General features: G+C 32.6%; 8 protein-coding genes and 2 long non-coding RNA genes across 10 annotated transcripts in view; 5 read left to right on the forward strand and 5 right to left on the reverse strand.

Moving 5' to 3' along the window:
• Nucleotides 1-5,693: 5,693 nt before the first annotated feature.
• On the reverse strand, nt 5,694-9,051 carry LOC108855778 (uncharacterized). Its single transcript, XR_008944356.1, has 6 exons — nt 8,135-9,051; nt 7,804-8,018; nt 7,319-7,407; nt 7,073-7,241; nt 6,443-6,612; nt 5,694-5,908 (listed from the first exon to the last, which is right to left on the reverse strand). It is a non-coding gene; the product is annotated as an uncharacterized LOC108855778 (long non-coding RNA).
• Nucleotides 9,052-10,105: 1,054 nt separating this feature from the next.
• LOC108855776 (F-box/LRR-repeat protein 17) lies at nt 10,106-14,127 on the forward strand. Its single transcript, XM_018629675.2, has 10 exons — nt 10,106-11,260; nt 11,479-11,580; nt 11,822-11,966; nt 12,045-12,229; nt 12,324-12,428; nt 12,540-12,637; nt 12,743-12,945; nt 13,030-13,182; nt 13,652-13,750; nt 13,837-14,127. Exons 1-10 carry the CDS (start codon nt 10,686-10,688, stop codon nt 13,909-13,911), a joined length of 1,740 nt encoding a protein of 579 aa, XP_018485177.1. The 5' UTR covers nt 10,106-10,685; the 3' UTR covers nt 13,912-14,127.
• Nucleotides 14,128-15,189: 1,062 nt separating this feature from the next.
• Nucleotides 15,190-16,289, forward strand: LOC108855777 (urease accessory protein F). The gene has a single exon (XM_018629676.2). It carries the CDS (start codon nt 15,404-15,406, stop codon nt 16,112-16,114), a length of 711 nt encoding a protein of 236 aa, XP_018485178.2. The 5' UTR covers nt 15,190-15,403; the 3' UTR covers nt 16,115-16,289.
• A 3,046-nt stretch (nt 16,290-19,335) lies between these two features.
• LOC108848600 (histone acetyltransferase GCN5) lies at nt 19,336-23,430 on the reverse strand. The gene is made up of 13 exons (XM_018621996.2): nt 22,820-23,430; nt 22,680-22,744; nt 22,518-22,598; nt 22,338-22,430; nt 21,891-22,059; nt 21,404-21,447; nt 21,115-21,214; nt 20,911-20,979; nt 20,750-20,801; nt 20,364-20,482; nt 20,177-20,270; nt 19,808-19,949; nt 19,336-19,677 (listed from the first exon to the last, which is right to left on the reverse strand). Exons 1-13 carry the CDS (start codon nt 23,360-23,362, stop codon nt 19,614-19,616), a joined length of 1,635 nt encoding a protein of 544 aa, XP_018477498.2. The 5' UTR covers nt 23,363-23,430; the 3' UTR covers nt 19,336-19,613.
• Nucleotides 23,431-30,333: 6,903 nt separating this feature from the next.
• On the reverse strand, nt 30,334-33,677 carry LOC108851216 (extensin-2). Its single transcript, XM_057008478.1, has one exon. It carries the CDS (start codon nt 33,652-33,654, stop codon nt 30,547-30,549), a length of 3,108 nt encoding a protein of 1,035 aa, XP_056864458.1. The 5' UTR covers nt 33,655-33,677; the 3' UTR covers nt 30,334-30,546.
• An 11,817-nt stretch (nt 33,678-45,494) lies between these two features.
• Nucleotides 45,495-47,000, forward strand: LOC108849213 (histone H2A variant 1). The gene is made up of 3 exons (XM_018622740.2): nt 45,495-45,592; nt 45,749-45,873; nt 46,554-47,000. Exons 2-3 carry the CDS (start codon nt 45,760-45,762, stop codon nt 46,848-46,850), a joined length of 411 nt encoding a protein of 136 aa, XP_018478242.1. The 5' UTR covers nt 45,495-45,592; nt 45,749-45,759; the 3' UTR covers nt 46,851-47,000.
• Nucleotides 47,001-47,441: 441 nt separating this feature from the next.
• On the reverse strand, nt 47,442-50,175 carry LOC108835557 (ABC transporter F family member 4). Its single transcript, XM_018608793.2, has 2 exons — nt 50,047-50,175; nt 47,442-49,735 (listed from the first exon to the last, which is right to left on the reverse strand). Exon 2 carries the CDS (start codon nt 49,727-49,729, stop codon nt 47,744-47,746), a length of 1,986 nt encoding a protein of 661 aa, XP_018464295.2. The 5' UTR covers nt 49,730-49,735; nt 50,047-50,175; the 3' UTR covers nt 47,442-47,743.
• A 616-nt stretch (nt 50,176-50,791) lies between these two features.
• On the reverse strand, nt 50,792-52,121 carry LOC130511005 (uncharacterized). Its single transcript, XR_008944790.1, has 2 exons — nt 51,909-52,121; nt 50,792-50,940 (listed from the first exon to the last, which is right to left on the reverse strand). It is a non-coding gene; the product is annotated as an uncharacterized LOC130511005 (long non-coding RNA).
• A 6,276-nt stretch (nt 52,122-58,397) lies between these two features.
• Nucleotides 58,398-60,615, forward strand: LOC108851214 (extensin-2-like). The gene has a single exon (XM_057008803.1). It carries the CDS (start codon nt 58,427-58,429, stop codon nt 60,374-60,376), a length of 1,950 nt encoding a protein of 649 aa, XP_056864783.1. The 5' UTR covers nt 58,398-58,426; the 3' UTR covers nt 60,377-60,615.
• Nucleotides 60,616-68,874: 8,259 nt separating this feature from the next.
• The window catches only part of LOC130511598 (extensin-2-like), a 2,068-nt gene continuing 616 nt past the window's right edge, over nt 68,875-70,326 (forward strand). The window contains exon 1 of the mRNA XM_057008804.1: nt 68,875-70,326. This exon is cut by the window's right edge and continues 616 nt beyond it. Coding sequence (XP_056864784.1) covers nt 68,919-70,326 — 1,408 coding nt within the window. The 5' untranslated portion in view covers nt 68,875-68,918.

Here is a 70,326-nt window from a genome sequence, read left to right on the forward strand (position 1 = left end):
ATATGTACATTAAGACTATGATGGTGAATTAAACTTTACATCAATGGAAAATGAATCTTATATTACAAAATTACTCGACATCTTACATGTTAATATATTTACACAACTAAATATTACATGGTCTACTTTTAAGGTATTATTTTTATATGATGTATGATATTTGTTTAGAATACTTACAGATTTTTTATGTGTAACATATGGCTGATGTACAAAAATGTGTTTTTAAAAATCGTTGATTTATAACAAATAAATCAAAGAAATTCAAATGTTTGGTTATTTTCATAATGTGGCTAATTTTTCTCATTTGCGAAGAGACTAGATTATTTACGTGGAACTTATGTATTGAGTCAAACTACTCTAAAACGGTAAAAATAATTATTAGTTTTATTAGATATGAAATGAGTTTGAGAAGTATTGCGACCTTAAAATAGTTTTTTTAAAGATCTGATAAGGTTTGCGATGGGAGAGGTATTTATTTGTAATGAGAATCTTTTTTAAAAAAAATTACATGTAAATGAAATGATGTGATGGACTTTTAAAATAAACATTTTAGCAAGTAACCGTTTTATAGCGATTGAATCTAAAATTTAAAAGGTTTCTAGGCTATGTTGTACTCAAATATATTCATTGTGATACTAACTCTATCATCCCAACTAATTTTTATAAATTGGACAATATATTAAAATGAATTTCAGTTTAATGATATTTTATTAACATGTCCTTAATCTCTCAAAATTAATTTTAATTGTCTCAATATTTAATTCAGATAAAAAAAGAAAAAACTAATCTAAGAGCTAACTTACAGCAATCTCTAAACCACCCAAACAATGTTACATCTAACTGATAATCTTAAATTGATATGTATTTTATTTCTTAAAAACTCAATAGTAATATAAGTTTCAAAACTACCAAACTAATCAAAATATCATACATACTTCATTTACAAATATCTACCACACTAAAAAGTAACGGAAGATTGAAATATTTAAAATTTTAGAGAATCTGAATGTTGAAAATACTTTTAATCTTAAAATATAGATATGAAATATAATATTAGATTTATATATTCTAAAATGCATTTATACCCGCGAATTAGAGGACATAATTTTATATTCATCCTAACAACAATTCTATCTCTTACCATAATTAAAAGAAAATGTCAAATTCTGTTGAATAATGCAATCTAAATATATTTATTGTTCTTATCACACGACATGATTCAAAGTGACTCTGGCCTTTGTTTTTTCTGACGGCAGTATATAGTTACAGATCATTATTTTAGTGAATCAGATCATGTGTCGCATTACCAAACCCAAGGGAGAATCAGTAATTTTGCTCTCGTAGTCTTATCTCAATCTCTCGTTTCGTTAGCTGTGAGCGATTACATTCTTTTCAGTGATAAACATAGGCTATAGCTTTGATTTTTTCTTTAAAAATTAAGCATTAGATTTTGTGGTTATATTTTTAGATTTTATTACTGTAGAGTTAATTTAAATTTCAAAAACACTAAACATAAAACTGTAAAAAACAAATTTCTAAACCAATATATTATTTTAATTATTTTGGGTTATAAATTTAGATTTTCTTACCAGAGCTTGATTGCTTTAGTTTTTATCACTGCAAAAAAAAATTGAAACTGTATAGAGCACTCATCTCCTTAATTTTTTTTATATTTTGGAGCAAACAATCACCGCAACTCCGCAAGTCACGTGTCATATTACCATAAATAAGGGCAAATAAGTAATAACAACATGTGAGCAAGTCACGTGCCCTCACGCTCTCTTTTCGTTATACAAATATATTAATACAGACCGCCAAGTAATTTTCTTATACTATATTTAAACATACAATAAATCTATAAACTATACATACATATAATTCTAAGTACTATACATATCTATGAAATGGCCATACAAACTGTATAATTAATATAAGTTTGTATATAATCTATAAATTATGTTACATGTAGAACATTCACCTAACAAACCGTATATTCTAGAAGCAATGTTTGTTAAAATGTTTTATTGATGTTTCCTTTAAATAAATTCATAATTCTCAAAATAGCTATAATTTTTGAGAGAATTAATTTCAGGCGTAAAATACGCATCTTTCTATTCGCTTACTGGAAAACGAACGAGTCTAAAGCTTTCACATACTACTTGAGCAAAGAATTTGGAATTTTCTAAATTTGATTCGCTTAAATCGGAACATAATAATGTGAGTTGCTTAAATTAGATATTTTTATTATGTATATATGCAAGAATACTTCTTCTTGTGTTGTAAAAAATTAAAAATATAACACTTTCATCAATTTCCTGAATTTTGAACTCACTATCAATCCATTTCTATTATCCACGATGAGGAAATCCCTTCAATTCTTATTCACCTTCTTAACTATATTCATCATTCTTTCACTAGGTTTGTATTTACATCTTACTCTATTGCATACAATAATTTTATAATATATTTATTATAATAGTTAGATCTTTTAAATTTTATTTTAAATGTATTGTAGATCCCACGTATTAATTTTGTTTACTATATAAAATATATTATTAAATTATATTTTAATGTAAATTCACAAATACCGAGCACGCTAGAAAATATAGAAAACCGAGTCAGACATTTTTGTCTTAAACTTAAAAGGATAAAACCTAAAATATTTTAAGTGTTTATTTCCTATTTTAGTGCGTTTTTATTTTTGAAATGCATAAAGAAATACTGTGATAGAACAATTCTAGATATTTTCATTGTTTTATCATCTATTTCTTTACATTTTTTCATGCACAAACAAATATGTTAACAAGCATTTTCCATAATACGGACGAACTATAGTTCTTATGTAAATTTATGTTATATTGTGAATAACATATAAAATTAAAATATATATATTTATTATAGTTAATATGCTATGATTTTTCCAATATGTACAATACGTTTGCTTAAAACTGCAAACTTTATTTTGTTTTTATTAATTAGCACACAATAATTCAAAATATTTCTTCAAAAAATAAAATCAAAGTTAATATTTTGATCAAATCATATTTTTATGTTTTTTATTTACTAATAAAATATATTTGTCTTGTTATTTATAACGCTTAAACAAAAGTTTATTTAGAACTTTTTGTTGATATATAAATTTTATAATTCATAAATGGATAAATATTATTATCATTCTTGCTTCCTCATAAAATTTTTGATTTTATATCTAACAGGAACAGATGCGCAAAAAAAGGAAACAAAACTATGTCCTTATAAACTCCCAATTAGCGCAGCAAAGCCTTGTAATGTATTAGAATGTCGAAGAGAGTGTAAAAAGAAATACCCACCTCTTGGTAGTGGTGTTTGTTCGGAGACTAAGGGATTTTGTGACTGCAATGCTCCTTGTAAGAGTTAAATGTTGCGAATATAATACACAACCCAAATCCTATATTACCTTTTTAACAATAATTGTCTAAATATTTTTAGTGTCATTAAAATAAAGTACTATAATATTTGTATCAGATCTATGGATTTATTTATAATAAATATTAATATGAATGTTAAATAAATATAATTCTTAGTAATAAGATTGGATTTTCTTTATAAATTAAATGATCTCCAGTGTCATCTCTACTTGACTCATTCTCTTTTCATCAATTTTGGATTTTCCAAACATGCATAAGTACAAGTTAGAAAACGTTAGATATTTTGAAAAATATTTATATTTACAATGATTATACTTAAAGCGTTAATGTATACAATTTAAAATAAATTGATGCTTTAAAATTCACATAAAATTACCTGTCAATTATTACTATAGTGGTGAACTCTATTTTATACATCAAAATTTAATATACAAAAACAAAGAATCAATACAAAGATGTTGAGTTCTGACCATATCAACTCTATAGGATATACATAAATAATATGTACATTAAGACTATGATGGTGAATTAAACTTTACATCAATGGAAAATGAATCTTATATTACAAAATTACTCGACATCTTACATGTTAATATATTTACACAACTAAATATTACATGGCCTACTTTTAAGGTATTATTTTATATGATGTATGATATTTGTTTAGAATACTTTCAGATTTTTTATGTGTAACATATGGCTGATGTACAAAAATGAGTTTTTAAAAACAGTTGATTTATAACAAAAAAAAAAAATCAAATGTTTGGTTATTTTCATAATGTGGCTAATTTTTCTCATTTGCGAAGAGACTAGATTATTTACGTGGAACTTATGTATTGAGTCAAACTAGTCTAAAACGGTAAAAATAATTATTAGTTTTATTAGATATGAAATGAGTCTGAGAAGTATTGCGACCTTAAAATAGTTTTTTTAAAGATCTGATAAGGTTTGCGATGGGAGAAGTATTTATTTGTAATGATAATCTTTTTTTAAAAAATTACATGTAAATGAAATGATGTGATGGCCTTTTAAAATAAACATTTTTGCAAGTAACCGTTTTATAGTGATTGAATCTAAAATTTAAAAGGTTTCTAGGCTATGTTGTACTCAAATATATTCATTGTGATGCTAACTCTATCATCCCAACTAATTTTTATAAATTGGAATATATATTAAAATGAATTTCAGTTTAATGATATTTTATTAACATGTCCTCAGACATACCAAATCTATGGGAAATAATTTGATTAGTCTCCATTGTACCTTAGAACTAGATCATGACCCGCTCGACCGAGCGGGAGTCAATTTTTTTTATCTTTGTTTTTACTAAATGTTATACATGATTGCAATATGTATTAATATAAATTTTTGATAAATAACAATGTGTACTAATGTGTTTAAATAAGCAATGTGTTTAATTACTAAATTTAATTTTTAAATTTTATGATAACGTAAAGTAGATTTTTATATATTATTTAAATATATAGTGCTATATATTTTGTATTTTCAACATTTATCATACAAAACTTACATTGGAGTATTATTTATATGAAAATATGTATAACATAATATATTTATATATTATATAAACATATCTACGATTTTTACAAAGGCCATGCGCACCCGCACGGGTTTTATTTTTAAAATGTATTCTATATTGTTTAGTTTTATGTAGTATCGAGTTTGTATAATTCAATTATGTGTTTAAAGAACAATATCAAAACTGTCTTTCGTATGTAAAAATAACACTTTGCAAGCGCGAGTTGTGTCTTTTTATTGTAACACAAAATTTTATATAAAACTTATGTTTTTTGTACATTACGAAATTACATAATTTCAAAGTGAATTTTATCTCTGTGGTCTAATATATTTTGTGTGTAATGGTTCAAAACATTTTCGATATTTCAGTTTGGTTTGTTTTTAGTATTATTGTATAAGTATAATACTATACAATATTACTATATTCTATACAATATATAAAGTTATGTGTTATTTGTTTTAGAAAGTAGATTAGGCCCAACGTAGTTAAAGAATAGTCATATCTTTATGTATGTGTCTATGACTTATCTACCTAATGTTATTCGTACTAATAAAATCAGAATGACCAATGAAAGTATACTGATCAATTTAAAATAAATTGTATAGGATAATTCTAGAACGATTAATATTTTTAGTATTCTTAGTATCTATCTTATTTAAATCGACATATAATAAATGTGAAAATCATATATCGAATATGGACAAAAAGAAGAATTGTATTTAAGGAAATACATCAATGCAAAGTTAGACTATGGTACGTATTATATATAAAGAATGAGACATTTGATTTAAATATATGAAGTCCACTTTTAAAATCCACATAGAAGAAGTTGTAATGTTTCTGATTTAATAAGATAGATGTATCTGACGATTGAGTTTGTTTTTCCTTGCTGTCGGTTGAGAAACGTGCTTTTTCCAATCCAGGATTTCCTTTTCATACTCCTCTGATTTTTGTTTGCACTCTGCAAAGAGTATTAGATACAAAGCACCTCAATGAAAGAAGAAACCACTGTAGATTTGTGCTAGGCAAAGAACATTAAACAGGTGACAAAAAAAGTATATGGTTACCTATGCTTATACCATTTACGCAAAGGTGATGATAATAAGAGAACATAATCTATAATACTAAATCATCACATTACCGTTTGTCTGCAACTAGCATTCGTGAGCAGATAAAGTACATATCAACTTTGTTAAAACCAAAGTCAGATAAATCTACATCAAGGATCATGTAATGAAACAACTCAGCCCTCATGAGAAAAATAAGAAAATTCCATATTTCAATACATTACTCCAGTAACAACGCTCCAACATAAGGTCATCATTATTGACCACGTGATCTCATACACGGACACATATAATTAACTATTACTGGATCATGTTGATTTCTGCTATGAATGAAATCATCAAATTGATAAGTCATAATGGAACTGATAATTGAAAAACAAAGGATAGAATAAAGGCCATCAGATTTATGTAGGGATAGAATCAAATACCTCCCATTTCCTTCTTCCAATGGTTGATTTCTTTAGTAGCTTTCTCTGTTAACTCCTTAAGTTCAGATATCCTCTTCCGTATTTTTTCAAAATCAGCTTCCAAGGAACTGATCGAAGATTCTAGCTTTCGAATTCGTGACCCCACATCTCGGTTTTGCTCATATTCCACCCTGAAATTCAACAAAATTTATTTTAGTTGACCTATAAAAAATGTTTCCGTTTGTACAACTTGAGCTCCATTCATTAGAAAGCAGTATGCCAATTAAGCAAACCAGCTACGTTTTGCAGAGTTTGACACTAAAGACTTTTACAGACTACATATGTGACCCTTACACACTTGATAACGTAGACAATAGCTGCTAACTAATCAAATAAATCTCACAGAGCTGTAGTGCCTTTCTTTCTATGAGGCATGTGAAAGTCAAAAATGCAACAGCAGTATGATGCACAACAAAACGTTTATTCTTTACCAGAAACGAAAAAAAAAACAGCTGAAAAGTTGACTTCAGAGTCGTAGCTATATGTTAGCACAGAAATGGGCAGCAGAAAATCAATAGTGATTAAAACTGGGTATGAGAAGTTCGGATAAATCTCATATGTAACCAGAAAAACAGAGCATAAGAGACATACTGGTATTTTAATTTAGCAAGCTGGTTACTCAGGTTCAGCCATTTCTTGAGCCTCCTTGAGCCTTCCTTCATATTCACGTATGTTAGCAACACCAACAGACTGGTCCACAATCTCTTTGATTCTTTTCTCCAACTTCCTGATCTCTGTATTCCTCTTATCAACCTCAGCTCTTGAATATCAACATCATTCAGTCATATTACTGTCATCGGCTTTTAAAACTTTACCAAATATCAGAAAATATATTACCTTAGAAAGTTCAAGATTTATGTGTCTACTTTCTTTAGTGATAATTCGCTTATTTGCTCACGGTGTGGAAGTTTGTCTTCGATGCTTTTCTGTAAAGCAAATCCACCAATTAGTAATTCTTGAACAGTGCATACTGAAGTAAATTATAAAAGTAACTATCTTGGAAAAGATATATAATCTGAAATTAATATGTATTTGTTTCTAAGAACTAATCACAGCAATCGCCAAACAATATATAATCTGAAATTAATATGTATTTGTTTCTAAAAAACTCAATAATAATATAAGTTTAAAAAACAACCAAACTAATCAAAAATATCTAGACATACTTCGTTTACAAATTTCTACCACCATAAAAATAATGGAAGATTAAAATTAAGTATTTAAAATGTAGACGAATATGAATGCTGAAAAATACATTTAATCTTATAAATTTAGATATTCTAAAATGCATACGTTGTGGAGAAATTGAATCGGAGACTCACATTTTCTTCAGGTGTGATTTTGCGCTAAGAGTGTGGAAGAGCATTGGCCTATCACCGGAAAAAGATGTCGCGGCAATTGCAGATGTGGCAGAAGCACTAGTGTTGTTTAGGAACATCATATGCCTCCCTCGTTTGGGAGTGACCTCTAACATTCTGCCATGGATTCTCTGGGCTATTTGGACAGCCAGGAATGTACTGATATTCGAGAAGAAAACCTACACGGCAGAGGAAACAACAACAAGGGCTATTAAGTTAGCGAGAGAGTGGAAACAAGCCCAGCCAACAGCCAAGGAGACACCAGTCCAGAGATCAAACAAGCAAGGAGGCTTACCTCGACTTGACCACCGAAGGAACTCAAGGATCGAATACATAATCTGTAACACAGACACTTCGTGGGATAAAGATTCACACACAGCAGGGCTTGCATGGATCATCTCGGGATCGCCAAACGCGGTGGAATCACAAGGAGCACTATTCCACCGAAACGTCAACTCCCTCTTAGTTGCAGAGGTCTTAGCGGTGAATACTGCTCTCCAAGCAGTTATCTCTCTTAACATCACTCATCTATGAATCCACTCTGATAATCAAACCCTAATCAGAGCCATCACAGACAAACAATTTGAGAAAGAGATCTACGGAATCCTGAAGGATATCAAAGCGTCTTCTTCTTCGTTTTCTGACTTGTTCTTCACTTTTCTTCCTCGGGCTGAGAATGGGCGAGCTGATAGGCTTGCCAAATCCATTCTCAGATATCCATCTACTGTATTGGGCCGATCCACGGGCTAAACTCATCTTTTAAATTTTCTAATGAATTTGGTTGAACAAAAAAAAAAGATATTCTAAAATGCATTTATACCCGCAAATTAACATATATAATTTTATTTTCTTTGGAACGACAATTCTATTTCTTACCTCAACTAAAAGAAAATGTCTAATTTTGTTGAAATAATGCAATATAAACATATTTATTGGCTTCATCACACGACATGATTCAAAAATAATTATGATCTTTGCTTTTGATAGAAGCGGTAATTAATTACAAAACATTATTTTAGTGCAAGTAAGTAAATGCATCATTGGCAGAAAAAAGTAATGCACCAGATCATGTGCAATATTACCAAACCAAAGGGTAATTTTCTCTTGTAATCTTATACCATCACTCTATTTTTTTCTTAGCTGTGAGTGGTTCGTCCTTTTTGAGAGATTGATTAGTGTAGACTACAACTTTGATATTTTTTCTTTAAAAATCAAGCTGTAGATTTTGTGGTATTAAGTTTAGATTTTATTATTATAGAATTATTTTAAAGTTTAAAAGCACTAAACATAAAATCATAGAAATATTAATTTATAAATATTTTAGATCTATAACTTTAGACTTTCTTACTAGAGCTTGATTATTTTAGTTTTATCACGGTAGAAAAAAATATTAAAACTGTAGAGCATTTAGAACTGCCGTATTTACCATAAATAAAGGCAGACTAGATTAGGACCCGTCCTAAAGGGCGGAAATTGATTTGTCAAATTTCAATTAATAATATATGGTATATATAATATGTGTATATAATATTATATATATTTTGTGTAACATTTATATATATATATATACATATTAGACATATATATAATATTTTATTAAATATATATAGAATTTGATAGTGTTATAATTTGTGTTGTACTTGTTATTAGTTTGTATTTAATCTTTTTTCATTTTTAGTATAATAATTTGCCTTGTCACACCTTTTACTTTTTAACTTATACACATAATTATGTCCTTTTTCAAATAAAACTTATACACATAGTCTCGTAAAATGTAATATATAAAAAACATATTTAAAAAATCTACTGACCATATGCCACCATTATTTGGTTGTTTGAACAAAAAAAATCATGTTCTTGCATAACTGTGTATGTTGTGATATGATGTAGGTGAAGAGTAAATATATGGAAATAAAGTTAGTGATACGAACATGAGCCTATGTTGGTTTATGCCACAATTATTTGGTTTTTGGAAGATCAATGAGCATAAGCATACACGGTCTTTGTATGCTTACGTTGTAAATGAGTCGAATATTTTTTCTCTTATGTCTGGAATGATATGAAACTCGTTGATTTAAGAGTGGTTCAGTTTTATATGATCTAATTATATTAAGAGATTAACCAAAAATATTATAAAAATGTTACTGGTTACGTTTAACTAATCTATGTTGGTTAAGATTTGGTTTAATTTAAGTTGGTAGGTTGCATTGTATAAGAGGCATGATATATTATAGCAACAACAATGAAAGAGTTGTGGAAGCCCCTATGGTCCAATGGTTTGACTAAGGGTTCATGTAATGCTTCTACATCTGGAGGTCTGGGGTTCAAACCCCAGAAAATACCAAATTATGCAGTTTATGGAGAAACAGATTACAGGAGATCTTCAGCTTGGTGCATGGCGTACCATCGAACATGGATCTCATAGGACGGCTCGGAGAGGTGCAGTTAGGCGTGTATTCTCACAAGATAGTAGAATTCTCGGTTGTATAATCGTCTTTGTAATATTCTCATCATTGTAATAGCATAATTAATCGATAATAATCGATCCAGACGTTCAAAAAAAAACTATGAAAGAGTCCAAAATTTAAATGAGAATTTCAAATAGTAGCAGATAATCCTGAATCAATAGATTAGATAAGTTACAGCAACATGTGAGCGGTACCGTTAGCATTTTTTGACATTTTTGGTTTCAGTGTTCGAAAGCACTTGCGCGAAAACACCATTTTCATCTCCCGCCGCACCTTCCCTCCTTTTTTTTGTTCTGTTTTGTGTTTTACTTTTTTCCATCTCTTCCTCCCCATCTCATCTAACCACTCCAAACCTCTCTCTCTCTCTCAACCTTCACTATGCAGCCTCAGCCTCACATCTCCCCAACCTCCGCCCAAGCCGCCATCTCCGCCGCGCTTAAATCCCAGCGACTCCGCAAAAACCGCGGAAGCTACAGCTGCGGCCGATGCGGCCAACCCAAGAAAGGCCACGTCTGCCACCTCCACGTCCCCGCCACTCCGATCACCTCAATCTCCGCCGCCGCCGCGTCCTCCTCCTCCACCCGTCCCCCCGCGCCGCCTCCCGTGCGTCAGCCTTTCGCTCACCTCCGCCGCCGCCGCCGCGCCTTATCTTTCGACGACGACGACGATTACGCGAGCGATTCTCTGGATCTGGATCTTGATTTGGATTCGGACGTTGTTCAGCCGGGGAGGTTCCACGCGGCGGGACTGTGGGAGGTGCTTAAGAGGCTGCCTCCGTCTGGGTTGCTGATGGCGGCTAGGGTTTGCAGAGGCTGGAGAGAGACCGCGAGGAAGATGTGGAAAGCCGCTGAGGAGCTTAGGATTAGGGTTCCCGTGAGTGCTCGGATTGGTTACGTTGGATCTTTATTGCATAAGTGTCCTTCACTCCTTACACTCTCACTTAAAATCGAGAGGTGATGGATTGATTTTTAAGACAATGATTGATTAAGACACAGATGCATTAATTAATTATTGGACTAATTGCATATTTAACAATGTTCAATTTGAGACTCTTCTTGCACTCATTAGACTCTCTCACTTAAATTTGAGACGAAAAAAAAGTGACTGTTAAGACAATCAATGATTAAGACACATAAGTCTTACTAATTGCAATTTAATGTTTATTCTGCAGTGATTTTGACGCGACGACTCTGGCCTGCATTGCTTTCTCTTGTCCCAGTCTTGAGGTTTTGGAGATTTCAACTTCTGGTGCAGCTGCCAATAGGATCTCTGGGTAAATAGTCCTTGAGTTTATTTCAATAGAAAACACTGACAACGTGTCTTTACAACTTGTTTTAGATATGTGAGAATGTGATTAAGCCACTTGGATTTTTTTTATGCTAAGCTGTCATGATGTCGCATGTGATGATGGTTCTGAGTTGATTAATGGTTATGATCTATTTAAAACAGTTTGTTTGTTTGCTCTTTCTCTAGGTATGTTTCTTGATTGTTCTGTTTTGTTGTATGTACAACAGGGATGAGCTTGGTCGCTTTGTTTCTGATAAGCGTGGACTTAGAAGCCTTAAGATGGAAGGGTGTTCCAGCTTGGGAGGATTTTCCCTCACTTCAACAAGCCTCTCCACTCTTTGGCTTGCCCATCTTCATTCTCTCTCTAACATGGTAACTTAACTACCTTTCTTTTTTTTTGTCCCTTTTTGTTTATCTAGACCAGTAAATGTTTTGTTCCATATTTGTCAGGTCTTCAACTGTCCAAATCTGATAGAGATATCACTTGAGTTTTCTTGCCAAGAAGATGATTCAACTGATCTTGTAACAATGGTTGATGGTTTGGGAAGGACTTGCACTAGATTACAGAACATTCACATAGCCTCTCTGAAGCTTTCACACACTTTTGTACTTGCTCTTACTTCTGTGAATTTCAGGTTTGCCCAACTTCTCTGTTTCCAGTCTTTGAAAATCATTGATAAAGCAGTAGTTCTGTTAGAATTGATGATGCCAGTTTCTATTTTTGTCCAGGGATTTGAGAATGCTCTCCCTAGTTTTTGGAATAGATATCACTGATGCATCTGTAGCTGCCATTTCCTCAAGTTACACAAACTTGGAACTGCTTGATCTGAGTGGGTATGTTTTGTTTCTTGATCTGTATTATCTCCACTGGTTCAGAGTGTTTATTCAAATGAAGTAGAGTGTATGTTGACACATGATTTTTTTTTGTTTGTTTGTTGGTTATAGATCCAGCATTACTGATACTGGTCTTGGGATGATCTGCGATGTCTTACCTGATACACTCTCAAAATTACTTGTTGCTCTTTGTCCCAACATTACATCAAGTAATTTCCTGATTTTAAGTTTGCATATATAAAAATATATAATTCTCAAATTCATCTGTTTATTCCCCTGGTTTCTCATTTCCTGTACAACGAATATTCTTGCAGGTGGCATTCAGTTTGCTACTGCTCAACTTCCTCTTCTTGATCTGATGGATTGTGGCATGACTGTGTCTGATCCCAGTTCAGATAATCCGACCTCTTCAGAGAAGAGTTCGACTTCGCAAAAAGCACCAGGCTACAATCAGAAGATGTTTATTAAACATAAACAGTTGAAGAAACTCAGTTTGTGGGGATGTTCCAGTTTGAACGTGAGATTCATCATCAATGCTCTTTGAAAAGAGTTCTTTATAAATCCCATCTTCTCATAGTTTTTTTTTTATCTGTTGATGCAGGCTTTGTTCCTAAACTGCCCAGAGCTCAAGGACTTGAATTTGAACTCGTGCAGCAATTTGCAAGCTGAGAGTTTGGTGCTCCAGTGTCCAAAGTTGGAACTTGTGCACGCATCAGGATGTCAAAACCTACTAATAGGAGCTATCCGAAAACAGGTACTTCTTTTGACAATAACAACTTGTATACGGTTTGTGGTTTTAGTTTAATACACACTATAAGTTAAAAGAAAGCCATTTGTAGTTCAATCTGATAAATTTTTGTTTGCTTTCCTGATTGGATTTTTATCGCTTTTAGGTTAGAAAACCTTTCAAAGAGGATATAAATAATTATAGTTACATATTTAAATCATATATGGCAAAAGTATGTAAAATGTTATAACTTTCAATTTGGTTTGGTTACACAATCAACCATGGTCTTCTTTTTGTTTCAAATTTTACGATTGGATATTAGAATCATAAAAGTAGTGGATTTATGGCCTAAACATTTCGGCTAGGATTCTATTTTGGTTCGGTTCGGTTTAGTTGTATGTCCACTCCTAGAAATGTGTTCTGTTATAGTATAATCTCTTAAGCCACTTCCTGACCAGTGCCTTAATAAGCCTCTCTTATTATACTTGTTGAATAGGTTTCTGAGAACTTTGCTGCTGGTGAAAACCACATTCCACGGAAACGCTTGGCTGATGCGTCGAAAAGGATTCAGGCTCCACCTTCCGTATACCAAGAGGTGAATTTTATTTCATTATTTAACTTTTTTTTTGTGATATAAGAAAGTGTGAATTGTATATAACTGAGAGTGTTTGATGTTTGCAGACAAGAGAAGATGAGAATAATCCAGGGAAGAAGAGAAGGAAGGTTGAGAGAGAAGTGTGTACCATTATACATTAATAACGAACTCTCTATCAATAATACTCATCTTGGACTCGTTCTTCTTCCAACTCTATTTTATTGTACATCTGATCATGTTGGATTACGTCTGTTGTGGTTTATTACTTATGAACTTATACATGTTTAATCTTTGTTTTCTAATTAGCTTGAATAGTTACATGTTTAATTAACTTTCCTTGTCTGAAAATTTCAATCCTATTGATAGGTTTATTGTTCTCTACCGTTTGTATGAGTGTGAAGGTGGCATCATACCGTACATAACAGTTGGTTATCCAGATCTCTACTAACGCTGAAGCATTGAAAGTTCTTGACGCTTGTGGCTCTGACATAATCGAACTGGGTGTTCCTTACTCTGACCATTTAGCTGATGGTCCTATCATTCTGGTTACAAAACCTATCAATCAAAATGCAACGCTATTACTGTCCTAAAGTTTTCACTTCTGTGTTGATTATCTTGCCCTATTTCTATTAGGATGCAGCGACAAGGTCTTTGGAGCAGGGGACCAACCTGGATAACATTCTTGACATGTTAGATAAGGTGAAGTTTGGTTTCTGAAACAATGATGCGTTTTTTTTTGCTCCTGTCAAATTATGTTATCCAAAGTTCTATGTATATATGTATCATTAGTGTTGGACTTAGGTGCAGGTTTTTCCACAATTATACTGTCAAGTTTATTATCATGAAACGATTCGGAAATGCTCAAATTGTTTGGCTGTTTGTAAATTTAATGCAGGCAAGTGGCGGTCGGTTTTGGAATATCAAAGCCTGAGCATGTGAAACAGGTAGCTTCACAAGGGCTCTTAAGTTATATGCGTGTTGGTTATTTGATGAACTGGTGTTTTGATTGTGTTAACAGTTAACTGGATGGGGAGCTGATTGAGAGATTGTAGGCAGTGCAATGGTGAGGCTTTTGGGAGAGGCCAAGTCACCAACGGAAGGGCTTAAAGAGCCTGAGAGTCCCACAAAGTCTCTCAAATCTGCTCTTCTTTGAAAGAACATTTGCAGAAAGCATTATTGAATAAGGTTTTTGAAGCCTCGTCCGTTTTGGTAACGCAAAGAATATTCAAAAAGGATTCAGAATTCATGTGAATTATTCTTCTACTTCTTGATGAGAAGGTATTCGAATAGACAAGACAACCTCTTACATATTACAAAACCCAATCTAGCTTTGTTTTACTGGCCGGCTAATTTTTTCAACTGTTATTGTCAATAGAATTCTGAATCCAAAGCCAATCAATATTCATCATATGAAGTTTCATGCTTTTGTAAAAAAAATCACACAGCTCTACATAATAGTATAATACCCACTACTGTTTAAAAACAGTTCCCAGATCTCACTCACACAGTTATTATTAATAATCTCACGGTATAAATAAAAAAGCATCTTTTAAAGATCAAACCGCAGGGAAAGATAATAGCTCAAGTCTCTCTCTCTCTCTCTCTCTCTCTCTCTCTCTCTCTCTCTCTAGTTTCAAGAAAGTCATTCAATTGATGATTGGAGAAGGCGAGAGGGATGCGTCCTCTTGTAGGCAGTGGAGCGAGTGGCAATTACTGGATTCCATTTTACCAACAGGAGGCTTCGCTCATTCCTTGGGTCTCGAAGCATCTGTTCAGACACGGCTAGTTTCGTCTCCAACAGATCTGGAAACCCACATCATCCATCTCTTGGACAACACAGCTAGCTTGCTCCTCCCTTTCGTCTACTCTTCCCACAAATCTCCGGACACAGAGACATGGGGAAGACTCGATCTATTACTCGACGCGACCTTAACAAACCAAGTCTCCTCAAAGGCATCCATCTCCCAAGGATCAGCCTTGCTCCGCGTAGCTGCTTCTGTCTTCACCGAGATCCCATCTCTGAAGACGATCAGAGACACTGCTTTGGGGGAGTCGCGTTTGCGTTTCCACCACGCCCCCGTCTTCGGGCTTGTGTGTGGTCTGCTCGGGATGGATTCGGAGACTTGTCAGAGGGCGTACCTGTTTGTTACGCTGAGAGATGTTGTCTCGGCTGCGACGAGGTTGAACTTGGTGGGACCCATGGGTGCTTCGGTGATGCAGCATCGTATCGCTGCGGTTGCGGCTGAAACCGTTTTAGAGAAGTGGAAGGATCGTGATGCTGGTGAGGCGTGTCAGACGTCTCCCTTGCTGGATGTTGTGCAAGGTTGTCACGGTTACTTGTTTTCTAGATTGTTCTGCTCTTGATCACAAGGACCTATTTAATTGTATGTGTTTTTAAAACATTTGTTCTCTCTCCATCTCTGAGAGAAGTGGAAGTTGTGTAAACACTCATGTAGAATTGTTGTCTCAAGTATAAACGCGTTTTGCTTTTGAAAGCACTTTTTTTTTCTGGGAATCGAATAAAATCTCGTAAAATCCTCCCAAGTATTAGCATTGTCGGAGGCTTTCGTTACAAGAAGTTCAATGTTGATTTGATATTTGATCTCAAATTAGATCCACAAATAAGCAAGAAAACATTGCGTATATAATTCCTGAAACAAAATGGTAATGCCTTTTTATGTTTTTTTTTCTATTTGTTGGTTTATGTTTGGTGCAACTTTCTCTTGATTGAATCTGAGTTTTGAGTTTTTGATGCAACGATGAACATTGTGTTTAGCGATTGTGATTTTTTTTTTTTTGAAATGTTCTTCTGTGCGGTTTTTTGAGCCATGGCATCGTTACGTTTCATACCAAAGTCAAATGTAACACGATAGGGATTTTGACTTTCAATTTAGACATTTTTAATCAAGAGTTTGGTGCTTAGTTCTTAACTTGTGTCTGATTCTGCGCTAGCTTATGCAAATTTTCTATATGAGTTTTTGAAAGTTAGTTGATTTTGTTTACTGAGATGTAACTTTATTTTTAAGAAACAACCACTTAACCCAGAGTTACAAATGCAATGGGCACATGGAAATGTTGTCTCGTGGCTACAGGCAACAACATCACTGACAAAATCAACAACTCAGCACACTCAGCAGGAAAACATAAGATCAAAATGGCGACGACCACCTTTAGGACTGGTTAAGACAAACTTTGATGCAGGATGGGACAAGGAGACACAGCAAGGAAAAGCAGGATGGGTGCTTCGCGATCATCAAGGAGTAACACTTTTTGGGGGTTCAGCCGGTACTGGAATGTCAACTTCAGCTGTCGGGCTGAAGGAAAATCTCTACTAGCATCTATGCAACATATCTGGTCATTGGGAATCACTTCCGTTATGTTTGAAGGAGATAGTCAACAATTAGTTAACATTTTCACCGGCAAACAAACAAATATTCTTGTTGATAATCTGATCAATGATATTCACTTTTGAACTAGGAAATTCAAAGATTGTACCTTTAGTTTCACAAAGCGAGCTAATAATGAACCCACCAATAGTTTGGCTAGGTTTTTTATCTCTCTCGCCACACTCTAAACCTTCATCTCTATTGTTTCATAGGGCTGATTCGAGATCCTTGTTGAGGGGAAACAAAGAAGACCCGTTGAAAGTTGTGAAGGAAGGTACTGTGAAGTCTACGGTTGAAAGGATGAACGCACTCGCCAAACAGATGGCTAGAAAGTTAATAATCCACCACGTCGACGATAACGTTGTTGCCAAAGTGAAATCATCCGCGAGCTCAAGTCGAACGCGTCCACCGCCTCATTTCAAGTCCCAGCTAGTGAATGCACCGCCGCCACAGTCGAAAAGAACAGAGGTTATATCAATACAAATCCTATCTTGGATTCTTTACGGAATATGTGTTCTTCATGGCTTTAATTTCAAGAAATTGACTTGATTGTAGCTCTTGGATACTACTCTTCAAGATGTTTTTCAATTTATTAGCCCAACAGAAGCTGATTTTCTCATGAGGATTGCCATCATTACTCAACTGCGTGATGTATTAAAGTCAGTAAAAAGTTTAAGAGATGTTACTGTAGAACCGTATGGATCGTTCGTCTCCAACCTCTATACAAGATGGAGCAACAACCTCGACAATCGAACCGGTAAATTTGACAACAGAGATATCCATGTCGCTCCATCTTGTATGATTATACAATCTCATTTGATCATGCTAACGTGTACATGAGAATGTGTTCATTAAAACGTATTCATGAGAAAGTGTCCATACATAATTGGAGCTTTAGTTCTCGGCTAATAATAAATTCATCATGAGAAGTAAAATGTCATAATACCGAGAAACAAAAGAGAAGCTGCACAAAGACTGTACAATCAACAACTAATAAATAAATATTCAGTGAAGATTTAGCTCTTAATTTTGTTGTGGTGATTGGTTCTCTTATCTCCCGTGACTCGCTAACGATTTAAATATATTTTGCATATATATGAAAATGGAGAAGATCCAAATTTGTCAAACCCATTGGCGGTATCTGAAATTGGATAACAAATCCACTTGTATATGTTGCAAATGATGTTAGAGCTACTGGTGCATCTACATATCGAGTTTTAATATCTAGAAGAATAAATTACAAAGAAACAAAAAAATGCTGATAAATAGCCAAAAAGGCAAAGAATAAACAAATAGGCAAACTTAGAAAGAAATAAATGGTGGAGAGCTCCATTTCTGCCATGGTTCATGTGATGTTAGCAATAATGAAGCATGAGAAGACTTTTTTTTTTAGCATGAGAAGATTTGGATGATCCAGCAGTGGAAGTTTACTATATTCCATACCAATGAACTCAACTAACACATATAGAACATGTAATAATATGATTACATTATAGTGTTCTTATGATTTCAATGATCAGTCCTTGCATGATTCATTAGATGTGTACTGACTAACTGATCATAAGTTTTACTCATGTCTTTGTACTCTATCTTTTTGGTGTTCAACACATATTTAAAATGTACATACATGAAGGTCAAAACATATTATATATCATTAATACATTATATCAATTAAGTTTATTATTATTAGATAATCATATTTTCCACATCCTTTCCAATCACGAAGTACATACATGATTATCTACAACGCATATTAGTTACAAACATACAGAACCTTTCTTTCATCACCATTGACAATGACATACATTTCTTACATGTGAAGTAGTTATTAGCCATGCTCTTTATATCTTTTCCTGCGGCTTTCCAGAAATCTGAAGTCTTCCAAGGCGTTGTTTAGCTTTTTCTCGCAACTAGTGATGCAAGCTGTGGCGAAGGCGTTTCCTTTGTACTTGGGTTTAATTCCGGAGAGGAACCTCAATCCCTTTTTAACGGAGGTTTCTCATGTACAGCTAAACGTTTTTAACGCCAAAACAAAGTTGCACACATGTGAAGCAGTATTAAACAAAAGAAACACACTAATTGTGAAGATATGCATATAACTTCCACGTTTGGAATTGTTAAAGATTTAGATATCTTAACAATGGTCGACACAGAATTCATTTGTGTGTGTCTAATTTACACGTATCATATCATATAGAGAACGAGGAAGCGAGTTTTATAATTAATAAACAGCAAAAATCAAATGATTGGATGCACGGACCTAATGGCAAACATGAGAAATGTGACGTGGGTGTTCTAAGACTTGTTCTAAATACACAAAAGGGTCCTAATTATGTTACTACTCCTAAACATATTCGTATGCAAAACATACATCATACACGATCAAGTCGACCTAATAACACACTTGTTTTTGAGATAAATATGTCTGTCCCAACGAGAGTCAGTAACACAATTAACATAATCACTTCTACCATCTTCTATTGAGATTTAGCACCAGACTGGAGAGCTGCTTGTACTTTGCTATGGAAGTGTGTCTCCAACCTTTTCAAGAGAAAAAGCAAAAATTAAATTCTCCTTTTTCAAAAAATATTTTGTGTTTCAAAAAAAAAAAGATTCTTTTTTTTTTCATAACTGAGGAAATGAAACGGGGGAAATAAAGAGAAGTATATACCTGGTTGCACATTTGTAGTAAATGGTATCTGGTGAGTTGTAAGTTCTACAATTGTTAAACATCCGTCTCGCATCAGCCACAAACATGTCAAGCGTCACGTAGTACTGTTCTGACTCTACTCTCTTCCCAATTGTCTTGAGATCTGTGTACCATATTACCAAATTATTTCAATCAAATCTATTAAAACTAACAGAACAAAAGGATAGGTCGTTCTCCTATATAAAGAAACCATCTCTTGATTAAGTTGCATTGATTCCTCAGCGATTAATTTTACTTGTAGAGACCATAATGCTTTCAAGGAACAGCAAAAGGATAACAAAAAAATGTATGGGATGATAAATTCAGTGTTTAACCGAACTGTATTCTTACCAATGGGATCTTTAATGATTTCATAGTAATCTGGAACATCGAGAGGATCAACTGGTTCTTTAAAAGGCCAAGCATCAGAATGGTCTTGCATTGTCTGTTGCCAATTACTTCAGCTTGTCAAACTAAAAGGGCATGTAATTGTAATAATAACGTATAAAGCATTTAAGGGAAGAAAACTTATCACAACCTTCAGAAGTACTCGAATAAGTGCGTTCAACTGCTTTTGCTTTGTTACACTATCTCCAGGACCACTGAATAATTTGTAACGCGTGTGCCCCCACTGATCTGGGGTCCAACCTGCTTCCGCTGTAATAATTTTTTTCATAATTCTTGTATTAGCATATTATTGAACTTTCTCTACACAACATGAAGAGAAGTATTTACCGATTAAAACTAATGCATTTTTAACGACAATTAAGGAAGCTATATTAACCCTGAGAGATAAATCTATTTCTAAAGAAAAATTATCATATGTTAATCGGAACTTCATAGTTAAACAATGCATATCAACTTGATTTGATGGAGCAATTAGCACAAACTGCAGTAATACCATGGGGTAGAATCATGACTTACTTAAGCCAGGTATATCCTCAACTCTGATCTTTCTAGGACTTCCACCTTCTTTCTGCAGAAATTAACACATTTATTATACTATTGGAAACATATTTCCTTCTTTTTTTTTTGCTGTGGCATGCAATAGTAGTCACAAAAGACACGCAACCATTGATGTTTACCTTTTGAAATTCAGGTACTTGATACACCTTCTGACAGTTTGATAACTCTCTTATCCTTTCATCAATTGCCTGGCATTAAAAATAGTACAACGGGGATCAGAATCTGATGGACTTGAGGGTTTAATCACCAAAGCATTTCATACTTGTAACCATGATAAACTGTAGGACTTGGAAGGCTCAAGAAATTATTTCATCATGGCTTACTTTTCTTTGCTGACGAATCATCTTTGACAAATTTGTATATGGAAGCTTTGGATCAATTTTGCATTCCATAAGGAGGCCACCATCATAGTCTTTAATGAACCTGGGAAAATACAAAGCTTTTTATTTGCAAGAGTAGGTTTAAAAGATGTAGAAGAGAATGTAAACCCAAATTCTGGAAATAGAATGATTTTATTCTGAGGTTTGTTAGTTTAACTGAGACCACAAATATTCGATTCAGACATCAATCATTTAAAGCAGTTTGAACTAAGAGATTCATCGTTTTACATACCCATGCCATACATCTTTTTCCAAGTAAATCTCTTTAGTGAAACCCTGCACAAGAAAATAGTCGTAACAGATTAAATTAGTGAAAAACTATAAGAAAAGGAAAAGTTACAGAACTTTAGTGCCCCAAAGAGTAGACTAGATAACAAAGAGTGGAAACCTTATTTTTCTGAAGAGATACAAATGAGAATAAATGTTTATCTAAAGCAGATGATAATACGAACTAAGACAAAAGATTTAGAGAAGTTGTTTTAACAAAAGGAATATTTTGTTAGTAGAACCCCAAAATCATCATGATTGTGCACACAAAAATTAAGCATGCAGAGGTTCTTGGGTTATACTCAAGGGCTCGAATGAGAGTGTATACAGAGCCGCTCAGAGCTCTGGATGAGCTAACAAATACAACTAAACAACCAAAGAAATTGGATATAAAAAAAAGAACAGAGAAAGAGCAGAGTCAAATATTGTAGAGAATATGAAATAAGACCAACCTGCTTGACAAAATAACCAACGGCATTGTTGTCAGCATAAGTAAGAAAATGCGTCAATCCATCAACATTGCGTGCATGTTCTTTCAAGTGGTTCATCAATCTGGTACCGTAACCTTTAACTTGTTCATCTGCGGTGATTGCACAAAATGCTATTTCTCCAAACCTCTGACTGAATCCCATGTAAAACAGTGAAGTTAATAAGAATGCCAAGACTGTACTCACGCTACTTATCATACATTATACATTTATATAAGACTTGATTAGAAAAGCAATCTATGCTAGATAACAACAGTAAGATACTAAGTCAACAACATACTATTGCTTCCAATGTTGCGTAAGTAGCGTACTGAAATATAGATAAATTTCAAGGAATATCTAAACTAATAAGAATTATCACTGTTGTAAACTATAAGAAGGTTGGGAATAGTAACGCGAAGTTGAGTTTACCTATGATATGGACGATAAGTTATACCACCTACAACATGAGTGATACCATTACCACCTGCAGGAGGTCTTACGACCATAACAGACTTATGTTTCCTGCGTAAACAACATAAGTCGCAGATATCAGGATGCTTACAAATAGCAAGACGTTAAATGCTTTAGTTAAAAGAATGTTCTTTGTACCTATCCATGAGAAGGCGAACAATGTACTCCTTTGGCATATTAGGCAGCTGTCTTGCAAATATATTCTTCAACCCAATCAAGCTGTGAAAAAAAATCATTCAGACAAATTAACTCTGTAACAGATTGATTAGAATCTGTAAGGGATTGAGAGAAGGAAGATACCACATCATATGCTCATCAACGCAATCATTAGAGTAACATACAAACTTGAGCCGGTTAGCTTCTTCCTAAACAAAAGTAGAAAACTTTACAAGAGAACATATAATTCAATTGTTCTTTTTTTTTTAAGACAGAAGATAAACCTCTCTCCTGAGAGCCTCTTCTCTGGCAATGTAAGCCCCGCAGGTCTGTACATCATCCGTCGATACCTTACCAGACTCATCCTTGGGCACAATCCCCGAGACCGAGCTCACGCCAGCCTCGAGCTTCACCGACGTCGAGATCTCCGTCTTGATCTTAGTGTTGTTGCGGCTCGAGCCGCCACCGTTGGCATCGAGCCTAGCGGCGGTGAACGCGCGGATCGAAGAGTCCTGATCCGGCTCGGGAGCGAAGTCTTCCTCGTCGTCGTCCACGACGGCGTCCTCTGATTCCTCGGGGTCGGAGTCGGAATCGGCTCCCCGCGCGGCGGAGATGCTCTCGAGGTCGTCGTTGGAGGAAGGAGGGAAGGAAGCGGCGGAGGGAGGTGGGTGGTCCTCGGAGGCGGCGGCGTTCGCTGCGGTGGTGGCGGCGAGTTTGCGTTTGTGGAGGGAGGAGGAGACGGAGGCGGAGGCGGAGTGGGAAGGAGAGGGGGTTTGAGAGCTGCGAGAGCGGTTGGCTGCGTTGAGGTGAGAAGAGTGAGAGTCCATTGAGTAGCAGTGGAAATGGAGATGGTTAGGGTTTCTTTTGGATCGGACGATCGACGACGAACGGAAAATTTATTTATTTGAAGTGATTCATTTAATATAAAAATGTGGTTTTTGTTTAACCACTGCTAAACCGGTAGGTTAGCTATTAACGGTTGCAATTTTGCAATAACTTAAGTTTTTATACTGCTATTTCCGAAGTGAATTCTAATATTCTCATATTAATTATTAGAACAGTTAAAATCAACTATGTCTTTAATAAATTTTAGTATGTGATTTATTATGTAATAACTAAACACAAATTTTCTATTAATAATATTATATTTATATGTTGTATTAAATAATTGATAAAACATACTTTAAAATAAGATAACTCTTGTTATCTTGAAATAATGCTTTTCTGTTACAAAAGTTAAAAATAAAAATATAAAAATCATTATATAATTTTATAAAGTTATATTAACAACATATATGTATGTATTAGATAAAGATAATACACGAGAATGCATCAAAGTATTTGTAGCGTAATATGTATTAATTAATTTGTAAGAGATTTCAATTAGTTGAAAATTTTATCATATGCAAATACTATATACTATTTATTCCTAATTTTATAAATTTTCTTCAGTTTTTCCGCAAAGAAAAAGTTATATACATAATGAGTTGGACGTCACTGTAATGATCAAAATTGTAAGATTTTCATAAGTATACCATGTATTATATAAATAATTAAATAAATGGAAATACGAGTTAAAATATAATTTTAAGAATATATCTTCAAAACAATTGTATTATATTATGTTATTTGTCAAGTTCTTGTTATTTTGACTGATGATTCATCAATTTAAATTTATATTATTATTTGAATTTATAAAATAAGTAGTTTTGTTTATTTGTCACATTCTCCATAACTTTAGGTAATTTTGTTTATTTGCGATGTTCTTATTATTTTGATTGACGGTCATCAATTAAAATATATACAATTATTTATTAAATTTTATAAAATACAAGTCTTTTTGCTTATTTGTAGTATTCTCTATAATTTTAGGTAACTATACTTATGTGTCATATTTTTTATGATTTGACTGCATAATCATCAATTTAAATTAATACTATGATTTGCATTTTATAAAGTAAGCAGAAATAGCTATTAGGAGAGAATTTAAAATATTTTGCCCCATAATTTATGTATAAATAATTAAATAAGCAGAAGTATAAATTAGAGCATAGTTCTAAGATTATATCTTCAAATCCTTTTATATATTATATTATATTAAATATTCTGATTAAATCAGTCTTTAAAATATTATTTTTTATAGAATATGTAGCTTAATGTTTTAATATATTCATTGGCTTATTTTGAATAGGTAATTTATAGTTTGATATAATGAACTAATATTATATTTTTGATTACATTTTACATGATTCTCATATTTGCGGAAATATGAATCTATAACTATAAAACAAACAAACAATATATATATATATTTTTAACTCGAAGAAAGTTGAGATATATAGTGTCGATAAGAAACCAAAGACAAATAACATAAACCAAACAAAATAAAATAAAATAAAATAAAGACATAAAAAGCCTAAAACCCATATATGTCCACAAGTCTATTCTTTCCACCTTTCCAAAAGAATTTGATATCAATGGAGCTGATCTTAGGAACAAATGTCTTGAGCAGTCCCAACCCTGAAGGGAATATCACCAAGCCATACTCAGAAACAATCGAGAGGTCAAATCTACACCAACTCCAGCAGTTGCTATCCATGTGAAACTTGCATGACCAGAAACCACCACTAAAACTAAGATATAAGGACAGAAGACCTTGAAACGCTATTTGGGAAAACGTCAAAGAAGACCACCAGCTCTTACACGTGGACACTCGCAAGGCAGCCAAGTGACCTACAGAACAAAGACTGTCCACCTCCTCGCAAGAGAAAAACTGAAGGTCAAGTTAACTGCTTCGTCTAGAAACCATCTCCCATAACCACAAAGGACCACGGTAATGTCTAGTAAATACCTCCACAGCGAACATAAATCACAAAAAACGAACCTAAAAAAGCTAACTTAAGATGCGACAAAGTAACTGAAACAGTAAGAACCAAACAAAATCAGTATTCCCACGACTTCAAGCTAATACTAATTCACCACACAAGAACATAAGTTCCGGAGATCGAGATGCTAGAAAATCATCCTTCCCAGAAACACAAAGCCGGCGATAGAGATGCTAGAGGAACTATCCCTCCCGGAGACATAAAGCCGGCAGTAAAGAGCTTTGAGAGCCTCTTTCCCTGGAGTCTTAGCCGCTTCCAGTGGCGGTGAGAACCACCAACCACCAGAGCAAGAGAGAGAAGACCGATGACTGCTCTTCTAACATGGTTTTTTTCAATATATATATATATATATATATATATATATATATCCCCTAGTCTATATTTGAGAAGTGATTTGCCACATGTCTTCTCTACAATCGTTTTCACAAAAAAAATTGTGACGTGGCTATTAAGATTGATGACATGTCATATGGTTAAATATGACATGGACAATTACATTTAATGCTAATATATATTTTTGGAAATCTTTTTAGAATATGGCAATAACTCATATATTACATTTAATATTGATTTATATTTTTGGTAAACTTTGTAAAATATGGTAATAACTCATAAATCATCACTAAAATAAATATATTCAAATATGATATTTTAAATTTCGAAATATTATATAATTTTACTTTTATAATAATAAAATTTTTATTATCTAAAATTTTCTAAATTTTCTGAATTAAAAAAAATAAATCGTAATATCATTAGTTTTTTCTTTTAAATATCTACAAATTATATAAATATTATTTAGTTTTAAATTTTGATAACTACACAATTTTATATGATTTTTAGTAATTTTGTACAAGTTGATTTAATAATTTAACCAAATGAAATAAATAATTTTTTATCTAAGATTTTAACTTTATATATATACATATTTATTCTTAAATATAATTTAAAATAAAATAAAAATATTTTCTCTTAATTTTATGCTTAATTAATGATATTTATATTAATTATTAGTCAAAATAATAAAATATATAATATTAATAAAGTACATTTTAAAATATAAAATTTAACTTTTAAAAAATTCATCACTACACATGGTGCATGAAAACACCTAGATTAATAATTGTGACATAGCTACTAAAATTGATGACATGTCTTATAGATTAATATGACATGGACAATTATATTTAATGTTAATTTATATTTTTGATAAAAAATTTAAAATATGGTAATAACTAATATATTATATTTATTATCGATTTATATTTTTGGACTTTTTAAAAATATGGCAATAAAGCATAAATCATCATTAAAATAAATATATTTAATTATGGCATTTCAAATTTTGAAATATCATTTAAATTAAAAATATTTCAAAAAATATAAACATATTTTTAGAAAATTATAAAATTAAATCATAAAATCAAATTAAATCGTAAAATCATTAGTTTCTTATATATATTTACAGATTTTATAAATATTATTTAATTTTAATTTTTGACAATTCTGAAATTTTACATATTTATTTAATATATTTAATTAAAATAAATAGATAGAAAAATCGACCTAAGATTATAATTTTAAATATATACATGCACATTCTTAAATATAATTCAAAATAAACAAAATTGGTTTTATCTTAATTATAGTATTCAGTTAAATCAAATTTATATTAAAATATTGATAAAAAAGAAAATCTATAGTATTAATAAAAAATAAATATAATTTATATTTATCTTTTAAAAAATATTTTAAATTTTTTTTACTGTGCATGGTGCAGGAAAACACCTAGTATATATATATATAAGTTTCTTCAATTATCAAAATTTATAGATAAATTTTAATTTTTACCCTAACGTAATAATTAATGTTTGTTGAAATCTCAAAATAAATTACATTATACACCCAAGTAATATAATATTTTTTATTATTTTTGAATTTGATGTAAATACTATATACAGCTCATATATGGTAGTTTCTCTTTTTAATTTTTACCTTTTTAATAATTATGAGTTGCATGGATTAAGATGATTAATATAATGTAATAAATTTAATGTTATTCTTTTTATTAACCGATTAAAAGTTTTTTCTATCAATTTTTATCAACAAATTTAGTTTGTCAAAATTATTATAAATTTCAAATACATACAAAACTTACTTACCTCAAATAATATTTAAGTGATATCTTCTTGTGATATCGCAGAAAGTTATCTAGTTATTATTGTAATTATCGTATATAAGGTCAATGTAATTTTTCTTACGTAATGAAAATAAATAAAGCCGCAAGGTTACATTAATATAATGTATTCATGCTTTTAATCCTTTTAATTGTCAAACATAAAGTCTCTTTGATTTTCAAGTATATTGATCCACGTCTTGATTTCATTGTTCTTATTAAAATATTTATATATAAATTTGAGTTTCTTCATTCTTAAGAATGCCACGTAGGATTCTAGATCAGAAAATTGAGGTTTCAGGAATTGCCATGTGTCCGCCTATTTGAAAAGCTGTGTACATTTAAATCAGAAAGAATCCAAGGTTTTTTAATGGGCTTCTGTTCCAATGAAAAAACCAGCCTGCCTAAAAGGAATTTCCATTTAGGTTAATAACTTGATTACTGATGGGCCTCGTTCCATTACTTACAAATTCTGAGCCAAACATAATTATAGTGTGACGCCCGTCATCTCTTATTTAGAGAACAACATAATTATAGTGTGACCCCCGTCATCTCTTATTTGGAGAACAGCGTGACACCAATAATATCTCATAATAAAATAGCCCATATACACAACTTCACTCACCCTAAGTCCAAATAAAAAAACGAATAAAAGTACAGTAGCACCAATCCATACAAATATCATATAATCATCCATCTCACCTGAAATGGAGAAGAAATATAGGTAAACAATATGAGAGTCACTCAGTGAGGTATGAGATGCAAACCCGTTGGAAGTTTAAATTTATTCATTAATGTTTTATTTTAATTTGTTTTTTATTTTTTATATTAAAAATTGATAAATAAACAAAATCTGAAATAAAAAACTGATAACATTATAGAAATTAAATACATACATAGTTTGAAACTGAAATTGAAAAAGAAATATTCAGAAGTTAAAAAAAAAACTAAAAATCGGAAGGAAACAAACACTTCATCTTCTCCAATATCTCGAGGTTAGTCTTCTTTTGATCGGCCAACTCAGTAAGGATTGTGGCGTTCTGCATCTTCAATGCCTCAATCCGCTCATCTTTGTTCTGTAGCTGCTCTAAGATCAGGGGATCAGCATACGGGACTTGTGAAGAAGAAGAAGAAGATGGACATGAAGAGGCACGACGAGCCAACCCAACTAAACGGCCTTTCCGTTTACGGATCGCCTAAAAAAATTTAAATTTAGTAAAATATTTATTATAAACTAAATATAGTAATGAAAAATTTACTTTTTCCACCATGTTGTTTATTTGCAGCCGGGACAAGTTGGTGGAAGCTCCCTTGAATCGTCATCAGAAAGAGGCTGAGAAGCTAGAAATGCTTCCTTTTGGGTCTCCACCAACTCAATGACCTCTCTTATTACGGGGTCTTGAATTTGACCCGTCTTTTTGTTAGTATACGCCTCCTTCATGACATCAAGATGATCAACGCGATTACCGTTTTTTGCTTCAACCTGAAAACAACATTAACCAAGGAATATATAAATATATTTATTTAAATAAATATATAAAAAATAGAACTTACAAGTTTATCCTCCTTAGAAGACATAGTGCAAACACCGAGGTTGTGCACATAAATACCTTTCCCGCCACGATCACTCTTCCGGTTGGTTGAGTTCTTAAGATCTTCTCTATAGTCTCTTGCTTCCCCCAATGCACCAGCAACTCTTCCCACACCGTCGTGTTAAATAAATCGTGGCTTCTTGTTCTTGAGCCATAGCTGCTTCCACTCGTAGATCTGTTTCGTGTAAGAGTCCATGACCTTATCGTTGAATGCCTGACGGACTGTTTCCGTGAGTCTAGACTCCCAAGTGAACTCTTGCTACAAAAACACATAATTTAATTAGTAGATATATGATAAAAATCAAAAATTAAAAATGCTTTAAAAAGCAGAAGAGTTATCGAAAACTGACGAAACCACAACTCGCGGTCCTCAGCAGGAATCACGCTCCAATTCGGATGTCCCGTGAGGATCATGGAATACATCCTCTGGTTGATGGTCCTGCTAATGTCATTGCTCGATATTGTTGAACCTTAAAAAAACAAAGAGAATGTTAGAAAGTATATGGAAAAAAAATTATGTTACAAATAAAATAAAAATACTAACCACGTTGTCCGTCCCCGTCGTGGATTGGGATGGAGGACTGGAAGATGGTCTCGACCTGGTTGTTGAACCAATAATTCAACTGGCATGATACCCCCTCGGCTCATGTGGAGCAGCTGTAGCGGGAGCAGGAATAACTGGAACCGAATTTTGTTTCTTTAACTCTAATCCCACCCGCTAAATACTTTAGTTAATGCTATTCAGATGATTTTTCATCGTGTGTGCTATTTTTGAACAACACGTTAATTTAGTGATATCTATAAATATCACTTTATCTAATCACTTTTAGTTATTGGGAATTGATATATTGATTAACTAGATGTAATGCGAAGCTTGTAAGATACATAAACTAAAAGAGCTCTTCCTCTTCTCACATCTTGCTAGTATTCGGGAATCTCCGGATCTATGCTTATTTTCATTTAGTTTAATTTAGTTTTTTCATTTCTTAGTTGCTACACAATTTTGCAAGTAGAAACTTTGAAAAGTAAAATTTATTTTTATGACGCTATACTTTGTCGCATAATCATGTTTGGAACTAGAATACAATAAACCATGTAACTGAGGTATGCAAATTACGTACAACACTCATGTCAAGAGGATTATATAGGTATCCAAAAGTATCATGTCAAGAATACACAATACATAAACGGAATTTGCAAGGGTTACAAATAGACCGCAAAGCGATCTCTGTGAAAATAAAATAAAAAGGAAAACATATGAAGGTGTTGTAAACAACAAATCCAGGGAAAACTGAAATTAATTGCATACATTTTGGATAAAACTCAATAGTTTATTTTAGAAACACATTTACTGGTTTTCAGTAATACGAAGGCGATGGTGGTGGAGACTTGTACTCAACTTTAGGAGAAGGAGAATAATAAGGTGGTGGTGGGGAACTGTAGGCATATGGTGGTGGAGAAGACTTGTAGTCTACTTTAGGAGATGGTGAGTAGTATGGTGGTGGTGGAGGAGAGCTGTAGACATATGGTGGTGGTGGAGATTTGTATTCAACTTTAGGAGATGGTGAATAGTATGGTGGTGGTGGGGAGCTGTAGACATACGGTGGTGGAGGAGACTTGTACTCAACCTTAGGGGAAGGTGAATAGTATGGTGGTGGTGGTGGGGAGCTGTAAACATACGGTGGTGGAGGAGACTTGTACTCAACCTTAGGGGAAGGTGAGTAGTATGGTGGTGGTGGTGGGGAGCTGTAAACATATGGTGGTGGAGGAGACTTATAGAAAACTTTAGGGGAAGGTGAGTAATATGGTGGTGGTGGAGAACTGTAAACATATGGTGGTGGAGGAGACTTGTAGTAAACCTTAGGGGAAGGTGAGTAATATGGTGGTGGTGGAGAATTATAAACATATGGTGGTGGAGGAGATTTGTATTCTACCTTGGGTGATGGTGAGTAGTATGGTGGTGGTGGGGGTGAACTGTAAACATATGGTGGTGGAGGAGACTTGTAGTGTACCTTTGGGGAAGGTGAGTAGTATGGTGGTGGTGGAGAACTGTAGACATATGGTGGAGGAGGAGACTTGTACTCAACCTTTGGAGAAGGTGAGTAGTATGGTGGTGGTGGTGGAGAGCTGTAGACGTATGGTGGTGGAGGGGATTTGTAGTGCACCTTAGGGGAAGGTGAGTAGTATGGTGGTGGTGGAGAGTTGTAAACATATGGTGTTGGAGGAGATTTGTATACTATTTTTGGTGAAGGAGAATAGCATGGAGGAGGTGGTGGACATACGCACACATGTGGATGTGGTGGTGATTTGTAGTGAACTTTAGGAGATGGTGAATAGTATGGCGGTGGTGGAGAGCTATAGACATATGGTGGTGGAGGAGACTTGTAGTGTACTTTAGGAGAAGGTGAGTAGTATGGTGGTGGTGGGGAGCTGTAAACATATGGTGGTGGAGGAGACTTGTAGTGTACTTTAGGGGAAGGTGAGTAGTATGGTGGTGGTGGGGAACTGTAAACATATGGTGGTGGTGGGGAACTGTAAACATACGGTGGTGGAGGAGACTTGTAGTATACCTTTGGAGAAGGTGAATAATATGGTGGTGGAGGCGAACTGTAAACATATGGTGGTGGAGGAGATTTGTATACAACCTTAGGAGATGGTGAATAATATGGTGGTGGTGGAGAACTGTAGACATATGGTGGAGGAGGAGACTTGTATTCAACCTTAGGTGATGGTGAGTAATATGGTGGTGGTGGTGGAGAACTGTAGACATACGGTGGTGGAGGAGATTTGTACTCAACTTTAGGAGATGGTGAGTAGTATGGTGGTGGTGGGGAACTGTAAAGATACGGTGGTGGAGGAGACTTGTAGTCTACCTTAGGAGATGGTGAGTAATAAGGTGGTGGTGGAGAACTGTAGACGTATGGTGGAGGAGAAGACTTGTACTCAACCTTTGGAGATGGTGAATAATATGGTGGTGGTGGTGAGCTGTAGACATATGGTGGTGGAGGGGATTTGTAGTCTACTTTTGGTGATGGCGAGTAGTATGGAGGTGGTGGTGGAGAGCTGTAGACATACGGTGGTGGAGGAGACTTGTACTCAACCTTTGGAGATGGCGAGTAGTATGGTGGTGGTGGAGAGCTGTAAACATATGGTGGTGGAGGGGACTTGTAGTCTACTTTTGGTGATGGGGAGTAGTATGGAGGTGGTGGTGGGGAGCTGTAGACATATGGTGGTGGGGGAGACTTGTACTCAACCTTTGGAGATGGTGAGTAGTAAGGTGGTGGTGGAGAGCTGTAGACATACGGTGGTGGAGGAGATTTGTACTCAACTTTAGGGGATGGTGAGTAGTATGGTGGTGGTGGAGAGTTGTAGACATACGGTGGTGGAGGGGACTTGTAGTCTACTTTTGGTGATGGGGAGTAGTATGGAGGTGGTGGTGGAGAGCTGTAGACATATGGTGGTGGGGGAGACTTGTACTCAACCTTTGGAGATGGTGAGTAGTAAGGTGGTGGTGGAGAGCTGTAGACATACGGTGGTGGAGGAGATTTGTACTCAACTTTAGGGGATGGTGAGTAGTATGGTGGTGGTGGAGAGCTGTAGACATACGGTGGTGGAGGGGACTTGTAGTCTACTTTTGGTGATGGGGAGTAGTATGGAGGTGGTGGTGGGGAGCTGTAGACATATGGTGGTGGGGGAGACTTGTACTCAACCTTTGGAGATGGTGAGTAGTAAGGTGGTGGTGGAGAGCTGTAGACATACGGTGGTGGAGGAGATTTGTACTCAACTTTAGGGGATGGTGAGTAGTATGGTGGTGGTGGAGAGCTGTAGACATACGGTGGTGGAGGAGACTTGTAGTCTACTTTTGGTGATGGGGAGTAGTACGGAGGTGGTGGTGGGGAGCTGTAGACATATGGTGGTGGGGGAGACTTGTACTCAACCTTTGGAGATGGTGAGTAGTAAAGTGGTGGTGGTGGAGAGTTGTAGACATATGGCGGTGGAGGAGATTTGTAATCTACTTTTGGAGATGGAGAATAGTATGGAGGTGGTGGTGGGGAGCTGTAGACATACGATGGTGGAGGAGATTTGTATTCAATTTTTGGAGATGGAGAGTAGTATGGTGGTGGTGGAGAGCTGTAGACATATGGTGGTGGAGGGGATTTGTAGTCTACTTTTGGTGATGGAGAATATGATGGAGGTGGTGGTGGAGAACTATAGACATACGGTGATGGAGGAGACTTGTAGTCTACTTTTGGTGATGGAGAGTAGTATGGAGATGGTGATGGGGAACTGTAAACATACGGTGGTGGAGAAGATTTGTACTCAACCTTTGGAGATGGTGAGTACGATGGGAGAGGAGGCAAGCTATATGTGACTGGTTCATACGCTGCAACCATTGTTGCCATGATGATAACGCCTAGAGCGTAAATGGGATGGGCTGAGTGCCCCATCCTAGAAGAAGATCTCATTGGGATTTGCCTTTTCTCTACGTTTTTCTCGTTTTGGTTTGAGTTGTAAGAAATGGGAATGTTCGTTTATATAGCAATGTTTTTCTCTAAATCCAGCTCTACCTCCCTGTTTTTGTCTCCATCAAACTAAATCGTGGAAGCATGTCTACACGATGCTAGTATGAGACGTGCAGGAACGTTTAAAGAATGTCAACGAGCATTTCAATTTTTTAATGACAAGTTGAAGACGAATTTTGTACATCATGGATGCATCGTTTGGTTTATTTATTGGACGTGCATAACTTTAAATTGTTATTGGTTTTGTATGATGATGAAGTCTGATGGTGAACTGGCAACATGACGCTCCCTTCACCGCATGATTGGAACTATACGAATATGATCCTGCAATTATGTATGGCGTTCAACTATCTATGAGAATTGGCATGAGGAAAAATGACATGGTCCACAATGTGGTGCAGCATCTGACTAGACTATGTTTACTCTATTGACATTCTTCCCAGACTATGTTTTACGGTTCTATTTCCTTCTTTCTTGTTTTTTTTGTTCTTTCTTTTTGTAACTTGTAAGGCCTCAATAACGAACAATGTATCCATTTTCTAAATGAAAATCTTTACCTAAAAATGTATATACTTCTGTTTTGGTAGTCTAAAAATGTTTTAGAATAATGAACTTGGGATTTTTTTTTTGTTTTGTTTTGAGAAATGCTGTACTTTTTTTTTTACATCAGAGATGCTGTACTTTGAAGATACTGTTTTCAGAAATTATTGAAAATAGTGTTTTATCATTTCAAAATGAGAATTATCCCTTTTATAAACTGGCTTGTGAATATTTATTAATCTTTTTCTAATATATATACATTAATTGATGAACATTTATAGACTTTTTCCGTCTTCATAACCACCCAACTAAATTTTAATAACTACTTTTATAATATTCTCCATAAAACTTATAAAATATGGAAATGTTTTTTTAATAATTTTCACTTATAAATGTTAAGAAGTTATATTTTTTAATAAATAAACCTATTAATGTTAATAAAATAATATATTTTAAAATAAATAAAAAACATGGTATATAAAAAATTATCACAAAATGGTATTTCTTCCAACCTTTGAAAAGATGAAAAACTGTTAAATGATCAGATGATTTCAAAAGATATATATAAATTCCTAAATCCTTATATATTAAAGACAAAAAGTGCTAAATATATATTTGGAGTCTTGGACTAAATCTGTGGAATTAAATACCGCAGTTACTTTAATAGTTTATATTGAATAAATATTAAATAAAAAAAATCAGTCAATAGAAATCATAATAGAACAAATCTTATACCATTTTAATCGAATAAAAAATTATGTGTCTGTTAATGTTAATATTTCTTATAAGAATTTAGTGTATTAGATAATTAAACGGTTTTTGAGAGGATAAAAACGTACATAATATTCAAAGATTGGACAAAAATAAATACTATGGTTTTATCCTAATAAAAATAAAAATTACCAAAAATACCATATTCATAACCAAATTTCATATTTACATTAACCATTTTTATCTTCACTTTTAAAGTTGAGAAAATATATTTATAACCATAAGGTTAACTAATATATAAAAGTTAGGTGGACTAACTGTTTAAGTATCCAATCGCAGATAAAAAAAGTTTAAGCAGCTACGAGAGCAACAGCAGCTCTTATCTGCTCCATATCACAATGCTCTCTTGTTGAGCTTTTAAAAGAGCATTTAACTTATTAATATATAGTTACAAATCTACCTTTACATACTTGTATAAAAATTGTAAAGATAAATAACACAATATATTCTAATCCTAATCCCAACTACGTCCAACTCTATTATATATTTAGGTTACTAACAAAAGTTTTGTCTTCCACAAAAAAAAATCTACCAGCATCTGAAAGCAAAGTATGTATTTTTTTATCTTGTTGAAAATTACACTTGAATTTGTATTTTCCAACACATGTATAGGTTAGGAACTTTTTATACGTATGGATGTTTGGGTATTCATTCGAATTAGGATCAGATATTTAGAATTTTCGGGTACTTTGGTATAGAGGTCTAAAATCCGTTTGGTAATTTTACATATCGGATCGAGTTCGGGTATTTTTAATTCGGATTCAGTTATTTTGAATCGGGTTGATGTTTTATATGTTGAAAAAAATTAAATTCTTCATTATTCAAATTTCTTATACTTCAAATTTTACAATTAAAATAACTGATTTTTTAAAAATTTAATAGGCCAAGCGATTAATAAATTTATAAATAAAATTTTGAAAATAGAATAACACTAATTTAGTTATTGTTTTGAAAATTCGAATGCAACTTTGGTTAATGCATGAAATAAGAAATTTGACATGCATTTTAAATGAATACCAAATCATTTTGTCTACAACTATATATATATATATATATATGATTTTGAGTCATGTAAATATTAATATAATATTTGAATAAAATAAGAGAAATTAACTAAGAGTATAGGTTAAATATATATATTCGGTTATCTTCATATATCCGTTCAGATTAACATATTCAATCTCGCCTAACTCAATTATTATTATGTCTATTTAGTAATTTGATATTTTAAATGCTACAGCTTTATCAATCATGTAATTTAATATACCATACTATTTCTGCTGTATATTGCTTATGCTTCTTATTGATACTGATTCTACTAATGTTTTGCCAATCTAGACCTTAGAGTTTATCGTTGAGGGGTGGTGTAGGGTTTTTGGAATGTGGAGTTGAAGATTCTAATAAATATATAAATAAATATCTATTTTTAAAAAAAAAAAATTAATTTCAAAAATAATTTTCAAATTTTTAAAAATATTAATAAAAACAATTCAAAAACAAAATTCAAAAAATTCAAAAAATAAATTCAATTTTTTTTATAAAAAGTTCGAATTTAAAAAGTATAATCCGAAAACATAAAAATTTACTTTTCTTTCATTTTTTATTTATTTAAATAATTATTTATTATATATATAGAAAGCAAGGGAATAAGAGTTTTTTGCCTCTTAATGAAGAAGGTATTTGTGAAAATGTTTTTCTTCTCTTGTTCCACACGATCATCAAACATTGTCTGTTCAAGTCTCCCTATCCTAAATGACAATGCTTCAACCTCATCCAACAATGCCTCATCAACCCATTTATAAGTGTGAGTATCTTTACTCAGCTACAAAAACAGAAAATCGATTCACCCACACATTTTGAACAATCACATTTATATAAACAAACTAACTCTGTTCTCTGCCGCAAAAGCACAACGAAAGTATCTCTTGTAAGGATTTGCATTCGGCTTCGACATCAAGTAGACAACTAATTCTCCACACCAACATATCTTCTGTACACCAACAACACGACCTCTTGCTCGGGCGCTAGAGACTCCACTCAAATTTTCAGATTCATTACTCATATTTTCTGGGTTTGGTAAAGGAATTATATTCTCTGAACTTTTAGATTTTAGGGTTCTAACTGATGAAAACGAGTTTAGGGGTTTTAAAAGGGTTTCAGGTCGGGTTTTATCGATCCTTAGTCGGATCTTTATCTGGGTCGGATTGTACCAGTATCAACCGATACGAACTCGTTTACTATCGGTTCATGTCATAAACCATTAAAACAAAGCCAAATCTTAGTCTGTGTGGAAACGGGTTTCGAACTTTCATCGTGTGTAGAAGTGGATTGTTATACTTTTGTGGTGTGCAATTAGGACGAGGTTGAAACATCGTGTATATTTATTACTATACAATAGTTTTGGTGTGGAAATAGGTCGTCTTCCCTTGTAGTAACATACATGTATTACATTCCATGTGTATACACCTCCCTAATTAAATATCACCTATAAACAATACATATTTTATCCTAGATTTCCAAATCTGTATTCACTCAGACTATTTACAAAATAGGCAACAAAGATATTGAATTTTTATTGGTATACTCAATAGGAATTTTAACAACCCCACATGTCGATTTACAAAAAACCCCGACGGTCCTATTTTTCAAAATCATAAAAACTAAAACCACACTGAATATTAAACGGGTATCTGAATATTTAAATGTATATATATAAAAATATCCAAAACCCCAAACACATGAATTACCTGATTTTTTCAGGGTTTTAGGTTTAACCTTGTTTTTTGGCGTTTATCAGATTTTTGGCTTTAAATCTGAATTAACTCTAAACTATTTTTTTATTTGGTTCACTTCGGGTTTTATAGATTATGAACACCCGACTCGAACCTGAAAGTACTAGAACCGATCTGATCCAAAAAATATATGGTTCATAAACGGTCTGAAACACCCAACCCTTATAACTTGAAAATCGAATAACCCGAACTGACACAATCTAAACTCGAATGACAATCATATAAAATGTCAAAATAAACTAATCTAAGTTAGAGATGTCAAAACTCAAATATTAAAATTCAAACAAAAAAAATTAATAACTTTTAAATTAAAAAAATAAACCAAATAATTATCCAACAATTTTAAAACATGAATCAAAATCTAGTTAGTTTTGAAATGTCTCCTTCGATTGAGAGCTTTGTCTACGAAAATTTGTTTCTAACGATTTAGATTTCGAGAAAATCTTTATATTTTCTCCAACGTTGTTGTCCTATCGATGTTTCTCCTTGTTGTAAAATACTTTGATCAGTATAATCTTCTTTAGTGATAAAAAGAAAAAAAAAACTGGATTCTGATGTATAAATCTTAAAATGAAAACATCCGGATTTTAATTTGGAAACTAATCTCTTAGGAGGTGTATTGAATTGTTGATTTAAAAACTTTGGGTGGATTTGAAAAAAACATTGGAGTTTGAAGAGATTTGGACTAAATCTCATTTATATGGATGGGATTTTGAAAAAGAAAAAAAGATTTGGGTGTGATTTTTTCTTAAATTTTAGAGTACTTTTCAAATAAAACGTAAAGTAATCACTGCTTTTTCCAACTGAGTAAGAACGTGAAAATTTCAATATTTTGTCTTTTTCCTTCGTTTGTGAGAACGAGAGAGAAAAAACAGAGTGTGTTTCCGAATCCACAAGAAAGTTTACCATGCGATCACCTCTTTCTCCCTCTTGTTTCAATTCGTCTTCTACTTCTTCCAAGAACAGCAGACTATTGACTATATTCAAGAAAGCTCAAGAGCTTACTAAAAGCAAATATAATAGATCAAAATTGTTTATCAAAAAACCAAGTTCATAAACGAAAACATGAAAGATATATTTAAAAACGGAGTGGCAAAGAGAACTTCTAAAAGTAACGTAAACTGTTGCTGCATCAAGATCCCATATGCATAGCATTTGTCCACATGGTTGCTGCTATATTTGCAAGGACAGAACCAAAGCTGTAATCTACTACTTTAGCTTGTATGAGCAAGTAGTCTCATAGAAGAATACTTTCTCAAGCTAAAACAACCACTTCTATATAAACCTCAAAACCTCTGACTGAACAAGAAACATAACAAAAGAAACTCGAATACCACTTTTTATTATGCTCTGTTTCCTGTAATGTAAACCTTGGAGTACTCAAAAAGCTTTACCCTTCAGACAGCAACTGAATCTGAGACATACCCACAAGAACACAAAAGCTCCCCTATTTATATATTTCTCTCTCTCACTATCTCTCTGATCAGTGCTACTTATAAAGATGAGGCTAGGGTGAGAAGACTTGGAGGGGTTGTAGGTTAAAAACGAGTGAGATAAGCGGTGCCGTTTTTTGAGAGCCTCTCTGATGAGCCATAAAGCTTTTCTCTTTTTTTTTTTGCTTTCTTATAGTCTCTAACATTCGACCTTGTCCAGAGTACATACAAAGAGTACATACAAATAAGTTTGTTAGATATCCTGCAACAAAAAGAAACAGAGAAACAGTGATTCCATATATGTACACTTTCACCTAATTAGAAAAGACTTCCAACAATACAGCACAGAGACTTGCCATCAACACAGAGACCTGCCATCAACACTTCGGCACCACAAACTCCTTTAGCCTTCTTTGTTAGTGCCATCAAAATAGCAGAGACATGAAAAGAGTGATCTTAAACCTCTTGTACGTTAACAAGATCAGAATCACCGTATCTTCTCATAATACAACGAGTGAGAGCCCGTAGATATGTCACAATAACAAAGTACATAAACATTACTCGGATCATGCACATTCATATTGAGAAGCATTGAATCTTACGCTAGCTCTATCTTTGACAGAATCAGGCAGCACAACGATGTGTTGGACACCCATATCAAGCTGAACCTGGCCACCATTTATTTTCCCATCATCTGGGGGCTGATGTGCCCTGAATCAGCAGCAGAAACAAATCAAGAAAGTTTGGCTTTTGGGGCTTGAGTTTTAAACGAGATGGCTTAACGATTTATGAAAATATGTTTATGAACATGCTTCAGCCCAAAGAAATAAAAGCCCAACAAGAAACGAGAAGGTATGGTCAAATAATATATCAATCTGACGGCAATTTAGAGCCCGTCGATCATGCAAAAGAACGAGATCAGCCGAAGAGGTTTGCGATCACAAATTCCCATTTTCGGTCAAAATCTTGGTCTTCGGTCTTTGGTCTTTGTTCTTTGGTCAAGTTTTAATATTTATTAGATTACAAGTTTCTAGGTTTTGACTAAACCTTTTGTATGTCTTGCCTATTATATAAAGACCATTTGATCAATGAAATAAAATAAGTTTTGAGTGATTATTTTTGGAACCTTGAGAGGATATCTCACTTTTCTTGTTCTTGGTGTGGTTAGCTCCAAGTAACTCTCTCTTTCTCGTTGGACCGGTGCGTCACATCCGGCAACAGATCGAGTTTGCTTCCTTGTCGGACCTGTGAGTCATATCAGGCGACAATAAAGCACCTCTGGTAGTATCATTAGGCCTTCCGCAACCCTTTGTGTCACCGTTCATCCCATCAGTTCTCCCTTTTGGCAAGTTCATATCTCCTAAGTCCGTTTGAGTGATCCTGTCCCGACCCAGGACGTATCAAGTGGTATCAGAGCCACTCAACCGGTACTATCTGTTCATTATTCTCATCTTTGCATCTTCTTCATCCATCTTCTACCTTTCATCTTCTTTTCTTAAAAAAAAAAAGTTCTACGAAAAGCCAAGAGATCATTTTATCTGAAGCTAAAAAGACAGATTTGAGGGCAAATCTTTTTAAAGAAGGACATAATGATGTGTCCTGAATCAGCAGCATAAACAAATCAAGAAAGTTTGGCTTTTGGGCTTGAGTTTTAAACGAGATGGGTTTGACGATTTATGAAAATATGTTTATGAACATGCTTCAACCCAAAGAAAGAAAGGCCCAACAAGAAACGAGAAGGTATGGTCAAATAATATATCAATCTAACGGCAATTCAGAGCCCGTCGACCATGCAAAAGAACGAGATCAGCCGAAGAGGTTTGCGACCACAAATTCCCATTTTCGGTCAAAGTTTTGGTCTTTGGTCTTTGGTCTTTGTTCTTTGGTCAAGTTTTAATATTTATTAGATTACAAGTTTCTACGTTTTGACTAAACCTTTTGTATGACTTGCCTATTATATAAAGGCCATTTGATCAATGAAATAAAATAAGTTTTGAGTGATTATTTTTGGAACCTTGAGAGGGTATCTCACTTTTCTTGTTCTTGGTGTGGTTAGCTCTAATTAACTCTCTCTTTCTCGTTGGACCGGTGCGTCACATCCGGCAACAGATCGAGTTTGCTTACTTGTCGGACCTGTGAGTCATATCAGACGACAATAAAGCACCTCTGGTAGTATCATTGGGCCTTCCGCAACCCTTTGTGTCACCGTTCATCCCATCAGTTCTCCTTTTTGGCGAGTTCATATCCCCTAAGTCCGTTTGAGTGATCATGTCCCGACCCAGGACGTATCAGGGAGGGGGGGGTCCTGATAAGGAATCAATGAACGCTGCAGAAGTTTCATCGGCACCTCAAGCTTGTCGAGAGAAAATTCGGAAACGAGTCAACATAGAGGTATAGGGAGAAAACTTGGTGCTGTAGATTGAAGAGAAGGTGTGAGCTTCATATTAATATAAGCAAACATCTAATGTAATATTAATATTTGACATAAATGCAAAATAAATTAGAATAAGTATATATACAATATAAGAAAAAAACATAATATACAATATCAAAAATGGAAAAACTAAATCAAACATTTATCTGAAAAATGTATAGTAAACTAAATAAAACTTTAAATATACAATATAAGAAATATAAATAATACATTAAACATCTATTGTAATATTATCATTTGATATAAAAACAAAATAATTAGAATAAATAAAGATACAATATAAAAAATAAGTATATTTACAATATTTTTTTATCAGAAGTAAATTTAGAATGGCGAGCTCAGGATAAATACTCAGGACATGGATGATTCTGCCAAAAAATGGGTCAACCGAGAAAATGATGGGAGTTATGAACCTCCGAAGAAGCATATCTGCTTTGCATGCTGAATGCGAGGCCTTGATTTGGGCTATGGAGTGCATGAAGATTCTCAATTTCTCAGACGTAGTTTTCGCTACGGACTGTTCTCGACTGGTGAAGATGGTGTCCTCACCTGGAGAGTGGCCAGCATTTTGCTACACATATGGAGGAGTTCCAGCGCAGTAAGACTTTCTTTCATTCCTTCAAAATTCGACATATAATAAGGGCGCATAATTCAGTGGCGGACAAGCTGGCACGAGGTGCAAGATGTTCCCCTTCTGCTATGTTCTATGTCGATTCTATGCCACCGCCTTGATTCTCCAAACCAGCTGCGCATAGATCATAGTTACTTTTGTTGTTGTCAAAAAAAGAAGAAGTAAATTTAGAATATAAGAAATGGAAAAACTACATTAAACATATATCTAAAAATGTATAGTTTTACATTTTTATTCTTTCCAAATATTTTAATAATTAAATATAAAATATTGGAAAATTTAATTAATAAGTAAATATACAATATAAAAAATAAAAAATATTACAGTAAACATGTCTCGTAATTATTTTCAAATATTTTTATAAGTAAATATAAAATATAGGAAAAAGTAAATAATAAGTAATACAATATAATAAATAAATAAATAAATATTACATTAAACATATACTATAATATTAGAATAAGTAAATATACAATTAAGAAAAAATAATAATCATTCCATTTCGAATTATATGATGTTTTAGAAGGTTTATGTTGTTTCACAATATAAAATGTTCTCAAAGTTTTAACATTAACTTTAACTTTTTAGAAACTGTTAAACCAATTAAATTTTATTCTTTTCTATAATTGGCTGATAATTTTAAACTATATATTTAAAATTATAGTTTTAGAAAAAAAAAAATTCTTAGTCGCCGTGCACTATGTCAAAACAATATATATTATAAAACAGAGAGAGTAATAAGTAAATATAAAATATAAGAAATGAAAACACTACATTAAACATCTATCTGAAAATGTATAGTTTTACATTTATCTTATTTCCAAATATTTTTATAAGTAAACATAATAAAATAAAAACAAGCATACAACATAATAAATAAAAATATTACATTAAACATCTATCATAATATTAACATTTTATATAAAAGCAAAAAAATAGAATAAATAAATATACAATAAAAATAAAAAATATATACAATTCAGAAGTGAAAACTTAAATTCAACGTTTCTCTGAAAAATGTATAGTAAAATTAATAAAAATAAATATACAACATAAGAAATAAAAATTTTATATTAAAAATTTATCGTAATATTAGAATAAGTAAATAAACAATATAAGAAAGACTAGACGTTGTTACAAAAAAGACTAGACAATAAGAAAATATAATATAATAAACAGAAATTTTACATTAAATATCTAATATAATATTATAATTTGATATAAAAGTAAAAAAATAGAATAAGTAAATAAAATATAAGAAATAATAAACAAAAGTAAATATACTATATCAAAATGGGAAAACTAAATTAAGCATATATCTGAAAATGTATGGTAAAATAACTAATAAGTAAATATATAATATAAGAAATAAAAATAATTACATTAAATATCTATTATAATATTAGAATAGAAAATAAATAATAAGTAATTATACAATATAAGAAATAGATAAATTACTTTAAATATCAATCTGAACAATTATAGTAAAATAAATAATAGGTAAATATACAATATGAAAAATATAAATAATGAGTAAATTTACAATTTAAGAAAATAAATAATGAGTAAATTTACAATATAAAAAATATGAAACTACATTAAAAATTTATCTGGAATGTATAGTTTTACATTTTTATTATCTCTAAATATTTTAATAAGTAATACATAAAAATAAATAAAAGACAATATATGAAACAAAAATATTATATTAAACATCTATCGTTATATAAAAATAAATAAATATACAATATAATAAAATAATATAATTAGTAAATATGAAATCTAAGAAATAAAAAATTATATTAAACATCTATCTGAGAAATGTATATTTTTACATTTTTGTTAATTCCAAATATTTTTACAATTAAATATACAATATAAAAATATGCATACATTATAAGAAATATAAATATTACATTAAACATCTATCATAATATTATTATTTGATATAAAATCAAAAATAATAAATAAATATACAATATAAGAAAAATAAACAATAAGTAAATATAAAATTTAAGAAATGAAAAAAATTAAATTAAACATCTCTTTGAAAAATGTATAGTAAAATTAATAATAAGAAAATATACAGTATAGGAATAAATATATTATATTCGACATCTAAAAATAAATATAATATAAGAAATATTATTACATTAAATATCTAACGTAATACTATCATTTGATATAAAAGTAAAAAATAATTAGAATAAGTACATATATAATATATGAAGAAATAAACAAAAGTAAATAGATAATATCAAAACTGGAAAAACTAAATTAAACATCTATCTTAGTAAAATAAATAATTAGTCAAATATAAAATATAATAAATAAAAATATTACATTAAATATTTATCATAATATTAAAATAAAAATAAAAATAAGTAAATGAGAAATTGGGAAATTACATTAAATATCTATGGTAAAATAAGTAATAAGTAAGTATACAATATAAAAATATAAATTTAATTAAAATATCTATCGTAATATTACCATTTGATATAAAAGCAAAATAATTAGAATAATAAATATAGAATATATGAAAAATAAATATACAATATAATAAATGAAAAAACTACATTAAACAGATATCTGAAAATTTATAATTTTACATTTTATTATTTCCAAATATTTTTGTAAGTAAATATACAAGAATAACCGAAATATATTATAAAATAAATAAAGAATAACTTTGTATAGTTTGTATCAGTTTTCTGTTTAGAATCTGGTTGTAACTATAAAACAATCGGTCAGTACTAAAATTTTAATCCGTTTATGATTCCATTGGAAAGTAAAGATCGATTGTTTAGAACATATCAACCAACTAAACCAAATACATAAAAAGACTAAAATAAATAAAATAAACAAAAAAATTACACCTCTTTCCGAATTAAAAAAAAATATATAATCATTTCAGTTTAAATATATATTCTAAAAAGAATGAGAAAAAGAAATTATATGAAAAATTAATGTTATTTTTAGTTAAAAATAACTAAATATTTAAAATATATTATTTTCTGTTGATTTACATACCAGGCGGGTTGATCACTTAGTGATATAATAATAATAGTAGCGCATTAAACGCTTTCAAAGAAGTGAAGGGTATCCTTTTTTTCAGAAAATCTAAAGCAAAATTTAAACCGCCAAGTCTAAATAAAAAATCTTCCCCCCCCCCCCCCCCCCAAGATTCTTAAAATATTTCAAAACTCCCACCAAACTTCCACCTTTAAAACTCTCATCCCAATCAACCCCACCAGATTTCGTCTCCTCGTCGTCTCAGGTACTTCTCTCTCTCTCTCTCTCTCTCTCTCTACGATCTTGGATCTGTTTACGATTCTCAACCAAAACCCATTCAGATCTTGTGTCGTTTAGTATAATCTTCTTCTAGATTCTCCGATTAGATCTGAAAAATTTCTTAGGGATTTTGCTTTGGTAGGGATCTAGAAGATGGCAGGCAAGGGAGGGAAAGGGCTCGTAGCTGCAAAGACGATGGCTTCTAACAAGGACAAAGACAAGGGCAAGATGAAACCCATCTCTCGATCTGCTCGTGCCGGTATTCAGGTAACAGGTTATCCCCCACCCTCAAACCCTAGCTTCTTTGGTTTCTTTAAAGTCGAATCCTTTGGTTTGTTAGAGAGTCTTTTCTCTTGTGATTTGAATAGTAAAGTTGTTTCCTTTGCCACGTCTTACTTGCGTTAGATGTGTGTTTCTGATGTTATTACCCTCAGACTCTATAGATTCTTGAAACGAGAAGAGTGATGTTTGCAGGCATTATAGAGTCTTTTCTCTTGTGATTTGAATAGTAAAGTTGTTTCCTTTGCCATGTGTTATGTGGTTTTCTGATGTTTAACTTAGTAAAGAGATCTTCTGCAAATCTTGAAAGGCCTCAGAGACTACCACCCTGACGTTTACTTTCTGTACTCGTGAGGTCTTTTACGTTTCATTTGGGATTAGATCTGAAGGTTAATACAATTGTAATGAAACTGTTTGTTGTCTACTGTGAATGGATACTGTTTCTAAATTCTAAAGCTTTTTCTTTTGACTTTCTTCCTGTTAGCGGATGTTGCTTGATACTGTTGTTGAATGAGGACAACTAGATGAATTAGGAGATAGGGGTTTTGTTTACTTTGTTGTTGCATAGCCATACAAATTGTGAGATGGGTCTTATAATGTTGAAGGCTCTCTTTATTTAATTTGTATAATGTCTCACACTTGGATGCTGTTTCTTTTCTTATTTTCAGTTTCCAGTGGGTCGTATCCATAGGCAACTCAAGACAAGGGTTTCGGCACACGGAAGAGTTGGTGCCACTGCTGCTGTTTACACTGCTTCGATTCTGGAGTACTTGACTGCAGAAGTTCTTGAGTTAGCTGGAAACGCAAGCAAAGATCTGAAAGTGAAGAGGATAACTCCAAGGCATTTGCAGTTGGCAATCAGAGGAGACGAGGAGCTTGACACGCTCATCAAAGGAACCATTGCCGGAGGTGGTGTCATCCCTCACATCCACAAGTCTCTCATCAACAAAACCACCACTGAGTGATTTGTTGTTAAAGTGATCTTTGCTAGTTAGTTGCTCATCGTGTGTTGGTGTTTTGTTAACGTCTTGAACTGCTTTTCCCCTTCCTTTATTAGTGTTGCCTTTTATTGGACATCTTCAGGTGTACATGAGTTAATTTGAACTCTTCTGCTTCTCTGTTTAGCAATGCATACTCTTGTGGTTTAGCTTCTTTCAAGTAAATCAGTTTAATTACCGGTGTTAAATAACCGAGGATATTAGCTCAGCCTAAGATAATAATGTTACAGTCTATTTAAGATGAAATCACCACTGAACAAAATCTTTAACAACTTATTCAGCACAAATTAAAATCACTAAACAATCTCTATCGTTTAAACTTTAAAGTTTACTTCTGCTTGCTTGAACACAGTTGGTGGTATTTTAGACTAAATGAATCCAATAACTATATGCTTTTGTCTAAACCATTTATGTTCAAAGTTGTATTTTGTGTATACTTTACAAATGATACTTTCCTTGCCACATTTGTGTATGCCTCAAATTTTGATAATGAGATAAGACAGCTTGAGGCTGTTGCTTACAGTGACTGTAACTCTTTTTTTTTGGACAACAAGATCAAAGGGAAACTTGTTGCTTATAAAGCGCTAATAAAATTTCAGATAGACAACTTTAACTAAAGGAATGTTTGCCGTTAATTATGCTCTAATGAAAACACACTAACGAGAAACACATAAACAAACACATCACCTTTCTTCCCCACGAAACATAATACTACAGTTTGGATATGTAACATGGGGAAAACGAATAAGGTGTCATGCCATTGACGCATCCATGATGAAAACACACAATGTCTAAAATAAAATTTGTCCAAAACTTTAAAAGGAGTTTGAGTTCTACCTTTAGGAGCTAACAACAAAACATCACTCATTAACCTCTTCTCTGATTTGTATTTGGAGTTCTTTTTTGTACTCTTCGAACGTGCCATCAAAGAAAGACACTGTTCCATCTTCCACCACCCAAATCTGACTCTTCTCCTCATCCTCACACACACGTGATATGAGTCTCGAGTCATGACTCACCAGCACAACTCCTCCACTGAACTCATCTAACGCATCCGCCAGCGCATCTATACTCTCCATGTCCAAGTGATTCGTAGGCTCGTCGAGAAGCAAAATGTGTGGCTTGGACATTGAGATCGAGGTGAACACAACTCTAGCTTTTTGTCCACCAGACAGATTGACTATTGGAGTTTTGTGGTTGCCACTTGGTAGCCCAAACTTGCCTAGCTTCGCACGCACCGCCTCCTGTGAGTTTGAGGCACTCCCCTCTTTGTCAGGGTCAGGATGGAGACGGAGAAGATAGTCAACCGGATTTTCATCCATTTTTAACAAGTCAACAAAGTGCTGAGAGTATCTACCGATCCTCAGCGTTTGGCTTGTTCTCACTTCACCCTCCGTTGGAACTAAGTCACCAGCAAGAAGGTTGAGAAGAGTAGACTTTCCAGCTCCGTTAGGCCCAACTATAGCGACCCTTGTACCCATATCTATCCCTACATCCACATCTGAGAGCTTGAAATCTGGCCTGTCCGGGTAGAAGAAGCTAACCTCCAGCAACTGCAGAAGAGGAGGAGTGAGCTCAGTTGGTTTTGGAAAATGAAACTCCACGCTATAGTCTTTATCCTTGTCCTTAACCTTCTTCTTTTGAGCACGGTTTCCAGATCTATTCTCTGCTTTAACTTGTTTCTCGTAATTCTTCTTCATCTCCGCGCGGTTCTTATGAAATGCAGTTTCGTAACTATCGAAGTTACCACGATACAAGTTGAGTTTCTGGTCGTGTAGTTGTATAATACCCGTGCAGACAGAGTTGAGGAAGTCCCGGTCATGTGAAACAACAACCAACGTCTTCTTCCAGAGACACAAGTACTCCTCCAACCACAGAACAGCTCTCAGGTCGAGATGGTTGGTGGGTTCATCTAACAACAAAAGAGTAGGTTGCACAAACAAAGCTCTAGCTAACGAGATTCTCATCCTCCATCCACCACTGAACGACTTAGTCTCACGAACTTGCATCTCTTTTGTGAAACCTAGCCCCGCAAGGATCTTGGAAGCCTGTGCTTCAGCAGCATCTGACCCCAACATCTGTAGCCTCTCATACAACTCAACAAGCTTTTCTCCATCATCTTCACCATTTGAACTCTGCAGAGCTTCAGCTTCTCCTCGTAGCTTAACCAACTCTTCATTAGCAGAAACAACCGCCTGCAAAGCACTCTTGTCATCACCAACCACCTCTTGCTCAACATAAAGAACATCAATATTCTTGGGAACTGGGATCTTCCTCCAAGCTAAAAGCTTCAACAGTGTAGACTTCCCCGTCCCATTAGGCCCAACCAATCCATACTTTTTCCCATGTGAGATCTTCACAGTTGCATCTTTCAAAAGCTCCTTACCTCGAGCAGAGACAGAGAAAGACTCAACGGTTATATCTTTAACATTAGCATCAGATGTGTCTTCTCCTTCAAGCACAGATCTTTTGCTTCCAATAACAACAGTGAATGGATCACTGCCATCTTTCAAAGCCTCCATCTTTGCACGCTCTGTAGCCTCGAGACCTTTTCTTTCTTTCGCCTTTAGCTTATTCTTTTGCTTATCAGTCACAGTGATCTCAAGAGGCCTTTGTTCACTCCTCTCCTTTCTAGCCTGAATCTCTTCCTCATCAAAAGAGCTGCCGTCCTCTTCCTCATCAGTAGGGACATCTTCGTTATTAAGATATGGAGTAGATTCTTTGGCTCTGGACGATGAACCTTTCTCCTTTTTCTGATCCATGCTTGCAAGAATCTCAGAGACTTTCTTCTTTTTGGGTTCTTTAGAAGAATCTTTCACACTTTGCTTCCCCTTCTTCTTATCCATTTAAGCCTGTGTAGCAAATCAAATCAAAAATCATGTAAAGTTTCGTTTTTTTTTCTTCTTAGCATCGGTTATACTTCCATCTATCAACGAGAAATCATAATCAATACATACATAAACCGTGTAAAGTTTCGTTTTTTTTTTCCCTTTTCGTTCTTAACTTGAGTTACAAGCATCTATCAACAGAGGAATCAAAATCAATACAGACATAATCCAATGTAAAGTTGGGTTCTTTTGCAGATCTCCATATACACAACATAGCTGTGACTTTCGAACAATAAGAGAGGTATCAATCATTCGATTTGAGATTGGAGACAAACCTGAGAGATGCGAAGGGAGAAAACTTGCTTTCGGTGATCGAGAGACAACGCCAAAGAAGAGAGAGAGGGATTAGGGTTTTCGTAACCCTTTTTGTAAGTTTTTGAATGTAGTACGGCCCAAGCCACCTTTGATCGGACTGTTAATTAGTCGCCTGCCTAAACCGATGTGAGTCGGTTTATTTCGGTTAATGAGAACGTAATCTGACAATTAATTAGGCTTTTGAAAGCCCACTAACAAATTGACTTCATTGAGTAAGGGCTGTTCGTTTCTCCATTTGTAATCTCTATTCAAATGATCCATTTGTATGATTCATTCAGATGATCTATCCAGATTTTAGGGGTTGTTCGTTTTTCTATTTAGATGAATCATCTAAATGAACCATTTGAATGAATTTTATGTTTGTTTCTTCTTTTTCATTTCCATTCAAATGAGCTTGATACACAAATTACATATATACCCTTGTTTTGATTTAATCATATGTTTGATATTAATTTTATCTATACTAATTTTTATTATTTAGTCTAAAATATAATTACACTAAAATTATTTTAAAATTATCATTTTGACATTCATAAATTTATAATTTTCATATAAATTTATAAAATTTATAATTTTTTATTTCATATAAATTTATAAAAATTCATATATTCTCATTCATTTGTTTAAAATTGCAATAAAATTTATAGCTTTAATAAAACTCAAAGTGAAAATTCAAATTTGAATAAACTTCCAAACAACTCAAAGTAGAAACTCAAATTTTATAAAACTGAAATTTAAAAGATAGCTTGCAATCCAAGTAACTTCCACAGTAGGTGGAAACAATGTTATATGTAATAAGTACTCCAAGAACTCCCACACTCCAAGCAATACGTTTTCATTGCTACACCAATAACCTGCCATATAAAGAGGTTTTGATCAATCAACAATGGGACAAGAAAGCTTATAAGAAAGCAAAATACAATGAGAAGTTCAAATGATCTATCATGTCAAAAGTGTTCTTATCAATGATCGCTATATATCTCATACTAAAATGCCATAAACACAATTACACATAAACCACAAAACATAGCTTTATACATCGTTAACAACACAAACACAACATAGCTTTAACAATTACTGAATCATACATCATCATTCACCATTTCTCAAAACTAAAACCCACATATGAGACTTGACTCAACACAAAATGAACTCAGACTCAGCAAACAAACTCGTGACTGATAATAAGATCCATCAACTGAGCAAATTGCTGGATCAGGTTCTCTGTTTATCCCAGCAATTCAACAAGACTACAAACATAACAAGACCATACACGCATACCTGTCTGATACTAACGTGGAAGTCTAGTTCCTGTCATAATTCACAAGCTAGCTATGAGATTCTACTAGTGAGATAAGCTAAGCTAAGCAAATCAGAGAACTATCAAACCCATCATTCATAATTCGAGTTTCTGAAACTGTCTTGAAAACTAAAACCCATCATTCATAATCAGAGAACTGTCTTGAAAACTAAAACCCAATGAGACTATACAAACCAATGAAGCTAAGTAATCTCAAGCAAGTGATGAACCATATGAAGAACCTAAAACTATGGTCAGTGGAACAGTGACGAATCAGACTCTATGAACAAACCCATCAACAAACAGGTCAAATTTCATACACACATTTTGAAAACCAAGCAAACCATCAATGTTTCAACTCAGAGATCTCTTTATGAACACACAAACTCCAGATATATATATATATATATATATATATAGAGAGAGAGAGAGAGAGAGAGAGAGAGAGAGAGAGAGAGAGAGAGAGAGAGAGAGAGAGAGAGAGAGAGAGAGAGAGAGAGAGCCAGAGAGAGCGAGAGATACCTGAGAGAGAGACGCCGAGAGAGAGAGACGCGGAGAGAGAGAGAGACACGGAGAGAGAGAGCTCAAGCTTAGACACAAAAAACTAACAAACCTCTTCTCTTTTTTATATATCCGAATAGAGAGACGCAGACAGAGAGATAGGCGGAGAGAGAGAGGAGGAGATAGAGACGGAGAGAGAGAGCTTAGACTTTCATGGCAATGGCGAAAGAGAGAGATATACTTAGGGATTTTAGGTTTGTAATTTCAGGATTTGGTGAGGGGCAAAATCGACTTTTACTCATTTTAACTGAACCTGGTCCATTCAAATGATTCAATTCGGTTCAGTCAACTGATTTTTGAAATTAAAGCTAATTTTTCGAAAGTCATTCAAATGGTACATTTGAATGAGTTGTACTTTTTATGTCTAAACGAACAAAAAGCTCATTTCCATTCGAATGGATCATTTGAATGGAGAAACAAACAGGCCCTAAGTGTGATATCTATCTCACTCTACTATCCCTCTTCTTTTCTTTTAAGTTTTAAGCAGACTATGTGTCGATTGCCTCTATGAACTAATATTCGATAAATTAATAATTTATATAAATTAATAAATTTTGTTTTCCCAATTTTCAATGGTGTAAAATATAAATTGATAAAGTAAAAAGTTAATAATATTTTAAAACTTCTATGTAAATATATATTCCGATTAAAATCATAAAATAATAGTACATATATATGTATAAATATAAGTAGAAACTAAATATTATATTGTTGGTTTTATATTCACAATAAAATATCTCTATTTTCTTAACATTTTAATATATTTTGATAATATTTCGTAAAATTATATCGAAAACCACATAACAATTCTATGAAACATAAAAATATACATTAAATAAGATAATAAAACAATATGAAAGTCAAATTTCTAAATTTAAATAATGTATATACGGTAAAATCAAATATTTTCTTATTTTACAAATAAAAATATTTAAAATATAAAAAATCTAAAAAATGAATTTCTCTAAACTAATATTTTATAAATTAATAAAATTTTAAAATCCCAACATTATTAATTTATAGAGGTTCTACTGTAGTTGTTTCGTTCTTTTGGATCATTTCAATTATATCTACTAAAATTAATTGTAAAATCTACTATATTAAAATAGAGTTATTTGTAAAATCTACTCCATTTCAATTATATCTACTAGAGTTAATTGTAAAATCTACTATATTAAAATCGAGTAATTGTAAATATACTCTATTAAAATAGAGTTATTCTAAAAATCTATTACACAATAATCAGTTGGACCATTTCAATATATCTACTAGACTGTTAATATTAGATATTACTTTTTTCCTTCTTTAAGTTATTTAATCTATTAAAACTACATACGCTATTTAGATTTATTACTTTTCTAGAGATTTTATTTTATATCCCAAATTATACTTTATATTAAATCAGTAACTTAACATGAATTACCGTCTATTACTTTTAACCTCTTATTCTTACCAACAAAATGAAATATGAAACATCTATCACAAAAATTTCATTTAAAAATTAATACTATTAAAATAGAAGCACAAAGTTAGATCCAGTTTGTTTCTAGGTGATTTTTCTATTTTTTTAAACTATAGATATAATTAATTCGAGTATAACATTAAGCCTAACAACAAACTAATAATTATAATAAACTAAATTTAAATCTCAATGACTTTATTTATGGTAAGACTTAAAATGGAGAAATTGTTAATAAATGATTTTAAAGTAACAAATTTTATTGTAAAATTTAAAACACCATAATTAATATCACATGTATTTATAGAGCAAAACTTAAATATATCTTTCCTAATTCACAAGTAATATATTCCGAAATTATATAAAATAGTTTTTTTCTTATAATTTTCAGAAGTTAGTTGATATTTTTTACATGTTTAATAAAACACAAATTCGCCTGTACATGTTTGATAAAAACTTCTTCAAAAACTGTATTAAAGCTTAAATAATATTTTCGTCACATAATTACATAATTACAATTTTGTTGACAATACAAATATTATCAATACAGTATTTAATTTTTCTTTTAAGATATATTTTCAATTTTATTATATATTGGCATCTATGAATATTGACTTTAGATTTTATTGCAAAAATTTAAAATTATAAATGAGATAAAATCGTGGAACCACCTATCTATTTTGTTAATCATGTTATATTTAAAAAAAACTTAATAGTTTTACACAAATATAATTTTTTTTATTGCTGAAAACAGAAAATAAGTCAATGTACATATATCTAAAATAATTTAGAATATCCCTATATATTATTTTTTACTATATGCTTTCTAATAATAGTTTCACAACGTATCTGTGAAATATGTTTTATGTATAAATTTATTGTAATGAATATATTTTCGCTAATATATTAATGCATTTTAATCGTTTGAGATTTGCACAAAAATTAATAATGGTAAATCACTTAATCACTAGAGTGGAATACATAAATAGAGTGGAATACATAAATAGAGTGGTATACATAATCATATGACAGATTATATTATAACTTTAAAAATTTAATACAAATATATTAACAAATTATGAGATGGTTTCTAAATAAGAAGAGCTTAAATGGAATGAACCAAGAATGAAACCGATTTGACTGAGGCAGAGTTTAAATGGGTATTTCCTAAATGGAAGGGATTTTAAATGGACATGTTTCTCCCGATAAAACATTTGATATGTTTTTATCAGATTTTCATAATGTAATATATCTCGCATTTTGAAAACACAAATTAAATTTAGTATGTATTTTAAATAAAACCACAAATTATTTATATATGTACTCCATATATAGTAATTACACCCCAATTAATTAAAATCTAATCTATTAATTTAGGGATTATCTACTATTTGAAGTTCTCATTTAAATTTTGGACTCTTTCATAGTTGTTGCTAGAATATATCATGTCTCCTATACAATGCAACCTACCAACTTAAATTAAACCAAATCTTAACCAACATAGATTAGTTAAACCTAATCAGTAACACTTTTATAATATTTTTGGTTAATCTCTTAATATAATTAGATCATATAAAACTGAACCACTTTTAAATCAACGAGTTCCATATCATTCCAGACATAAGAAAAAAAATATCCGACTCATTTACAATGTAAGTATACAAAGACCGTGTATGCTTATGCTCATTGATCTTCCAAAAACCAAATAATTGTGGCATAGACCAACATAGGCTTATGTTCTTATCACTAACTTTACTTCCATATATTTACTCTTCACCTACATCATATCACAACATACACAGTTCTGTAAGAACATGATTTTTTTTTGTTCAAACAACCAAATAATGGTGGCATATGGTCAGTAGATTTTTTAAATATGTTTTTTATATATTACATTTTACGAGACTATGTGTATAATTTTTTTTTTTTTGAAAAAAGGCATAACTATGTGTATAAGTTAAAAGGTAAAAAGTGTGACAAGGCAAATTATTATACTAAAAATGAAAGAAGATTAAATACAAACTAATAACAAGTACAATACAAATTATAACACTATTAAATTCTATATATATTTAATAAAATATTATATATATGTCTAATATGTATATATATATATAAATGTTACACAAAATATATATAATATTATATACACATATTACCAAAGCGAACCTGGTCCAGTTGGTTGTGGTTATTTCATTTCCACTTGGGCTCCAGTGTTCGATACACCTTTGGTACTTCCTCAGTCTCTCTCTCTTTGTTTCAGCAAAAAAAAATATACACATATTATATATACCATATACTCCCTCTGTTTTTAAAAGATTCATGTTTTAGAAAAAAAATTTGTTTCAAAAAGATACATTTTCTACATTTTCAAGACATTAGTTAATGAAAAATTGTATATTTCCAAAAATATAATTGTATTTATTAAAATCTTATTGGTTCAAAATTTTGGGGAATTGTTAATTAATAAAAACAATGCATTGGTAACTAAAATTTTATGTTTTTCTTAATAAGTGTGAAAAATCTAAAACATGGATCTTATAGAAACAGAGGGAGTATTATTAATTAAAATTTGACAAATCAGTTTCCGCCCTTTAGGGCGGGTCCTAATCTAGTTTTTAATTAATCGATAGTTCCAATCCGGGCACTCATTAACACATACGGTAATTCAAATCAAAGCCTAAAACAATCATTTTACAATTTAACCAGTTCAGCTGAAACAGAAATTATATATAAAAATGAACCGAATCGACTTATTGACTGGGTTTCTTCTATTTAATATGTGTTAAAATATTATATGAAAAAACAAATTTAATCATATTTATCCTAAAGAGAAAAAAATTCAGCCAATGAATATAACAAAAATTTTAAATAGACAAATGTTATTTATCAAATAAAATTTATCAGCAAATAATTTTGCATTTTGAATCTGTGAAACAAAATCTAGTACTATTTTAAAATAATAGTGTTATTATATTATATTATTAAAGTATATAAATACCATTAAATTTAAATTTTAATAAACATGTTCCTTTTTAAAAATAGACAAATGTCACTTATCAAATAAAATTTATCAGCGTTTAATTTTATTTTTGAAACTGTGGAACAAAATCTAGTACTGTTTTAAAATAATAGTATTATTATATTATATTATTAAAGTATTTTAATACTATTTAAAGTTAAATTTTAATAAAATTAGTCCTTTTTCAGATAAATTCTTCCAGAGCTTAAATTCTATATAGATAAAATTTATTTTTCTACTTTAGGAATGTCATGATAATGATATTCTTACAAAAAATAATTGTATACAGATTTTTCAAGTGTTTTATAATCCTTATTATAATTATTATAAAATATATTTTTTAAAAATCTATTCTATTATTTTATAACTTACATAAGACGGTTTTATATACACCATGTTAAATATTTTATATAGATATGTCTTTGTTAAACTACATAAATAATAATAAGTTGACATTTTGGATTAGACCTAAAATGTTTTTGGTATAAATGCATTTACAAACATTTGATCAACAGTTAGGCCAAAAGGACTTTCCACAATTTGTATACAGATTTGATCTATACAAACTTGAGTCTTTTGAACCAAAACGTATAGCTTTATATATTGACATTATTTGGCGGTCCAACAAACCTTTACATCACAAAAAAAAACCTCTTCAAGGTGGGACAAAAACACTGAGCACAGTGGCGGACCCATATGGAAAAGAGGGGGTGCAGCTGCAACATCTTAAATATATAAATGTGATTTGTTAAGCTAGTACAAGTGAATTTTTTTAGTTTTGTTGGTACATTCCCTTCTGCTGACACACCTTAAACCTGGTTTCAATACCAATTCAGTTCTGTTTATGGCTAAAATGTATGCATGATGAATTACCAATTACGGTTAGTATATTAGTTGATATATCATATATCTAGTACAGTTTTGCAATACTTAGAAGTATAAGACATCCATTAAAAACTGATCTGTGCCACTCTAAAATAATTATCAAGATAAAAATCTATATTATTGGATCAGCCCAAAGTGTACCAAGTAAATCTTATGTTTCACCGACTCAAAAATGTAACTCTTATAAAATACACACAAAATATAGTGACGATTCTTTAACATAAGAGTGTATATACAAATTCTCACATAAACTATATAATTTTAAACCAAAAAATCTTCAATGATAGAATATGACTTTGTATTATTATGTATAAGAAAACCAAAGCACTAATTCATATCAAATACTATTATTAATCAGAAAATAATCTGCGCAATTGAAGTACGAATAAAAATCTAGTATACTATTATAAAAATTTCAAATGAACTTTATGGAAAGAGTATAATAAAAAGTGGTTATTAAACAAGAGAGAACATCTGAGCATACTTTTGCTACTCAGTATTCTCTAATGAAACTCACACAAACACAGGCATATTGCGGCGTATTTGGATGATAAAGAACAAAACATGTCTCATGTTTTCTTCACCTAAAACATATTACTTAGATATGTGGTCTAGCCGTATAGGGAAATACATAGATTATGCTTCATATTGTCAATGTCATTAACGCATACACATAGATGGTCAAAAACACACGATGGCTGAAATAAATCTTCTAAATTTTTTTTATCAAACATAAAGGAGTTTGAGTTTGTCTAACAAGCCAACATATGAGAATAATTCAGTGGAATATCACAAAATAGATATAAAAACTGACCAGAGAAAAAATAAAATAAAATAAAGACACTAGCTCAATGAACCAAATGATCCTTTCCTCTTGAACTTGTCATTCACAATAGAAAGTTGGGCTCGTTGACGTTCTTTGAACGTTCGTGCACGTCTCATCAAATTAGAATCGTGTAGACATGCCTCCACGATTTTGTTGGATGGAGTCCAAAACAGGGGAGAGAAAAGCTTTGCTATATATATAACCCATGACCCCATTTCTTACAACACAAACAAAAACAAGAAAAACTAACCAAAGTAGTTAGGCGTTGGTAGAGAAAAAAAATCACAATGAGATCTTCTTCTAGGATGGGGAGTTCAGCCCATCTAATTTACGCTCTAGGCGTTATCATCATGGCAAATATGGTTGCTGCTTATGAACCAAGTACATATAGCTTGCCACCACTTCCGTCATATTCACCATCTCCAAAAGTAGAATACAACACTCCTCCATTACCATATGTTGACAATTCTCCGTCACCACCACCGTACTATTCTCCATCACCAAAAGTAGACTACAAGTCTCCTCCACCACCTTATGTATACACTTCTCCTCCACCACCACCATATTATTCACCATCACCAAAGGTTGAGTACAAGTCTCCTCCTCCACCATATGTTTACAATTCTCCACCACCACCTCCTTACTACTCTCCATCACCAAAGGTAGACTATAAGTCTCCTCCACCACCATATGTTTACAGTTCCCCACCACCACCGCCATACTATTCACCATCTCCGAAAGTCGAGTACAAGTCTCCACCACCACCATATATCTACAGTTCCCCACCTCCACCACCAAATTACTCACCATCTCCAAAGGTTGAATATAAGTCTCCTCCTTCACCGTATGTCTACAGCTCTCCGCCACCTCCACCATACTACTCACCATCTCCTAAAGTTGAATACAAGTCTCCTCCACCACCATATGTCTACAGTTCCCCACCTCCACCACCATATTACTCACCATCTCCAAAGGTTGAGTACAAGTCTCCTCCTCCACCGTATGTCTACAGCTCTCCACCACCTCCACCATACTACTCACCATCTCCTAAAGTTGAATACAAGTCTCCTCCACCACCATATGTCTACAGTTCCCCACCTCCACCACCATATTACTCACCATCTCCAAAGGTTGAGTACAAGTCTCCTCCTCCACCGTATGTCTACAGCTCTCCACCACCTCCACCATACTACTCACCATCTCCTAAGGTTGAGTACAAGTCTCCACCACCACCATATGTTTACAGTTCCCCACCACCACCACCATACTACTCACCATCCCCGAAAGTTGAGTACAAGTCTCCTCCACCACCGTATGTCTATAGTTCCCCACCACCACCACCGTACTACTCACCATCTCCTATAGTTGATTACAAGTCTCCTCCACCACCATACGTCTACAATTCTCCACCACCACCTTATTACTCGCCATCTCCTAAGGTTGAATACAAGTCTCCTCCTTCACCATATGTCTACAGTTCCCCACCACCACCGCCATACTACTCTCCATCTCCTAAGGTAGAGTACAAGTCTCCTCCACCACCACATGTATACAGTTCTCCACCACCACCATATTACTCACCATCTCCTAAAGTCGTATACAAATCTCCTCCACCACCATATGTATATAGTTCTCCTCCACCACCATACTATTCACCTTCACCTAAAGTACACTACAAATCTCCTCCACCGCTGTATGTTTACAGTTCTCCACCACCACCATACTACTCACCTTCCCCTAAAGTACACTACAAATCTCCACCCCCACCATATGTCTATAGCTCTTCACCACCACCATACTACTCACCAGCCCCTAAAGTTCACTACAAGTCGCCACCACACCCACATGTATGTGTGTGTCCACCACCTCCTCCATGCTATGCTCCTTCACCAAAAATAATATACAAATCTCCTCCACCTCCATATGTTTACAATTCTCCACCACCACCATACTACTCTCCATCTCCTAAAGTATACTACAAATCTCCTCCACCACCATATGTTTACAGTTCTCCTCCACCACCATACTATTCACCTTCTCCTAAGGTGTATTACAAGTCTCCTCCACCACCATATGTCTACAACTCTCCACCACCACTATTTTACTCACCATCTCCTAAGGTAGACTACAAGTCGCCACCACCACCATATGTTTATACCTCTCCACCACCGCCACCTTATTATTCTCCTTCTCCAAAAGCTGAGTACAAATCTCCACCACCACCTTCATATTACTGAAAAGCAGTAAATGTGAGTTTTAACCAGCTACCGAGTTTTATTTGATTTCATATGTTTTTTTTTTCTATATAACAAGTATGCAACTTGTTTCAATTTATTTGGAATGTTGATTAATAATTTGGGTACAATACCTTCATATGTTGTGTTTTCTTTAATTTAATTTGTGGAAAGAGTGGTTGCGGTTTATTTGTAGTCATTTTCACATTGTGGTTATGAATTTCTATTTTGACATGGTAATGTTGGATAACTATGTAATTCTCTTTGCATGAGTTTTGTATATGGATTGCATAACTAAATTGCATGGATTTCTTAAAACTATATTGTAGTCTACTTCAGAAGCATGATTATTAAAAAAAAATATCACTAGAATATTAACAGTAAATCTTCAATTTGACTAGAAAATACATTTGAATCCTATGTTTTAGTATCTATTTTATTAATAGAGTATCAATCTAAAAATCTACTATACCAAAGTTATTACACCTACACATTAACTATTTATTATTTTTACTTTTATATATGTTTATTTTCTCTGCCTATACAATATTTTAAATGAAATCATTTATTACTTTTCATTATTTACTAAACATAATATAGGAACCACATTTATGAATAGAAAGATACACTTTATGAATTTGGCAATGAGTCCCTTTTCATTTTATCATATAAATTTTTTTTTGAAAACATTTTTTTATCATTTAATTTGTATATGAAATTTCACAAACCAAGATTGCATTCTAACATGACTACGAATAATGAATTCTGCATTAACATATGTAGTTGTATAAAACATAGTTTCTAAGACAGCCTTTATCATAAAATATATAGAACATATATAGAAGTTTGAATGATTCTCTCTCTAGACCTTCTTCTCCAGCCTCTTCCTAGACATAAGTAATCAGAATATGTTTCCAGTAGCCAGTGATTAATCGAGAGTAACACGACTACAACACTAGCATTGAATTCGAATCATTACAGCACATATATAACTTTTGTAAGGACGATTTGTGAAAGGATCAAAACATGTACGAATATATCTCTTATCTAAGATTAAAATTTAAATATTTAAATAATTTATGTTAATTTTATTAAATAAAAAAATTTAGAAAATCTTACATTTTCTAAAAAATTGTTTTGTAAAACGACTATATAGTTTTTTGAAAAAATGAACACATGGGCTCTCACTGGTAACCATAAAAGGAATAAAAGGAATATGAAAAAAGGAATGAAAAGGAATAAAATAAAAGGAAAATTCATTCCTCCCCTAGTTTGATAAGGAATAATTGTAGTCTTGTATTTCTTAAATCTTAAGGAATGTTAAGGAATCATAGATAACAAATATTCCTTGTAAATGGTGTAAATTATAAGGAATACTAAGGAATTAGCTATTCCCACACATTCCCTTGGTCACCATTTAGAGCCATGGTATTTTGATGAGTAAATTAGCTGATGTAGCATCCTCATTAGCAAAATTAGATGACATGACAGCTGATGTGACGACTGAAGGATGATTTTGCCAAAAAATAAAATAAAAAGGGTATATTATTTGAAATTTTCAAAAATTCAGGTATGTTTTTGACTGTCATTTAAGTCGGGTATGAATTGAACATATTACAATATGTTGGGTAAGAAATGTCCGTTTTCCCGTTCATTACGTATGAAATATCCGTTCAATACAAACTTGTGTCAACATACAGTTATTTTTCATATAAAGTCACTCATATTTTTAACGATTGCATTATTAATAAATTCTAACATATTTTAACAGATAACGACTAATATCATGTAAGACAATTTATGTTTAATGAAATTGATGATAAAAATTAAATAAAACTGTTATTGAATTTATTGTTAGTTTCACTAAATTGTAATTCAAAAATTGGTTTTAACCATGTTCTACACAAAATCTCTACAAGTATTTTAATGACTTTTAATACATGTATATGTATTCTTACCTGAATTGTAATATCCTATATTATATCAAACCAAATACTTCATACATAAACAGACTAATTAACTATAAATTTAGAACACCTAAGTAGATAAAAAACTTAACATCTTTAAGATTTCAAATCTAACCCCTAATCTTTCAACCAAATCCAAATTTTAAAGTGGATGAAGCACCATATTGAATTTTACATATAAATTGATTTTGAAACCACTTAGTCATACTAATTTAGAATAATTGATTTCATTTTACATAATAAATCCTAAAATATTGATATATTTTACTTCTCAAAATACACTCTTCAAAAATATAGTCCAGTAATTATCTTAATTATATTATTCTATATCATTTATTAAAGTATATTAATTATTCCTAAAACTAATCCAACATCATATATCTCCAAATAAAAGAAAATAATAAAATTGTCTTGAATTTTAAAAGCTTCTAAAATATAGAATTTTAACATCTAAATTTATTTCTACGATAATGGATTATCATTACTATCTATATTATTAAAACTGAAGTACATTTTGGTACTGTTCGGATACATGGATAATTTGATAAACGAGAGTTGTTTGGAAACATAGATATAAGATTAAGTACTTCCTTTTATTTACACATTTAGCCATTGTATTTACAATAAGTTAAGTATTTTTTGTATTTCTTTTTATTTAAGAATTTTTACACTGCATTAAAATCAACTTAAATTAATTAATTACAATGGTTGTTGTTTCTTTGTGGTGAAAATAAAAACACGAACTAAACTACATAGTTTATATTATATAAAAGAATAAATATAGTATTACCTTATTTAGTTTAGTCAAATATAAAATTTTGAGACTTTAATTTTCAATAAAAGAAAATATCATAAAATTAACTATAATTTGTAGAAAACTAATGCAATAAATTATAAATTTTAGTATGTTGTTTCATTTTAAAATAAATTAACAAAAAACAGGTTAATATATGACTAGTACAATTACATCAAATTGCATCAAGTTATAATTTTTTTAATATAATATTATGTGCAAATAAATAAATATTATCAAACAGCTACATTATAAATTAATATACTCTAATGATAATGTAAATTACAAAACATAAAATAAACATGAAAATCTTTTATAAAACCAGCGGTTTATGAATTTATGTTGAACATAAGTTAAATCAATCATCTGCGTGGAGCGTATATCAAATTCTAGTTATAATTAAAACTGAAACTGCCATTGACCCGTATAAGATTGTACTTTGTTCACTCCAGAATCAAACAATAACTATTTTATTCAGTATATACAATTAAAAGTATATTAGGGCATCAATATTGCTGTGGGTTCTTAAACTTTTTTTTTCCTTGTCGTTTTCTGTTTTTTTTTTTAAATTAAAATAAACCAATTGTGGGCCGCCACATATCAGTGGGGCCCACAAACAGTTAAGGACAACAATTAGGACGATTCTTATTTAAGGACATATGGGAGAAGTCTAGGACTTTTAATGGTGGGACCCACATCAAACCACCTTAAGGACTTGTTAGGGGACGTGCGATACTTATGGTCTTAGGAGTTTAATTCATTTCTTAAAAGTTCTATGGAATATTTTTGGGTTTTTGCCATGTCAACTAGTGTCAAGTCACGGTTGATTGCGAGTTTTCTGAAGTTAGCATGCTTTAGATTATTAAATTTTCATTAAATACAAACAAGTTTATGTACGAGTCATCAAGTTTACTGGTCTGTCCGAGAATCCGGACTTGATACGAAAACAAGAGAATATTACTCTAACAGACACATTATGTGTTTCCAATTACTCAAAAAGACACATTGGACTTTGAGAGCACTTTCATATACTGAATTGACCAATCTATCCTTAAACTAAGTATGTGCGTGTTCTGTTACGTCTTGTAACCAGAAAATTTCTATTTAAAAAAAAAAGAAAACCAAAAATCCATTAATAGTTTTTGATACGTAACCTTCTTTTTCCCCCAAAATATCTAAATTCCTAAATCGACAAATCTCCCCTCTCACAAACGAGTCTTAACGAGCTCTAATCACTTTATCTCTTTTTTCGATCCAGAATAGAATTTGGGAAAATCGCTCACCTCTTACAAGCTTTCGATAATTGAGACCACCAGTTTCTAGAATCTCACAAGAAAAAAAAAAAGAATCTATCGGAATCGTTCGGCAGTATGGTTTACAGACAATCTCCGACATGGATGACGTGGTGGTGGATGCCGTGATGGTGGATGCTATGTTGGTAGATGTGGATACAAATGTAGAAGACGTGAGGAGGAAGAAGTGGTGGTGGATGCCGTGATAGTGGATGCTATGATAGTAAATGTGGATACATAGATGGAAGATGTGAGAAAGAGGAGGTGGTAGTAGATGCCTTGATTGTGGATGTTGTGGCGGTGGATGTAAACGTGGAGATGGAAGCAGTGAGGAAGAGAAAGTGGTCATAGATGTCGTGGTGGTGGATGTTGTGGTGGTGGATGGAGATACAGAGGTAGAAGACGTAAGGAGGAGGAAGTGGTGGTGGATACCATGTTGGTGGATGTTGTGGTGGTGGATGGTGGATAGAAGATGTGAGGAGGAGATGGTGGTGGTGGTGGGTTTTACAGACAATATCAACATTCAAGGTTTATTTTTATTTATTTCAAAAAGCACCTACACTCTTCTCATCTCACCAACTCTCCACCAACTACGACTTTCGTCACTCTCTCATCGATATTCCATTGATCTCCATCGTTAGATACGCCATTATACTCTATGAGTAAAAGATTCAAACTTTTTAAAACCCCATACCTCTATATCAAATACTTTGTTTCGTAAGAATTTTTTGGAGCACAGATATTGAAAAGACTTGAGTTTTGTTAAATCTTCGTCGAACATGCTTTGTGACGGACCCAAATTATCGAGAGATCCTATCTGACAATAACAATTATTTGCTCTGTTTTGTCTCTGATCTACCGGAGGTAATTACTTCAAAGTGGTGGAAGTGGCTCCGTTTCTCTTCTCTTCTCCACCAATTTCTTTGTCCACATATACGGCGTCCACAAATGGACTATCCATATAATTGTTGTTCATAGCGTTTATGTCCAATCACAGCTCAACTTGTCTCTGTGCCCAATAAAACAACCAAAGTTACTTACTTACTTTAATATTAATTGCACCTAGTTACAAACCGGGAAAAAACGTAATCATTATTTATTAAGGCAACGAGAAGGAGAACAATGAGAGAACAATATACTTACGCTACTCAGGGGTATGAATGGTCAAGAAAAGGACAACTGTTGGGATAAAGTGTCTCAAATTCATAATGTGTCTCTCCATGAGAAACAAAACCATAAAGTGCCTGTTTCCGTAAGTCTCTCCGAAAACAATAACCTCATCTAATTTTAAAATAATTTAGTAAACATAATAGCTGTGCTAAGTGCTGGTTAAAAATGAAAGAATCACACAATGAAAAAATCAAAAAAAATTTATAGAAGATCAAAACAATTACAAATATAATTGGTTATAATTACATAAATAATTAGACGATATAATAGAGAAAATTATATAATTGTATATAGGCCTAATTGTATATACGTGTGTGTGTGTATTTCTGCTTATGTGTTTGCAAGAATAAAAATTATAATAGTAAAATATATGGTTAGTATATTGAAAGATGAAATTTTTTTAGTATACAAATAAAAAGGTATCCAGTTCTATTTATGGTTAAAATGTATGCATGATCAATTATACATTACGGTTAGTATATTAGTTAATAAATCATATATTTTGTACAGTTCTATAATATTTAAAAGTAAAAGACATCCAATTAAATTCTGTACCAGTCTAAAAATGATAAAAAGATATAAATCTATCTATCTTATTAAATCAGAAACATTACAACTTCTTCTAGGTGGATTTTAAAGGTGGACCTCATATATTTAAATTAAATGTTTTATTTCTTATATATAATATGTATCATAGTCTAACTTTGCATTGATATATTTCCTTAAATACAATTCCTCTGTTTGTCCATATTCTATATATGGTTCACATTTATTACATGTCGATTTAAACAAAATAGATTTATTTTTACGAATAAAGAATACTAAAAATATGAATTGTACTAGAATTACCCAATACAATTCATTTTAAATTGATCAGTATACTTTCATTGGTCATATTGATTTTATTTGCACGAATAACATTAAGTAGATAATTCATAGACACATACATAAAGATATGACTATTCTTTAATTACGTTGGGCCTAATTTACTTTCTAAAACAAATAACACATAGCTTTATATATTGTATAGAATATAGTAATATTGTATAGTATATACATATAATTCTAAAAACAAATCAAACTGAAATATAATATATATCGACAAAATGCTTTGAACCATTACACACAAAATATATTTGACCTGAGAGATAAAATTTACTTTGAAATTATATAATAATTATTACTAAAAATTAAACTTCGTAATGTACAAAAAAACATAAGTTTTATATCAAATTTTGTGTTACAATAAAAAGAAACAACTCGCGCTTGCAAAGTGTTATTTTTACATACGAAAGACAATTTTGATATTATTCTTTAAACAAAAAATTGAATTTTACAAACTCGATACTACATAAAACTAAACAATATAGAATACATTTTAAAAATAAAATCTGTGCGGGTGCGCATGGCCTTTTACGAAAAATCGTAGATATGTTTATATAATATATAAATATATTATGATACACATATTTTCTTATAAATAATACTCCGATATAAATTTTGTATGATAAATGTTGAAAATACAAAATATATAGCACTATATATTTTAAATAATATATAAAAAATCTATTTTACGTTATCATAAAATTTAAAAATCAAATTTGGTAATTAAAACACATTGCTTATTTAAACACATTAGTACACATTGTTATTTATCAAAATGTTATATTAATACACATAGCAATCATTTATAACATTTAGTACAAACAAAGATAAAAAAAAAATTGACTCCCGCTCGGTCGAACGGGTCATGATCTAGTATTTATTAAATCTAGCCAAAAAAACTGCTTAGTAAATCTTATGTTTTACGGAGTCAATAAATGTAACTCTTATAACATATACACAAAATATAATGATGATTTTGTATATACAAATTTTCAAATAAACTAATTAATAAATTATATAATTTTAAACTAAAAAATCTTTCATATAATATGAAAACCAAAACACTGATTTATATCAAATACTATTATCAACCAGAAAATAATATGCGCATTTGAATTACGCTACTATTACATTTGTAAATCAACTTTATGGACTTCTGTGGAGTATAACGAGGAAATGTTATTAAATAAGAGAGAACGTCTGAGCATACTTTTGCTACTTAGTATGTTCTAGTGGAACACACAAGCACACACAGACAAACTGCGACATATTTGGATGATAAAGAATGAAACATGTCTCATGTACATGTTTTTCTTCACCTAAAACATAATGCTTAGATATGTGGTCTAGCCGCCTAGGGAAATACATAGGTTATGATCAATGTTGAACAAATCGTTAGACAGAAATTAGGCATTTTATACGAGCTTATTGTTTAGGCAACTAGCCCCCAAAATCGTTCTAGATAAATCGTTTTGTTTAAGTTCTTGATTTGCCAAAGGACAGTTACTCAGTTAGTAACTGATTAGACTGATTTTTAGAACACTAGTTATGATAGACTATTAGGTACAGGTTTACGATATGTATGGAGCTGGTCTAAATATTTACACATTGCAAGTGCAGTTGGTTCGTTAACTACCTTTCTCGTGACGAATCAAAAAGCTGAGGATCAAGAGATTCTTGACTCATGCATCCATCTTCTTCATTCTGTGTATTCATAAGTTCTAGTTTAACCATGCGGTGGTAGGAGGCACTTGAAAGAAAACCCATTACGGTGAATCCGAGATTCGAATTCGGTTGGTCACACTGATATGGACTATTTCTTTCGATTAAATTGAATACCTGAAAGAAAGTTTATCTATGAGCTGCATCTCCTATCTGGGGATTAGGTCTTTGTTTATAGTAGATTCGGATTTAATTCTTTTTCAATAAAAAAATACATAGGTTATGCTTCATATTGTGTCAATGTCATTAACGCATACACATAGATGGTCAAAAACACACGATGGCTGAAATAAATCGTCTAAATCTTTTTTATCAAACATAAAGGAGTTTGAGTTTGTCTAACAAGCCAACATATGAGAATAATTCAGTGGAATATCACAAAATAGATATAAAAACTGACCAGAGAAAAATAAAAATAAAATAAAGACACCAGCTCAATGAACCAAATGATGCTTCCATGATCTACACAATTCTTCTTGAACTTGTCATTCACAATAGAAAGTTGGGCTCGTTGACGTTCTTTGAACGTTCGTGCACGTCTCATCAAATTAGAATCGTGTAGACATGCCTCCACGATTTTGTTGGATGGAGTCAAAACAGGGGAGAGAAAAGCTTTGCTATATATATAACCCATGACCCCATTTCTTACAACACAAACAAAAACAAGAAAAACTAACCAAAGTAGTTAGGCGTTGGTAGAGAAAAAAAAAATCACAATGAGATCTTCTTCTAGGATGGGGAGTTCAGCCCATCTAATTTACGCTCTAGGCCTTATCATCATGGCAAATATGGTTGCTGCTTATGAACCAAGTACATATAGCTTGCCACCACTTCCGTCATATTCACCATCTCCAAAGGTAGAATACAACACTCCTCCACTACCATATGTTGACAATTCTCCGTCACCACCACCGTACTATTCTCCATCACCAAAAGTAGACTACAAGTCTCCTCCACCACCTTATGTATACACTTCTCCTCCACCACCACCATATTATTCACCATCACCAAAGGTTGAGTATAAGTCTCCTCCTCCACCATATGTTTACAATTCTCCACCACCACTTCTTTACTACTCTCCATCACCAAAGGTAGACTATAAGTCTCCTCCACCACCATATGTTTACAGTTCCCCACCACCACCACCATACTATTCACCATCTCCGAAAGTCGAGTACAAGTCTCCACCACCACCATATGTCTACAGTTCCCCACCTCCACCACCATATTACTCACCATCTCCAAAGGTTGAATATAAGTCTCCTCCTCCACCGTATGTCTACGGCTCTCCGCCACCTCCACCATACTACTCACCATCTCCTAAAGTTGAATACAAGTCTCCTCCACCACCACCATATGTCTACAGTTCCCCACCTCCACCACCATATTACTCACCATCTCCAAAGGTTGAATATAAGTCTCCTCCTCCACCATATGTCTACAGCTCTCCACCACCTCCATCATACTACTCACCATCTCCTAAGGTTGAGTACAAGTCTCCACCACCACCATATGTTTACAGTTCCCCACCACCACCACCATACTACTCACCATCCCCGAAAGTTGAGTACAAGTCTCCTCCACCACCGTATGTCTACAGTTCCCCACCACCACCACCGTACTACTCACCATCTCCTATAGTTGATTACAAGTCTCCTCCACCACCCTACGTCTACAATTCTCCACCACCACCATATTACTCGCCATCTCCTAAGGTTGAATACAAGTCTCCTCCTTCACCATATGTCTACAGTTCCCCACCACCACCACCATACTACTCTCCATCTCCTAAGGTAGAGTACATGTCTCCTCCACCACCATATGTATACAGTTCTCCACCACCACCATATTACTCACCATCTCCTAAAGTCGTATACAAATCTCCTCCACCACCATATGTATATAGTTCTCCTCCACCACCATACTATTCACCTTCACCTAAAGTACACTACAAATCTCCTCCTCCACCGTATGTTTACAGTTCTCCACCACCACCATACTACTCACCTTCCCCTAAAGTACACTACAAATCTCCACCCCCACCATATGTCTATAGCTCTCCACCACCACCATATTACTCACCAGCCCCTAAAGTTCACTACAAGTCGCCACCACACCCATATG

Source organism: Raphanus sativus, chromosome 4 (genome assembly GCF_000801105.2).
Source record: "Raphanus sativus cultivar WK10039 chromosome 4, ASM80110v3, whole genome shotgun sequence".
Taxonomy (NCBI): domain Eukaryota; kingdom Viridiplantae; phylum Streptophyta; class Magnoliopsida; order Brassicales; family Brassicaceae; genus Raphanus; species Raphanus sativus.

Excerpts from the sequence above, each read along its gene's own strand:
- LOC108835557 (XM_018608793.2), bottom strand. The coding sequence starts at position 49,729 with ATGGATAAGAAGAAGGGGAAGCAAAGTGTGAAAGATTCTTCTAAAGAA.
- LOC108849213 (XM_018622740.2), top strand. The coding sequence starts at position 45,760 with ATGGCAGGCAAGGGAGGGAAAGGGCTCGTAGCTGCAAAGACGATGGCT. Across the intron at positions 45,874-46,553 it reads CTGCTCGTGCCGGTATTCAG|TTTCCAGTGGGTCGTATCCA; the intron begins GTAACAGGTTAT and ends TCTTATTTTCAG.
- LOC108855776 (XM_018629675.2), top strand. The coding sequence starts at position 10,686 with ATGCAGCCTCAGCCTCACATCTCCCCAACCTCCGCCCAAGCCGCCATC. Across the intron at positions 12,230-12,323 it reads CTTACTTCTGTGAATTTCAG|GGATTTGAGAATGCTCTCCC; the intron begins GTTTGCCCAACT and ends ATTTTTGTCCAG. Across the intron at positions 13,183-13,651 it reads TAGGAGCTATCCGAAAACAG|GTTTCTGAGAACTTTGCTGC; the intron begins GTACTTCTTTTG and ends CTTGTTGAATAG.
- LOC108851214 (XM_057008803.1), top strand. The coding sequence starts at position 58,427 with ATGAGATCTTCTTCTAGGATGGGGAGTTCAGCCCATCTAATTTACGCT.
- LOC108851216 (XM_057008478.1), bottom strand. The coding sequence starts at position 33,654 with ATGAGATCTTCTTCTAGGATGGGGCACTCAGCCCATCCCATTTACGCT.
- LOC108848600 (XM_018621996.2), bottom strand. The coding sequence starts at position 23,362 with ATGGACTCTCACTCTTCTCACCTCAACGCAGCCAACCGCTCTCGCAGC. Across the intron at positions 22,060-22,337 it reads ACTTATCGTCCATATCATAG|TCAGAGGTTTGGAGAAATAG; the intron begins GTAAACTCAACT and ends CATGGGATTCAG. Across the intron at positions 19,950-20,176 it reads AATCATTAAAGATCCCATTG|ATCTCAAGACAATTGGGAAG; the intron begins GTAAGAATACAG and ends TATGGTACACAG.
- LOC108855777 (XM_018629676.2), top strand. The coding sequence starts at position 15,404 with ATGATTGGAGAAGGCGAGAGGGATGCGTCCTCTTGTAGGCAGTGGAGC.